Source organism: Gymnoscopelus braueri, assembly GCF_963280865.1.
Source record: "Gymnoscopelus braueri genome assembly, chromosome: 14".
Classification (NCBI taxonomy): domain Eukaryota; kingdom Metazoa; phylum Chordata; class Actinopteri; order Myctophiformes; family Myctophidae; genus Gymnoscopelus; species Gymnoscopelus braueri.
In genome coordinates this window covers 31,949,790-32,021,878 of record NC_137619.1, presented here as the reverse complement: position 1 = coordinate 32,021,878, position 72,089 = coordinate 31,949,790, and the positions used below count along the sequence as shown (strand labels likewise).

Below are 72,089 nucleotides of genomic sequence, written 5' to 3'. Positions count from 1 at the left end.
TGACTGGCTGATCTGAAAAATGTGGAGCAGAGGTTCTGCTGTGGCATCCAGGGAGTGTGTGTGTGCGCAGTTTCACAGCGACAGGGCCAACGGTGGCGGAGATTAGCTGCTCGCAGACAGAAGGACGGACACACACACACACGCGGACGGACACACGGACGGACGGACAGGGGGCAAAACATACTCTCTCGCCATGCCTTTCGCCCTTCAATGGTCTGATTAACCTATTAATCAATGATCAATGATCAATTTCATTGAGAGATGTTTAATATTGTTGCTCCCATATTACTCTCCACCTGCAGGTTACTGAAGTCACACAAGTAGTGACTAAAATAGTAACAAGTACAGATCTGGATCTGGCACGTTACGTCCAACACTGTTCCATTACCACTGATTGCCATGGTAGCAATAATTACATGAATAGATTAGATAAATTACGACTGCATAATGAGATCCTTAACATCCTCATTATTACTCTTTGATTCTGTAGAGCTCCTTAGAGAAGGAGGAAGACTTGTTATTGCACAACCCAATCCAAAGAACCCTTTGAAGATATTATACAACTGTAAAACGTATAAAATGTTCTGTGCTATGATGGACGCATGCCTACAGACTCACATAGACCCTTGGAGGGTCCGTTTCCTCCTCTGCTTCCATACTGTCCATTTACACATTTTGTTTTAAAATACAAAAAAAAAGGGTTGGTATGGCCGACTCCAGAGGATTAAGACTTAAGAAGACAATAACTTTTGCTCTTAGATCCTACAAGAACATGAGAGCCAAAGAGACCTCAAGAAGGTCCAATAGGAACATCTTTTTGAGATCTCAAATGGAACCAACTGGTGAATTTAGCCTGAAACCTGAAGTTATATATATAAAAAACCTAATAATTCCAAATAAATTGAATGATGAAGGTAGTTAAATCCTAAACCTTGATTAGATCAGTCGTTCATTGTGTTATTCCCCCTTTGTGGTTGTCTTCCTTCTCTCTGTGGTGCAAATCTAACTTTGCTTAATCAGGTCACATGGCCATTGTTTACACTTCATGTAAACAATAGAGTTATATCTCTGACTCTGATTCTCTGATTGAAGGAATTGCAGAATATATAAAATGATAGAGACACCAGAGATGTGTCAGTGAGCTGGTCCTTGTTGATGAAACTTCATTGCCTGTCTTTATACTTCCTCTGTCTCTCCAGACCTACATCATGACTTCAACATTGAAGCAGGTAAGAAAGACACTGAGACCTCTTGTTTTTTAGTGACATGTTGATGGGAAAGTGTGACCTAACCGGTGACACTTCCTATGAAACCCATGTCTATAATGTCTTATACAGTAGACATACTTTATTATGCATTATACTATGCTTACAACACTGTATTAGAACTCATAATGCTTTATAACAATAATCATAACACCTTATAAATAATTTATTATGGACTATTTCAAGTAATCATAATACTGCAGAATTACTGGTCACTTACAGACCTTTTCTTTCAGAGGATAATAATAGTGTATATAAGTGTCATAGCTGTAATCCATTATAATAATTTCACGATGCATTATATTCATGCTTATAATGCTTGGGTGCCTTAAGTAAAGTATAAAAACATTAGATATACTGTATGCACAAAAGCTTTCTGCCTACATCTTCAGGAATTACTTCACTAAAAGCACACATTGACCATGTATTGTGACTTGTAATCACACGATTATGCATTATAACAGTAAGTATTACATATTATAACATTATTATAATAAAACAATGAACAATACATCCTTACCAAAAGTCATTATAAAATGCTTTGTAAAGTGTTATGATTGTTATTTTTTATAAATCTTTCTTAAAAAAATATCCAGTGTTATATGCAGATTATAATTTATCATATGTCCTTAATGCATTATAGATATGGGCTTCATAGAATTTTAGGAAGTGTTACATACAGAGATTTGTCTGAAATGGTTGAACATTTTATTGTCTTGAACTTCTTTATTTTCAAATAACAATAGAGCCCTTTTATATCAGCTATTTTCAAAAAGAATCTTGAAAGCCAGTCCAAATAAGCAACTACACTTCAGAAACAAGCCCAAACAAAAGCAACCAACAACTACTAATAGCAACACTATTTACAAGCAACATTACAGGAAAACAAGCCCAAAGTCTCTTATAATAAGCAGACCTGGCAACACTGGCAGCCCAGTGCACATCCGGCGACAGTTTGTGTTGAACGAAATGCCAACTTTTGCCAACAGATTACCAGTCTGAAGTAGTCTGTTTGGTGGAGAGTCACCTTTATTAGAGAGCCTGTTTTCCAGCTTCTACATTTAAGGTTGAACAACATTCAAAAAAGCATATCTTCTTCAAATATTTTCATATTTCAATGTAGGACATCATTTGAAACCTTGCATTCTGTTATTTAACAATCTGTAAAAATCTATAAAATGAACAGGGTATACATTCGGAGCAAAGAGCTGGACTCGTTCACATAATATGTACGATCGATCAATCGATTTGGAATAATTTAAGAAAAGTATCATTCAAGAACAACATTTGATACTCTCACTTTTATTCTCAGCTTGCAGAAATGGAGCCTGCCAGCAGTGACCAGTCTGAAGAGCAGATCCTATGTTCTATCTGTCTGGATGTGTTCACTGATCCAATCACCACTCCATGTGGACACAACTACTGCAAAACCTGTATCAAGACTGACCGCGTGTGTGTTTGTCAATTCTGTACTGAGTCAGACCACAAGTCACATCAAACTGTATCTCTGGAAGAAGAATGTGAAGGGCAGAAGATTGAGCTGGGAAAGACAGAGGCTGAAGTTCAGCAGATGATCCAGGAGAGACAAATGAAGATTCAGGAGGTCCAATTCTCGGTAGAAATCAGCAAGGAAGTTGCAGACAGAGAGATAGCAGATGTGCATGTCTTCACTGCCCTGATCAGCTGTATTGAGTGTATTGAGCCTGGGCTCATTGATGTGATAGAAGAGAAGCAGAAAACAACAGAGAAACTGGCTGACGCCTTCATTAAAGAGCTGCAACACGAAATCACTGAGCTGAAGCAGATCTCACACACTGAAGACCACCTCCACCCCCTCCAGAACTTCACATCCATCAACACCCCTCCACCCACCAAGGACTGGACAAAGGTGGGGACCGTGAGGATATCTGTGGCTCAGCTGGAGAAGACACTCCAAGAGATGGAGAAGCTGAAGGAGAAGCTGTGGGATGAGCTGAGCAGTCTGAGGATGGAAAACAAGTGAGTTATGGAAACGTGAGGAGCAGGGAGTGGCCAGAGAGTCTGTCAACAGGAAGAAAGTCATCACACGAAAGATTACTGGACTCTAAGGTTGGAGAATGGAAAGTGAGTACCACGCTCTTGCCAACCCCGATGTCCTCCCCCCAGTAAGAGAGAAGCTCCAGAAAGTTGGAGTATTTGTGGATTATGAGGAGGGTCTGGTCTCCTTTTATGATGTGGAGACCAGAGTTCATCTCTACTCTTTCACTGGAAGCACCTTCACTGACAAACTCTATCCATTCTTCAATCCTTGTAAGAATGGTGATGGTAAAAACTCTGCTCCTCTGATCATCTTTCCTGTCAATCGCACAGATTAGACTAATTTAATCCTCGGTCCTCATTTAAGTGTGTATATAAAAGGGTTAATTTAACTGGCATTTTAAATAAAGACATTTAACAGTTGTTTCTAACAGATGTATTCTAATGAAACATCAGAGGACCACAATGGAAATAAGCCCAGGGCTTTATTGTGTTTTTATCCTCTTGTGATGCTATTGACTGTATCATACGGTCAATAGCATCATCGAGGATAAAAAGAGCACAATAGCACTTCCTGACATGCTATGTCAGAGGTGCTACTGTGCTCTTTTTATATAATGTCATCAAAATCAATCAATCAATCAATCAAACAAACACAATAAATTACTTTTGTCTTGTGTGAAGTACAACCTGAGGCCAATATGGTAAATGAATTCTCCTTTGAAGCAAGTATTTAGATGAACCACTTACACCCTACTTTATACTTCCGCATATCTACATGCGCACATCACATTGCAACAGCTTGTAGAATTTGCTAATTTGGGAAATTATGGACATTTTGAATTTTTTTTTTTAAAAGGTTGGACATTTTTGCATATGACATGTCCAAAATAGAAGTTTAAGTAAATTAAATTAAAATGTATTTCCCGTCTGTGAGATTGTTGAAATCTAGTCTGCTTTTTTTCTTTGTACAATAACTTAATAAATAACTTAATAAATGATTTTATTTTTATTTTATGTCATTCCAGTTTAAGGCAAACTCAACATTTCATTAATCAATGTGCAGGAATAATGTCTAACAGGAATAACAACATTGTCAGAAACACCTGGTCGACGGCCTGCCCTATACCCTGGTAAGGGTGTCAGGCATAAGTAAGAAAGAACTATAGAAGAGTTAATTGAAAATAGGAATGCAATGATTCTGATGTTAACGATTGGTTCTTCTTTTATGTAGCTAACATGTTATAAATGATAGAAGATGAACATCTGATTCTTTGATAGAAATCAATCATTTTATTTATGTGCAAATGTATGTGAAATGAATTTTACTCACTTTGTAATGAAAAAATAAACTTTAAAGAATGACGCTCATTGGTGTGTTTCATTCTTAGTGTGTAGTGAGTAAATGTACTTTTATAATTTTTTATACATTTTTATGACATGTGATCAAACTGGTTCAGGGTTAAAAACAGTGGTGGATGAAGTACTCGACCACAGTACTTGAGTAAAAGTTCAGATACTCCTGGTCAAATTTAAATATACTTAAGTATTCAAAAGTACATGCTTTTAAAAATACTTTAAAGTAAAAGTACATCCTTTTAAAAATACTTAAAGTACAAGTAAAAGTAAAAGTACATTTCAAGTTTTTTTAATGAATGTATAGGACCTTGTAACTCTGAAACCACCTGCACTGCATGCACTGATGTGCTTGTAGAACCACTATGTTATACAAAGCCTGCAGAAACACCTATAAAACATAGAAACATTTTGGAGGTGTGCTCTATATCATTGGTTCTCAAAGTGGGGTCCGGGAACCCCCAGGGGTCCTTGAGGGAGTTCCAGGGGGTTCCCAGCTAAATGATGGATAGTTAGGAACCAAACGGACCCTTATGGGTCTGTAACTCTGAGAGTGTACAAATGGACACTCTCAGAGTTAAATTAACATTGATTTTACAATACAAATTGGGGTCCCAGAGATATAAATGCCATTAAATGCGAGTCCGTAGCCCTAATGCATGTCAAACTGGGGCGTGTTGAGCTTGTAGATTTGCAATTTTCACATTGTTTTGCATTTTAAAGGCAAAACAACCAGAAATTGTATTCCCCCTAAAAATGATTATTTTTCATGAAATCTATTAAATCTATTTTACAGAAGTAAGATACACAAGGGAGGGGATTACAGAAACATCGTATATAAGGTTCTTGAGTAGCATTCACCTGCGAAACAGGGAACCGTTGCTGTCATTATGTACCGTATAGGATCCTATGGTACATTGTGAAATCCTGGGGGTTGGTTTAACTCTGAGGAGTGTATGGGTCACTTTTGACACTCTCAGAGATAAATGAACACTCAGGGTTTTTGCTGTGTGTGGTTCCCTCCTCTGGTGACTATGAGTATGCTTTCCCTCTGCTTCATTCCTCCGTGGGGACTCAGGCGAGGTCCCAGGGGTCGTGTCAGATGCCCTGCTTGTTCCCTTCCTGCCCCGTCCACTGACGAGTGTCACCTGGTCAGATAGATAGAGGTCTAATAGAGTGGTCCGCTCTGTTAAGTGATTGAGCTGTAAATACAGATTGACCTGAACTAAGACTCTCATCATCTCGGAACTCATTCAACACTCCTTGTCCTCTCCCTTGACATCTGGCTCTAGAGGCATTGTAATCACTCAACTAAGAGCACACACAGAGAGAGAGAGAGAGAGAGAGAGAGAGAGAGAGAGAGAGAGAGAGAGAGAGAGAGAGAGAGAGAGAGAGAGAGAGAGAGAGAGAGAGAGAGAGAGAGAGAGAGAGAGAGAGAGAGAGACAGTGTGTGTGTGTGTGTGTGTGGGGGGGGGGGGGGGCACTCTCTCTGACCATGATAACACTGTGTGGACTTGCATGCCAATGTATGTGTGCATAAATGTGTACGTGAGAGAGAGAGAGAGAGAGAGAGAGAGAGAGAGAGAGAGAGAGAGAGAGAGAGAGAGAGAGAGAGAGAGAGAGAGCACCAGAGCGTCAAACAGCAGCACCAAGATCATCTCTCCATCAGCCACAGAGAGCTGCCATTGTCCCCGGCGATGGCAGGCAGAATTTATGGACACAGCCGTAAAACGTGAAGACTTCTGTAATGGGATATGTCGATAACACCTGCAGCGGCACAATGTATGGCAGTTTACTGAGGAGATGAGTGGTCCGCCTGTTAGACAACTCAAATCTAATTTTCTCAATAAAGGCCTTTGAGTAAACGAGCCTAAAGCTTGCACATAAATCACAAAGCAGAATACTAGACCCCAAGGGCATATTAATCAAAATGGTATTTATTATATAGTGGCACAGAGCATGTATGATGGCAATACTATAATTGTGTGAGCTGTTATGACACGATTAACTTTACGTCCTCCCTGTAAAAGACACAAACAAAGGTAACTTGTGACATGCATCATCTCGCACGTATATTCCAGAACTGTAAACCGTTTGGTCAACAATTTTTTTTTGCTTCATTCTTGACAGTGACTGAGAGACAGACAGGAAATGTGGATGAGAGAGGAGGGGATGACATGCAGCAAAGAGCCTCGGGTTGGATTCATACCCAGGCCAGCTGCATGAAGGACTATAGCCTTATTTATGTGGTATGCGCTTTTACCAGGGCAAGCCACCACCCCTTGGTCACAGGGAAGGTGTTACGCGTGTAAAGGAACATGCTATCCATCCCAGTTGCACTCCCTGCTGAATGGGCGCCCCGACCAACCTACAGGAGTCGCTAATGCAGCAACAGAATGCAGTCCCTTGCCAATTTCCCAACAAACGAATACAGCCAATTGTGTTGGTTGGATTGCCCGGCCAAGCTGGGGACACAACTTGAACTGAAACTTAGTCTTCATGGTTGTGGGCAGGAATATTATTTTGGGCAGTTTGTTCTAGGTTCAGTTATGTACTGTATGTATGTAGTCAATAAGTTTGGATTTGACTTCTTTGCAATGAAGTTAGGACTGTACTATGGTTGAGATAATTATGTTCTACATAAACTTACACAATGCTTCATTTCTGTATATGCCAGTTGCTAAATGATTGTCCTATTATATTTTGTATTCTTTCTTTCTTATTTGTACTTGTTTTATATAGCCTATTGTTAGCACAGTCGGCGGAGCATGTCTAATCAAGAGTAAACCTCAATCTTGAACTACACTTTCAAATGACTTCTTAAACATCTACAGTATGGACACTAACAAGCTGAACAAGCTGGTGAGGAGTCAAACTGAATAAGCTGTAGGTGGTTGCAGAGACGAAGATGAAGCTATCCTGACGAACTCTCCTACCCCCTCTACGATGAGCTAGTGGGGATGAAGAGCACTTTCAGCCGAATCCATCCATCTATCTTACCAACAGGGACTCCGGGGGCCAATACATAGGAACACATGTTGCTTTACCGTTAAGTATATGGAGCTTAGTGGCTCAGGATGTAGAACATTTGCCTAGGATTCGGAAGGTTCCACGTGCAATCACGGCTCCTCTTGGCATTGTGTCAAAATGTCCTTGAGGAAGATACTGAACACCTATCTGCTCCCTGGGTGCTGTTTAGTAGCTGCCCAGTGCTCCAAATAGTTAGGATGGGTTAAATGCAGAGGACAAATTCTGGGTATGTGCAAATGTACTTGGCCACCAGATCAAATTTCTGCCTCCCTGTAGAGGGAAGGACCCCAACAGGCATTAAGGAGAATGGATTGCTGTGCCGTAAAAACGGTTTCATGCGATAAATCCACCGTCATTGTCACACACTCTTACTATTTTCCCCCAGAAATTATTCCCCATTTCACCACCCAGAGAATACTACCTGGCTAGAGTCAACCCAGTGGCTGCTGCTGATGTCTGGTGGTAGTAGGAGGTGCTCCACATGGGCAGTGATGCCTGCACGGAGGCAACCAGCCATCCAGAGCCAGGGGACGCATATGGAGCCAAGTGGCCCTCCCCCAAGGGAAAAGAGAGGACCCACACTGATTTACTAGCAGTGAAGGACAATAAACGCTAAAGGACAACATTTATGCCCCAATCATTTCCGGGTCTTTGTCGGAGTCATGGGCCAAAAGGTCTGAGGATTAAGGTTAGAGGGGAGTAAAAATACCCTGCCCATGGACCAAAATATGATTGGCTTTGCCAACTTATTTCATTAGCAATGCTGAAGAAATTTATAGTTATCCAAAATGAGGTTTTAGATCAAACCTAAATGTTGTGTTTCTTTAAAAAAGTAAACAAAAAACAAACAAACAAAACAAAAAACTGCATAAGTGGTCGAGAAATTAGACATGAGGTATGTGATTCAAAATCTAACTACATTTAGTAAACAAGCTGACATCTCATTCAGACTTCATGCCCCAATATTCACATTGCTCCTCTTCCCATCATAATTTAGGGGCTGAGCACATCCACAACACGTCTGATAAGATCTAATAATAGATTTGAATTTGATTTATTTGAGGGTGCTTACTACAGTACATGACATGAACACTCACTTGTGTCTCCTGTCTACATCCTGTCTCTTTTTTTCCTGCTCACTGCTTCCGCTGAAAGTGTTGCAGTCTTAGATTGAGTCAGTGGTCATGCTCGGTGTCAGAGGTGAAACTGCTCTGGGGGAGTTTAGAGCCTGGATCAACAGTAATCCTCCTACCATGGAGGTCACAGTCAAGTTGGGGAGGAAAGGATTCCCTCAGCTGTTTGCTGCACAACTTCCATTAGCAATCTGCTGCTGCTACCACAGTCCATTGAGAGGGAGGATTGAAACTCCAAGCTTCAGGGAACACATACACAAACACACACACACACACACACACACACACGGCCGCTTACGGCGCAGACCTTGTTTGATGAAAAAGAGCAATTAGGGGAGAAATGAGGGGGAATCATCAGGGGAAATGGCTGATGAAGACTTTATTGATTAAAGCAGCTCCACTGATCCAGCGCTCACTGTAGCAATTACCACTGGCTGCCTGCCGTCGATGGGGGGCCCTCACAGCGTAGGGCCCGGCACTCTGGTAGACCACACAGACAAAAGGCATTAGCAGGGATTGGGACGATGCATTTCTGGATTATATTTGATGGGATTTCCCAAGTTCTGTTAGGCCATGCCAGATTTTATATTAAATTGCAACGACAACGTGTGTGGCTATATGGCTTCCAAAACCACAATGAATCAAATTGATTACTTACGGCGATAGATTCTGTAGATAATGACACAGTCGTTACATTGAATATTCATGGGATTGATATAATATAGCAATTACTTACCGCCCACCAATTATGGTATAGCAATTAGAAGAGAAAAGAAGAAAGAGCAGAGGAGAAAAGAGAGTGGACATAGATAATAGAGAGTAAGGGATGAGAATTATAATCAATGGCCTCAGGGAAAGGAGCATTTGATTAGACAGCTTTGGGGCTGTTATGCTGGCCTGCTGAGTGGGTGGGGCTGGCTGGGACGGGTGGGGGGGGTTCTGTGTTGGGTCTGCTCTTCGTTCCCATGAATAGTTTATCTTTCCCTGTCGCTCGCTTTTAACGCAGCCACTGACCTCTGGCCTTGTGTATGTTAAACACACGTATATGGGAGAGTAGGCTGAGTAAAGCATGAATGAAGCTTTCTGTCTGTCTCTCTCACACACACACACACACACACACACACACACACACACACACACACACACACACACACACACACACACACACACACACACACACACACACACACACACACACACACACACACACACACACACACACACAGCCCCAGCCCCAGCGATTAATTAAAATTCCTCTTGAATAAAGCAATAAATGGCTCATTGAGGTGCATCTGAGTCAACATGCCAACATACAGGAGAGGCAAGGCTGATCTTTTCAATTAGTTTGTTTGCTCAGCTAAGATGGCATGGTATTTGTATTCAAATCAGACTCCTGCCTTCCCTAAGAACAATGGGACCTCCTGACAATTGATGTCTACATTGACTTACCAATGCAGCTGACTATGTTGTGGACACTTGCATGTTTATGCTGTGGTATCTTCCTTTTGCATGGAGGCGGGTTATCTGGTAGGTCACCTTTACCCTTACATGGCAACAACTCATTACATAAGTAATCAATCTTCCCCTGAACCCACAACAAGACTTCGCCAGAGTCATCGGGTGGGAGGGGCGGGAAACATTTCAACGTGTCCCAACGAAATTGCCATCTTCAACTGAAATGGTAGCTCGGTGGCTACCGGATTAGGACCGGCTTCCTAGTTCCCCTTGGCCGAGACATGAATTTCGAAGGTCAGACCAGGTGGACTTGGGAGCAAGAGCAAATTGGAGGTGAGGGGCAGAGATCTAATTAGAACTCTGACCCGGCTTCACATGACAGATGATGGTGTTTGAGGAGAACATCTTTCCTTCATTGGCCATTAAACTGTGGATCATATACTGACTGACCTGCAAGTCAATCGAGCACCTCAGAAGGTCTTTGACGGCGTCATTCTTAGAATCGAGGGGAAGTCCATGAAGCTGCTCAGTGAGATTTCACCGTAGCCTGCATACACAGCACAATGAGTTGTTTAAAAATAAATAAAAAGCTCACGCTTTAAGGGGTATTTCACTTTAAAACACTGCTGTGCTTATTTTAACGTCAACTGTGCGCACCCCGGACAGTTTTAAGTTGTTTGATTCAATATTTAGATATTTGATATTCATTTTATCAGACGCGCCCCCTTCCCATTGTACCTTCAAATTCTATTTTAACCACGTTAGATTCACTGAAAACACTTGTTCTTGGTTCTGGTGACTGATATTTTCCTTTTTAGTTTTTTTATATATATAATTATATTGAATGAATTTTTTTTTAACGATTAATTAAAAAACACGGTCCCCTCATGCATTAGAAGGACAATATCAGTCACCAGAACCAGGGACATGTGTTTTCAATTAGTCAAACATGGTTAAAATGGAGTTTGAAGGTACTAATTAATATCAAATATCTAAATATTGAATCAATAAGCAACTTAAAAACTGTCTGGCGTGCACACAAAAGCCAGAGTAGATGTTAAAATGACCTCAGACGTGTTTTAAACTGATGTACCCCTTTAACCACACTTAAGCTCACAACGCATTGCATTGCGATGTTTGTAGATCTGCTATTTTTGCTATATTGTTTTTTTGGGGGGGGTGGGTAATGTTATAAAAGTTGTCCATGTCGATTGCAGCATTGTGCTCCATTACGGCTACCGCATCCCCAATGTCCGACAACCTGGTGGCCTATTTGGCAAGGACACAGAAACAAAAAAGAGATAATCGTCAATTGAGAAATATAAAGGGACAAACACAATCTGTTTCTGCGCTAGATGGAGATAAATGGTGCATAGGCCACTGCCTTCCATTGCACCTACCCAGCCTGCACCACGGCTGCACTGTGCACCGCCACAATGATGATTAATCTCATCCCCACTATTTATATTTCCTAATTGTAATTAGTAAGAATTATCAATTATGCTTAGTGCCTAATTGCCCTTCATAAAGACAGCTCCCCAGGTTTAAACGGGTCCATTTAAATAATGTAACTAATAGCTCTTGCCTTTACGTCGTGGATACATCTTCATTGTTCCACGGGCGGAGCGTGATGGTTGCTCGTAATTTAGAGGGGCAATCGAGTGAAGGAGTGCAGGTGGCAATGTGGGAGTAATTATTGTTAATGAATTATGATGTGACCTTCTCAGAACAATGGCTAATCAATGCTCACGTTGAGTGACAGTACACCCGCTGCAGATGCCAGTGAACGCATAGTCATTACGGGCAGGCCTCGGCTCTATGGAGAGATGGCTGCAGTCTTCCTCTCTTTCTCTCTCTCTCTCTTACACACACACACACACACACACACACACACACACACACACACACACACACACACACACACACACACACACACACCACACTCTATCTGCACTCAAAGAGCAATCATAACTACAGTATACTGTGCTCCATAGCAGCAGTGTGTGCGTGTGTGTGTGTGTGTGTGTGTGTGTGTGTGTGTGTGTGTGTGTGTGTGTGTGTGTGTGTGTGTGTGTGTGTGTGTGTGTGTGTGTGTGTGTGTGTGTGTGTGTGTGTAGTGGACAATGGACATGCATGCCAAGGTACCAGCATCAATTCATTTACAGACAGAACAAGAGCTGAAGTTGTAAGCCCTAAGTGGCTTTGTGCACATGCTGTGTACTAACTGGACACAGTGGGGTTTCGTGCCTAAAGTCTCCTTGGGGGCCAAACTGGTGGAGTGCGAGATAAACTTTAATCTTTTACTTTTTATGTCATCTCTTTATCATAACCGAGCCATTTCCTTGTTCATTATGCCTTGAACAATCAGCCACCATAAGAAATGACCACAGAAAGTCTACACGACATTTATGATTTTCATAGATTTCCGATGCCATGTTGCAGACCTGCGGTAACGTGGGGGCACAAGCGCCTAAGGAAATCCATGCGAACTGTGTGTGTTCTGGATGAGACAGAATTCAATACAAATCACTGTCTTCCTATACTGATGCCGTCCCTGCTCAGCTGTGGCAAATTAGGATCACAAAGCAATGGGAACTCTAAACCTCTTCTCACTTACATTTGTGCTAGACTCCAACACAAACTGGGACAATCCCGGCCAAACCGGGACGTCTGGTAATTGTCCCCCATCCTGATGAAAACACCAGGTAAAATAAAGAAAGAAATTGTCAAAAGTAGTGAAAATAGCAGATCTACAGGCTCACAATGCGGCTGATCAAAAATCTATGTGGCACAATTCTGCTCTCTTCGAGATGGTCTAAACAGGAGGAATCTGATTCCATGTGGTTTCTTCCTATTTAGACCTGTAGAAGGAGTCAGGTATGTGTGAGCCTGTGTAGTGTGTACATTTGGCCATAACAAGGGGCTCTGTGAGACAATGTCTGGGAGCCAGGCTCAAAGCGGGGTCTTACAACAATGGGTCACCCAACTCCTGCAGTAGTCCTGGTATCTGATCTTGCAGCAGAAATGATGTTACCAAACCTTGAACTGAAGCACTGCTTCTACAGTATGGAGTTTTAAAGTTGAAGAGATTAGAGTGGAGAGTTTTCAATGTCTGTCCACATGGCCTTCTGTATGAGGATGTTAGCCATCAACAGCAGCAGAGTTTGAACTGACCTTTACCTTGTGGTGACAGGGGCGCGATGTGACTGACAGTGTCCCTCGGCATAATTTACCCCCCCCCCCACCCCCACCCCGCCCGTGTCGCCCTCCATCCCCTCCATCTACGATGGAGTCGACCCTTTTACAAATCACCCCCAACTTTACACATCTGCTGCCTGTCAGCATCTGCCAGATGCACTCACCCGTCCCGCCCGTAATGAAAAACTCTCATTACTCGCCCCCACCCAACAGGTACAACGGGCCGTTAGGACAATTACTGGGCAATGCCACTGACCTTGTTGTTGGAGAGAGAGTCAAACAAACACAGAGGTCTCAGTGAGAACAGGGCCGTTGGCAGCAGTGCCCGTCGGCACACTGTGGACACAGGAGAACTGGCAAAGGAGAGATACTTTTTTTTTTTTGCCTGCAAAGGAAGATTGCGCTGCATCGATCTCGACACATCGATGCCAACTGAATCTGACTCACATTGCAGGTACCGTGGCAAGCTACCAACAGATTGTGAGACAGCACTGATGGACAACTGAGAGAGCGCCATACCTGAATGGTTGCATCATAACAACTAAAATGTAGGAACTGTATGCGGCTATTTTTATGTATACTGTGTATGTATTTCTGTGGAAGCATAATAATGACATTTCCCTTTGTCTGAAATGCCATTCAAATGAAGTTTGACTTGTCTTGATGATAGTAATATGTAAACCAGTATCATACAAAGGAATGCACTTAACAGTTGGTCCTGCTCAGCAGTGCTTCCCATTAAAGTTTAACGACAAAATATAACAATTACAAGGTTTAGGAATGCGGGACAGAAGGGCTAACCTCCGCCTCTAATGGTTGACAACACTCACTGATCCTTTGTTTCGGTCTCACTTTACAGGAGAGCTGGGGCGACAGTGGACGGCTACAGACACAATAGACACTGCATGTGAATAAAGAAGCCCGGCTCATAATAGCGCTCCTGCCATTAGACAAATTATCTGACGTTTAGCAGACTCGGGGCAGCCTCCCTGGTGATGTGATGACTTTATTGACCCCAGAGGGGGGTCTTGTATGGAAGTGTGTCTCCTTGGCTCCCTGTGGTCTCCAACGGGGAACTCTCCTCTGAACTGCAGCTCTGGCTGTTCCAAACTCAGAACAGGGCCAGATGCCGTTCCTGTCCTCTGGGGTCTACCTGGGGGCCTCTTTGTCCCCCAGGGGTCCTCCTCATTGTCCCCCAGCTCCATACAAACAGATGTCTGACCACTGAGTTCCCTCGTAGGAAGTTATAAACCTCCAGCGTGCAGCCGGCTCCATTCATATGGAGGGCTTACATTAATGGCAGTACAAGTGCCATACATATGCTAATGTGGACACACAGACACCCTGTAGGAACGGCTTTAACAAATGTTTGACTATGTAACTACCACAGAAACATACCATATCACCAGGCTGTACTGGGCCAGGAACGAGAAACAGCCATGTAAAGGAACAATCAACCTCAGCCATATAAGTAACACAGGAAGCTGTGTATGGGGAGGTATTTGACAGACTGTTAAACAGTGTGTAAATTGATCGGATCACCCTTGTCACAAGCATGGACAGGAACTGGGGGCTAAAGAAATATACCAGACAAAGTTGTAGACAGAGTAATGGCAATTCTGTCTCCCTTTTGCCCCGACAATATAGGTAAGACCTCACAGGTCTATGTGGTAAAATATGCTAATGCTTATACACAAGCAAGAGCATATTATCACTTGGCAGCACATTACCACCTGGCAGCTGGGAAAACCAAAATCTCAGCAACGTGAGGCAGGGGTGGATACAGCATTAATTATTCCATATCTCATGAAGAAAACTTTTGTAAATTCTCATCAATGTTAATACTGTAGATCAGGCAAGGACTCGATAATTGGATAAGCATTTCTTCCCTTGTGGTGTTACAGCCACTGGCCTATCCTTCCAGTAGGTTATCCAAAATGACTGTCAGGGGGCAGCCACTTTTATCAGTATTGGACACCCGCTAAGAATATTGATCCTAAGCACAGATCCAACCTACAGTTTAGCCATCTTCAGCCATCAAGGTTTTAAACAGCCCTACTTGTATGTCACTTTTTATTGAATCCTAATGCCAAAGTCTCAAGTGTGCATTGATTTATTGCAAACAGCTATCATAAAGTGAGAAAACAATCAGTCTTATAAAGTTAATCCTTACAGATTTCCATTAATGTTGTGACTGTTATTCTAAATGGTTGGGTTTAAGGATCTTGCCAGATTTACTGTGTATATATATTAAGTTAACTGAGATACTGTATGGGAAGCAAATATCATTGTTTATTGGTAACATACAAGCTAAAAGGACTGAAGACCATTAAAATATTTATCATGTTCTATATTCTAAATGATAAACCTTCTGAATGCACAGTAAAAGCCGCAGTGCTAAGTTACCGGCAGTGGCTCAGGGGTAGAGTGGCCGGGTAGAGTGAACTGGAAAACCGCAAGGTTCCCAGTTCGATCCCGGGCTGGGGCGCTCCCGAGTTAGTGTCGAAGTGTCCTTGAGCAAGACACTGAACCCCTAATTGCTCCCGATGAGCAGGTTGGTGCCTTGCATGGTTTCCTCCGCCATCGGTGTATGAATGTGTGTGTGAATGGGTTAATGGCACAATCAATGTAAAGCGCTTCGGATAGAAGCGCTATATAAATGCACCATTTACCATTTTACCATTTACCCAGTTCTAACTATACAAGAGTGTGTAAAAATGTACAAATGTAACCAAGTGGGCCATTACAGGTCCATTTCATTAGATTTGCACACTCTCAAAGTTAAATTCACTACTGTGTATTAGAGCAAGCCATTTTGGAATAGGAATTATTTTCAGATAAATTCAAAAGCAACAAATTCTATACTCTCTGCATGTAGATGTATTCTCAGGGATTATTTTTCCTGTTTTGGGAAAAGTTAAGGAATATTTCATATAGAGTATATGAAAACGTCTACATCCATATGTGAACAATAACTGCTGCAGTATGAAGTATTTTTTAAGTTAGTGTATGTGTGTGTGTGTGTGTGTGTGTGTGTGTGTGTGTGTGTGTGTGTGTGTGTGTGTGTGTGTGTGTGTGTGTGTGTGTGTGTGTGTGTGCTATTGCCAATAGCGTGCCTAATACTATACAAATTTGAGTGATTGATTGAATACTTTATTAACAGTTTCCAAAAAAGCACAGAAATTACAGTGCTATACAAAAGGATGCTAAAAGTATTAAAACCCAATAAAGCACTATGGCTTGTTTCCATTGGGGTTCATGTGTATTCAATTCATTGAAATGTTTAATGACAAAAAAGAATGACCCAAAAATACAATACGGCAAAAACATCATATAAACACGAGTAGTAAAACAAGCAAAGACCTAAAAGACTGAACTAAAATGAACTACAAATGAGAACACCATCATGGTTATAGCAACAAATGAATTGGCTGAGTTCATGTGAAATAAAAATCCTTTATCACAAATGTATTCAAAGAGAAAGTTTGTCTGTATAGCTCAAGGGAACGCTCCCAATGAGCAGTATGACCGTTAACTGCCAAAAGAGGGAGACGGGCTAATCTCCGATATGGATCAAAGTGCCATCTGTGCCCAATTTACTCTCAGGTCGTGTATTATTGAATTTAATGATATGGGTGATTATCGACGAATCCTTTGAGCCCATTAACAGGTCGTGTGAAACGCTAATAGTGTTTGTGTCACGTGGTGCATGGGGCCAGAGAGGGACGAGAGGCGCTTTAAAGACAGCGCGCTTCCATTCACCTACCATCACGCTGTGTAGACTGACACAGTGACACAGCCGGCTGACAGACAGAAGCGGATCAAACAGACTAGACAGCACCGAGGGATCACCACTGACTGATGTGCTTTCATCATCAACCTTAAAGAAGCCGATAATGAAACTATGAGAAGTTCCTCTCCACATCACGCGTAATTGCGCACAAGAAAATTGCATTTCCATCTTCTGTTTCCAATTGAGAGAGCAGTGCGGTTCAGAAAAGAGAGAATGCTGGATTCCAAAGACTCTGGGGTAATGATGATGACGTCCAGTCATAATAGGATTTCATTTTCTATCATTGATATTCTGGATCCAAAGAAATTCAACAGCAAAAGACTCAACGAACACTCCGTCGTCGCCAAGTTCCCCGCGTCTGGCGGCGTGGAAGGAGAAAGTTTGGACGCGAGCTGCACAGACAACAGAGTTGAGCAATGCACGAAAGCAGGTAGGAAAAGTTCCAATATAGGCTAGATTAGAATTTGATTTCATATGTTTAAATGCCGCTTGGTGTACTATTGTGTTATGTATTTTCTATACATATACTATCCTAATATGCGAATTCATCAAATTATACAAGCTATACGTTTTTATAGTTATCTTAAAATAAATAGTGTTTTTATATTTGTGATGATATTGAATGTTGGTGTTATTTTTTATGTTATTGAATACATAGGGCCCCAATGGAAACCCAGATCGAAAGGACTTTTTTGGTGTTATCCTTTTAGACCAAGTGTTTGACTGTACTCCTGCTGTTTTGCATTTCTGTCAAATAAAATATTCAATCAATCAAAATGCACATCAGCGATTTAGATTCCGATTGTATTTATTTATTTAGTAGCCTATTACTTTTAAGCTTTCGATCCGAAATCAGAAACTAAACTGTCCAATGGCCAGCATGGAGCCTGGAATGGGTCGCTGTTTCATACAGCCTATCAGATTTATTGTCATCTCTGTATGACCTTCCCTTAATTTCCAAGGCTACGTTTCCTTTGAAGAAAAGCCACAAAAGGCTTTGCTCCCAGAGCCCCAGCCCAGTGTGATTGGCATTGGGACAGGCCGCACAGATAATTGTTTAAATCGTCCCATTGAGGATGCCCCCGTGCGCTTTGATCGATATCCCATTACTGCATCCTGCATATCTCCCTCCAGCACCTTGCAAGGTACAAACTTCACACCCCATCCATGTCTGATCCTAAATACCGTTCGATTAAAACTTCCCTTTAAATAGATGACATTTATCGATCCGCCGACAAATATGAAACTCCATTAGCACGTCATGGCTGCATGAGACGGTGCGGCTGGATTTAAACTGGATTTCTTTCCGCAACATGACATTTGAGGCGAATGTGTGGTTTATAAATTATTTAAGGATTAGTGACCAAGCCTCCCTTTAGCCCCCACTATGAACCCATGCAGCTTCGTTCCACTTGCACAACCTCAGGATCCTAATCAAACATTTGACAGCTGTTAGTCGACTTTAGGCCTTGTGTACTTTGTATATAAATGGTAGCCTACTGAACTGTACGAAGAGAACCCTCGGTGGACATTTAAGATATAGGGCTAACTTTCCCTTCCCCCGTCTCTTACCTGTACAAGTGCCTGAACTTCGGGATTTGAAACAGTAGGCCTAGGCAGTGGTTCCCAAACTTTTGAGCTCAGACATAAGAGAAATGTGATGTCTCCCGACTCATGCTAGTGAAAATAGGAGATCTACAAGCGACTGGTTGTGGCTATTTTCACTACTTCTTGAACTTTCGTTTACTAATTTATGGAATTTCTTTGATTTTATTTATTATTTATTCATTCAAATCATTGAATTAGTTCCTAATTCATGAAAAATGTTGCATTTATTTGGATTTTCCGCGACCCACAAATGGGTCCCGACCCAGTCTTTGGGAAACAGTGAACTATAATGCTCTGGCGCTGTCCTTTCAGCACCACTGGCGCAAGTTGTTTCTTGCGCTGCAAATTGAAGGAAATATATAAGCGTAACCATGTACTTAACCCTTTAAGTGCACTTAAACCCTGTTTTTTTTATCAAAACAGACATGAGTTCCAACTGTAGCCTGCATGGACCGCTTTTTTTCTGTTTACAACAAGCCAAAAAATAGCCGATCTACAAGCACAACAATGTTGTATTCTCTTGTGAGCATGTAGATCTGCTATTTATAATGTTTTGGCTAATACGGATGCTGGGGTTCATGTGGTTAAACACAGGTCAGTATAATATAGCCTACCCATATGCTGCAATTACCTGATTGATTGATTGATTGATTGACTACTTTATTAGACAGAAATGCAAACAGCACATTTGGGCTACAAGGATAACTCAAAAGCATAGTGGTCCTATGTATTAAATTCATCAACATAGCACTCATACGAAATGCTTTCTGTTTCATAGGTGGAGACATCATAGGAGCAGAACATTCTGGAGTTGCAAAGCACCATGCTGGTGATGTTGCCGAGCCGCTCCTGTTGCCCTCACCCACAGAACCAGACTCCTGTACCGGGGAAGAGCAGGAGGATGAAGAGGAGGAGGAGGATGATGAGCGCTACAGCAGCGGTGCTGCGACAGCGGCCACCACCCGCGACCCGTCATCTCCGCTCAAGCGACGACGCTCGGACCAGGCCTGCAGCGCTAAACCACGACGCGCCAGGACGGCGTTCACCTACGAGCAACTCGTGGCCCTGGAGAACAAATTCCGCGCGACGCGGTACTTGTCCGTGTGCGAGAGACTGAACCTGGCCCTTTCTCTGAGTCTGACCGAGACCCAGGTCAAAATCTGGTTCCAGAACAGGAGAACCAAATGGAAAAAGCAAAACCCCGGCGCTGACAGCACGCTGCAGCCCGGCCCGAACTCTCTGGTGAACGTCAGTCCCTGTCCGTCCACTTGTGTTTCGAGTTCTGCAAGTGTTTACCACCACCAAACTTTCCCCACCTTCAGCTCTGGGAATATGAATATGATCTTCCACACGGCTGGCGCTGTTCCTCTTTCAGCCACTGGAGGGCTTTTGCACCCTTTCTTGTCCAATGGCTTTGTCCAGCCACCATATTTCACCCCACATTTATGAAATGAGCAAAAACATACATCTTACAACTGATGACATTTGAGGTCCAACCTTGATATGGATCAAAGTACTACCGGTACCCTCTTTTGGGACATTTACTGCCCAAACAAGTACTGCCCAAAGACCTCTGAACTGTTGCCATGATGCCATGTCCCATTCTATGAATTCAAGAGAAAAAACACTCTCTGTCAACAACCTTTGTCTTGTTAGTGTAGTTGACTAGGTCAACAGGAACTGGACTACTGGAATTGCAGCTACATCAATCACTGAATGCCTTTCCAACTTCCTCCTCAACATGTTATATTCAGCAGTGGACGTTTTCCAGAACCTTTACGAATGGATAATGATACATAAAAACAGACCTGCTAAGTGCTTAGCCGTTTTGCTTATGAAATACAGATGATCTTTGTATCATTTCATTTTCTAAAACAGGGGTCTTCAACAGGGGGTCATCAGAGTTACTACAGGGGGCCACCAAATGTTTGTGTGATAGGAACTTTTTTTTTTTTACATTAACCACTTGAACTCTATAGAATTCTTTTTCTGAGGGCAACATTAGCCGAAAATAGCAGATCTGAGCTTGAAGATCGGCTATTTTCGGCAAAGAGGTTTGGTGTAGTGGGAAAAAAAGAGCAGATCAAGTACACGTTTTAAGTATTGAGGGTTTAAGTGGTTACCTGTCTGAAAAGACATGTATTAACATGAATCCAACACTGATGACAGTGCTGCCAAACAAGTCTATGAAGCTATCTATGAAATCTATGAAAAGGTTTAATCTGCAACATAATGTTATATAATATGTGGGGGTCCCTGCTTCATCTCTCTCAGCTAAGGGGTCCTTGACCTGAAAAACGTTGAAGACCCCTGAACATTGGGCCTCTGCCTAGTACTCTGCTGTGTTTGTACATCTCAAAGGCTTGCACATGGTACATGTCTGTTACCACTTAAAAATACATCATCAGTGTAAATTGAACATAATGGAGCACACCTTTGTGGTTTATTTATTAAAACACCTTTGCATTTTCAATGAGAATACATTTAAGGACAATGTCTAATTGCACCGTGTTGTCATAAAAAGTGTTGCTTGTGAAAGTGCATTATGTCTCTGTATCATTGTTGTTGAGAAGTCATTTGGAGCACAATTCTAAATGAGGTCCAGTTGACTCAATAAAAACACTGGTATAGTGCCATCTCCTGGGAAATAAGCATGATGGCACACCAGAAAGCATAACTTTATTGATCCCTGAGTGAGTAATTCAGTACTAGGCCTACTATCTGGAAGAAAATGGCCTACTTGAATGTGAACTAGAGTTTGGAAAACAGACACAAGCGTCACTTACATGCTACAACCACACAGTGGCGCCCTTTCATCATTCTTCCCCACAGTCTGTGGCCCAGAAATGTGAACGAGCCTATAGGGTAAGGCTACAATTTACAATAAGGCCTATTTCTTTTATCCTAGATAAATCTGTCAATTATGTTTTTTTTTTAATGATTTGATTCACTATTAAATTAATTTAGCCATACAATTAAATTGTTATCCTATATTAAAATTGGCTTATGGGAGCAGACCACATCATCACATGTCACTATGACTCAGCCATAACCATATAAGGAGTTCCCAATGCAGCTACGCCCAAATATGGAGTGCGTTGTCTAACTTCAAGGTGTCATCATGGCATCAGGTGAAAACAAATCGGTATATGCCCGGGCATAAACTGATGACATCAGGGATCTCCATATATGGTCATAAAAGGGACAAAGACTGACAGATACAGATATCTCCATGTATGGGTATATCAGTCGGATCGGTGGTGTGGTGTAGTATTACAAAATGACCGTAAGTAGCTACCTATCACCCATTATCTGAACCCACAGAGACCTAGACATTGCTTTATACGTTTCCCCAGAATCATATGATACATTACTAAAACGATTATAAAAACATCTAATTTGATTAACTTTCTGTCAATGGATTAATCGATTAAGTTATTTTGAAAACTGAAACATTATTGGAAAATGAAGCTGTCAATTACAAAGTGTCAACACGTCAATCTATCATAATCTGACAACTTTCGCTCGCACGGGTGTGTGTGTGCGTGTGTGTGTGTGTGTGTGTGTGTGTGTGTGTGTGTGTGTGTGTGTGTCATTCAAACTGCTTTTATCTAAAGAATGTTGGGGTTGAAGAAGTGGTGTGCCACAGACAGTGGTGTGCCACTGGAGGGTGTGTGTAATGGTGTATGGGGCGAGGACAATTTTCTCTTGATCGGTTAAAGGGTCTACACCATGAAAATCACCTTTTTCTTGTTTTTTTGTATTTTTTTGGGGTCCCCAGTGTCTCTTGTACCCCAAAAAATGTTTTTTTTTTTAATTCAGTCATTCCTTCTCATTTCATGGATTTCCAGAATGGGCGTGTCTGAACAGGCGATCTCAGAATGGAAATGTTTATGATGTCACAAACATTATTGATGGCAAACCCAATGTTAAATGAAAAGTGCCCGAATCGCTCCGAAACTTTTTCTACCCCCCCTAAGTGGGGGTCTACGAACGAATACTTCGGGCTCGGATTTTGGCTCCGCCCCCCGGAAGTGGGTGAAACAGGCACCTCAAACACTTGGTGGAATTGTTCAAAAATGTTCAAAGTGTTTTTTTTTTAATTTTGTATTTTTCTTAGATGCTTCTTTTTTATGCAGAATTTTTCATTTTTTTCCTCCTTTTTTTTAATAATTATTTTAAATATTTTTTTGTATTAACAGACAGAATTGCTCAGTAGCCCCCCCCTGCCCAAGAGGACGTTTTGGTATTGCAGCTGTATAAGCCAGAGACAATTGACTTGGGATGAGTATATCTGAGTGATGATTTAGGCTCAAACCTTTTGAAAAAGGTTTGAGGGACATACACCATATGATATTAAATATCAAATATTTTTTTTAAATTCATGGTGTAGCTCCTTTAAGGTTTGATGTGTCAAACCATCAAAAACCTGTCGCTGGGGTGCTGCTCTCTGTCCCTCACTCTTTCTCTTTCCTTCCCTCTCTCTCTCACATACATTAGGCTACACACACACACACACACACACACACACACACACACACACACACACACACACACACACACACACACACACACACACACACACACACACACACACACACACACACACACACACACACACACACACACACACACACACACACACACACACACACACACACTTCCCCCTCTAATTCCGGGATTACTGAAATGCATGGTAGGCAGCATATCCATACTGTTCTAATGTGCAGACTGATGCAAATAAATATCTCCTTAGGTTTTAGTTTCATTTTAACAAGGCCTAACAAGTCTCATCAGTATTCTGGGAAATCCAGCATGAATCAAGTTCCCATGCTAGTTCTAGGGCTAGAGGCAACCGCTTTGAATAATTGTGTAAAGGTATCTGTGGGCCAGTGGTGGAAGAAGTACTCATATATTTTACTTAAGTAAAAGTATCAATACTGCAATGTAGATATACTCTGTTACAAGTAAAAGTCCTGTATTCAAAATGTACTTGAGTAAAAGTACAAAAGTATGTGGCATCAAAATATACGTAAAGTGCCAAAAGTAAAAGTAGTCATTATATAGAATATCCCATTTCACAAGTTGAAAGTGTGTACACATCTTTTGAAAATAGCAGATCTACAAGCTCACAATGCATGGCATCGTGATGCATTGTGAGCTTAGATCTGCTATTTTCAAATGGCCAAAATATAGGGCTGAAGTGGTTGGTGTGTTTTGTAATAATAATCCAAATCTACAAAGCAACAACTAAAGTTTCCCTATAATTGTAGTGGAGTAAATATTTTCCTCTGAGATGTAGTGGGGGTAGAAGTAAAAGTATTGAAAATTGTACCTCAAAATTGTACTTAAGTACAGTACTTGAGTAGCCTACATGTACTTAGTTACTTTACACCACTGGCTAGAGGCAAGCAACAGCATGACAATGCTTTGAATAATTTTGTAAAGGTATCTGAGGGGGGTCGTTTAGGTCTGGGAGAAGAGGGGTCGTGTTTAAAATTCATGCCAGAGCATTCTCCGGGGCAAGGTCAGACGTTAATAACATGAGCACCTTCACATGCCTATGTTGTGTGTATGTGGGTAAGTGTGTGTGTATGTCTGTATAGTCTATATGTGTGTAGTATATGTTTAGGGCCATGGTATGTATGGGAGAAAATTCCATCCACAGCCCCGGCTGGCTTTACTTATCTTTTGCAGTGTAAAAAGGGGGGAGGGTTGAATAAATAAAATGGGCCCGATGATTGTTTGGTGTGTGTGTGTGTGTGTGTGTGTGTGTGTGTGTGTGTGTGTGTGTGTGTGTGTGTGTGCGTGTGTGCGTGCGTGCGTGCGTGCGTGCGTGCGTGCGTGCGTGCGTGCGCGCTATCTTCGGCTAATGCGGTCCACAGGGACAAGAATCCTTTCCACTGAGGTTCACAGGTCAGGTGACAGGAGGGAAAGAAGGAGAGGGACACAGAGAGAGAGAGAGAGAGAGAGAGAGAGAGAGAGAGAGAGGGAGAGAGAGAGAGAGAGAGAGAGAGAGAGAGGGACGGAAGGAGGGGGAGGGAGGGAGGGAGGGAGGGAGGGAATTTGGTTTCTAAACAGAATACTCTTCATTTCATAGTGCAAGGCACTGTTTTTTTTTTTTACAAATGCAGCAGATGACATGTGATTTACTATTTGATGTGAAGAGACAAGACTGTTGAACATTCCACTCTACTTATTTGAACTCTCTCAGTCTGGATATAATAACATCATGACATAAATAATAAAATACTGGACAAAAATGTCATTATTCAATTGTGTGTTAAACTATCACAGCTTACAAAATATGGCTGATTTAAATCATGAACACATAAAACCACAGCACCGTAAATTCGGCCAATAACAGAGGGTGCATTCTTAAATAGGCTCTGAGAATCTGCTCCGATTTCAGAGCACTCTGGTTTCAACAGATAATAATGTGTATGGTTAAACATTATTATTACCAGTTATACGTAGAGCTATGCATGTTGAATACTAGACCCTAGAGAGAGTCATTGTAAAATGCAATGGTTGTGGCTTGTTTGGTACTCTATAGACTCTAGAGCAGTGTCTCAACCTGTAGGTCGGGACCCCAAGGGGGGGGGGGGGTCCCCAAATGATTTACTTAATGTGCAACATTGTTTTCTCACTCAACAGTAAACAAGCCAACATACAGTACAAGTGCATACAGGGTATCTGCACATTTCGAAAGTGACAATTTAAGGACTTTTAAAACCTTTATAGACTCCGGGCATAGGGAGGAGTCGAGGAGGAGCCTAGCTACCAGTGACGTATTTCGGCGGCCATCTTAACTAGGGTCGTATCAACCGCTGGCCGTATCAACAACAACATTGACAGCTACTCACAACGTCTCCTGAACGCACAGTCTGTGTAAAGTCTACAACACATACACACACAATGCGTGACAGAGACATACCATACAGAGAGAAGCTGAACGCGGACGCAAAGGCACGCTACCTGGAAAAAATGTCATTACATCTGTCCCCCAGGATAAGAAGCTGAACGCGGACGCAAAGGCACGCTACCTGGAAAAAATGTCATTACATCTGTGCCCATCTGATGTACCAGGATGTACCAGCGTGACCAGATAGATAGTAGAGAGATGGAAGATCATGTACATTGTACACCGTCTACACTTGCTGCTTGCTGACTACAGAGTGGTGTACCAGCCATAGAGTTAACTTAAGGGTACCAGCGCGACGAAACAAGCCTAAGTAAAATGGCGGCCAAAGTGGGCGGAGTTAACGGAGTGACGTAACCTGTGACGTACCTATGCCCGTTCTCCATAATAGCCTACAGCTAAAATTAAAATTACACCATTTCTGCGTCAAACGTAATCAACACACTATACTAGCGAGGCTTTGTGAGCATGTAGATCGGCTATTTTCACAATGTTTATCTAGGTCTGAAGAATCAGATCAGTTTATTTCTAGTAGCCTACATTTACGTCACCTCTTTTCAACACGATTTCTTTCCCCACAGACGTCTCCCCTGCCATAAGTCTTGACCATAATTATTTAACTCCTGCACTTCAGGGATCAGACTTTTGTAAATCATATTCTGTGGCAATTGCCATATAACCACCTTCAGAGCTACTAATGTCTCGTTTCTACTCGACGGTGTCGCTTACTGACATTTCACTTTAGATATTTGAATTCCCTAGGCGGCATTACACCTATAGGAGGTGTTGTCGACATACTGTATTGGGCATAGCAGTGGCATCCATTTTGTGGTGCCACAGATAGAAAACCTATAGATTTTTCCCATAGATATTTCCAAAAATATTTATATAAATCATTTTGAGCCTGGAACCAAGCCATCCGGGCTCCTGGTGAATCATGACCATAAAAACATTTGATTTTGTGTCAAACAATATTTGAATATTTTATAATATTATATATTCAATAAATATATATTTTTTGCGGTTTTCAAATATTGTTTGACTTGGTTAAAAAAAAACGTTTTCAGAAATCTCTATGGGGAATTAATGGGGTTTCTATCGGCACCACAAAATGGCCGCCACTGCTATGCCCCAATATTACAATTAACTGTGACCCAGGACTAGGAGAATGACAAACTGCAAAAGGAGAGTTGTAGTTGGCCTTAACACACTGTCTGTTGCACTGTTTGAGTTTTGCCATAACATCCCCCTTAGATCATATGTATTTCTATTTGATTTCCAGAACAGCAGGGACCCTCGTCAAAGCAGGGGAAGATCAAACTGTTTCCCTCCTGTACAGGGAATGTTCCGCATTCAGTCTGAGAAAGTGCTAAGAAGATCCAACTCTTAATGGTCTTTTCATCAGCTCAGGGAAGTGAAAGTCAGTTTGAGGTTGAGAGAGGAGGAGGGGGGGGGTTTGGGGTGATTCCTCAGGGGTTTCAGATGTCACTGTTTGAGAATTCAGAGGGAAGCCACACTGTGCCTTCCACCTAATCCCTGTCAGTTCAGTGGCAATCGCTGTGTTGTACTCCGGCACAGTGGCAGTCACAAAATTGTAAGGCAACACCGCCAATTACAAGACACGCTGAACATCTTTCTACGCTTGTGTTATTATTATGCTCCGTTCGGAATATTTACATTATGATTGCAGTAGCAGCTGCATCCTTCCGTAAAGCCCTCGACACACACTGAGCTAAACCACAAATTAGCCCAGGCCTTGGACAGCTACTATGCAGGAGCAGATAGAATGCCAAATGCATGAGAGTCCAAATGCTCCACTCTGTTTGCCCGCAGTCTGTCATCCTTTTAGTCGTCTTGCACAGCTGTTTCCAGCCATAGGAAGGAAATTTAATTTGAAATCTCCATGCTATCATAAATGAGTAAGCCGTTTTCTCTGCTCATAAATAATTAAATCAGTGCTTCCTTTGGCGTAAGTAAGTGCTTCTGTTTCCTATGGTTTTTGACAATAGACTTCAGAGTAGAGTAAAAGGTGCTCAGATTTTCAGATACAATTCATATTTTGTCTCTTTCAGATTTAATGCAGCCGTAATTGATCTGTTCCTTCTTCCTACTCTGAACTATGTAGTCTTGCTAAAGCAATCTGTTTGAATGGGAAAGTACCTTGCACCAGCAAAAGGCAGCACTGTAAACATTGCCAAAACAATTAAAGTAGCCCGATAGCACTTTAGTAGGAGTGAATATGATTTAGAATGGGACTTAAATCTAAATCTGACTTTAGGGCAAATATTTGGATGGCTTCCCAGCCCAGGGTCCCGCTCAACTCCAGTTTACAAGACAGTTACGAAAATGACATGTCAGCATGTGAATGATGGAGGGAGTAAGTCTCAAATAAATCTCTGGCAGGCAATGGCGATACTAACCCCCTCCCCCATGTTTGGAACTCCCCTCTCTGGCTAACCTTTGAACTCCATGTGTCATAATCCTCGTACTCATGCCAATTTGGAGGACATTGATGTGGTTTCAAGGCCATTGGCCCAGAGTCAAGGAGTTCATGGAAAGAACATTTTCATGAGGAAGGTTCTCTGGATGGGGGAATGACCGCGATGGCACGATGTGATCTAAGGGTTAAAGAAGATGCAGGGAGATTATGTATCCCTGAATCAACCCGAACTCTGGCCCAAACTAGTGCAAATCCGTCTGGTTCCCATCATCACCTCGAGAAGAGAGTGTGCCAGAAACGTATTATACAACAGTGGGGATATTAGTATAAAAACATAGTCTACTACTGTCTGGTAGTAGCTTCAGCCACATGAAACCATTAGCTAAGTCCTCTGGCATGTGCGGTGGATAGACAAGGAGTTCTGCAGATTTCTGTCCTCTGTAATGCATATTAATGACATATTTGTATGGCAAAAAACACACAAAGAAAAGAGGCAGGAGTTTAAAGTATCTGTATGCTGCTAATGCACTATTTGTGATCATCCCAATCCAAGGACAGTGACAACAGTACCAAGTCGCAACACTAATTATACTTGCACATACTGTACCAACATCCTGTTTTGTACTCTCTTCATCTCTCCTATTGAGATGAGTTTGTTGCACGGCGAATCCAACATGCATACCTGGTTGACCAGGGACAATTTACGGAGGAGTAATTTTCACAGGAGACTGCTCTCTTTGCGGGCGAGCATGAACTCTCGTTACAATCTCTCAAATGACCACAACTTTGCCTGTCATTGGCTGGTTTTATGACGGTGTCAGTCCACACAATAAAGTTCTTCACATATTTACCCACCAGTATATGTTGCCTGCCCCATATTATCTATTGTCCATACATACATACATGGTTTGCTGGGGAGGCTGCAGGGGGGTTGAATTCATGCTTCTGCGTCTGATAGCCCCCCTCTGGTCTGGTTTATCCCTATCACTATTTGTCTATCGAAGAAGAATATAGGGCTTCATTGGGTTTCATTTGTTTTTTTTGCTCTACATTCAACTCATTGTTATAGTGTGTACTGTATGTTATTTAACAGGAGTCTCCTTGTATCTCCAGCTCTGTGGTAAACAGAAAACACATTTTCAGGTCGGGATACCAATTGTATCCAATCAGGAGAGAGAACTCACACAGGATACAGGATAAACAAGTGAATTTAGAAGTGATGACACAAAGAAACGAGCAGACAAAATTGGAACTGTAACATCATAAAATCTAAGCTGATGAATGGGTAGGCTACTCTCCCCTGATTGGCTGAAAATGTGCAACCCACCTGAAAATGTGTTTTCTGTTTATTAAAGAGCTGGAGAGACAGGGAGACCCCCTGTTACTGAACAAACACTCTAGAATTTACCCTACCTTTAAGAAAATGTGCCACCATTTTGCCTTTTTTCTTTTTACACATCTACACATGTACATATACATTCACAATCATGAGAGCACATCACACGTTATCCCAGTATACAGTATGTCAACATCTACCCTCACAAGTGAGCTTCTCCCTCGCCAGATGTTCTGATCCACGTACTGTGCACTTCTTGTTCCACTGCAAAGATCAGCTGTGCTAATAACGCAGAAGAGAACTGAACATTCTTAATTACGTTCCGTCTCAAAGTCAAAGACCACAGCAGTGCTGGCAGAGTGTGCAGTGCACCCCTGGCGCAAGCCTCGGACGTAAGCTGAGAGAGACATAACAAAGAGAACTCAAATCTGTGCTTTTGACATTGTGTTGGCTGATTTCACAGCTGAATGCTCAAAGAACCTGGGTTTGTGGCAGTAGCTTAACCCAACACATAGAGGTTCAACAAAAGCCTTTCTCCCACTTTCTCTATTTGTATTCGTTTATTTTTGTGCCAGGCTTCTCCTACACATCACTGTCTATGTCACTATATATACGGAATCCCAACATTTTCTAAAACTTCACATACCACCTCTTTCATATACAGCCTTTTGGTAGAAAATGGAGCAAAAGATAAGCTCACTGTCAAGAATGGTTGAGAAAGTTTGTATGGGTTCACATTGGGTGCAATTGGAGAGGTTTCACAACCTGTGAAATTGAGAATAGTGCCATGAAATGCAGCTTCTCAGGCAGGTATTGCACATTTTTCCCTGCATTGGTTCATAGTACTTGATTCCTTGGAAAATGAGCAGTGTTTGTGTGCGTGCGTGCGTGCGTGATTGTGTGTGTGTGTGTGTATGAGAGAGAGAGAATATGAGTGGGCTACATACCTCAGATCTATTTTATATAATCAAAAACAAATTACCAGACTCAGGTGACTGCAATGAAGACTGATCTGTTAAAAACCCATTGATATGCAGTTTCTGCTTCACTGTAAGAAGTATATAAATCGCTATCACTTAAGCAGGGGAATTATCAGCAATTAGGCACAGGGTCTCATGCATATGGATGCTCTCTGGAGGGGATGCAATTTATTCAAATGAGACTTTATCACTATGCACAGCATTGTCAACTTCCCGTGGCTGGCTCTTTCACTTGTCAGGAATGAACTATCTCACCGCTTTAATGCCACAACTGCTGGGAGTTCAAAAGATGAACACCGCGGTAGACCTCTCTACACTTCGTTTTCGTTTCTTTCTATTTCCTCCCCTGTTTATTCCTCCTAAGAAACAGATGTCATGATGAATGGCAAGAGAGCTGGCACTCGACAACAAAATCAATTTCCTTCCTGCGTGGAGGAGGAAAGCGTACAGCAAGCCTTCTAAAAATGCAATTTTTCCTAGAGGGATTTCTTTTTTTTACTTCTATCAAAAGGATGTTGTCAAAGCCTAGGCTATAAGATAATGAACATGCCCACACACACACAGTTTTGGGACAGTAGAAATACTGTAAGCTCATTTACAGTATATACAGAATAAGATCTCACAACAGTATGATATTGCGCATTTGACAATATGACCCAGTAAAAACAAAAAAGTTATAACCAGAAATCAAGTAAAGGAAGGAAGTCGAACCAGGTGGATTCCATTTCCTTTCAGCCTGTTATTTAGTGTACAACCCCAATGGAAAACCAACCGAGTCATTGAGAGAAATATGTACTCTTGGAGGCAATGTACAACAACATAACATCTGGATGAATGAAAGCCTTCTTATTGTGACACTGTCTTCCAAGTCTGACTTTGGTCTCTAGTAGCCTGAGGCTACGAGCTCAATCCATGGTCTTGAAGGGCGGACCCAAACACAGCCGCCTGGATTTGTGCGTGGCTTCCTATTGCTTCACCAATCTATGTCCCCGCCTCCCCTCCCCTCCCCCCCTCGGCCTGTGCACGGAGCACGCTGACGTCACCAAATTTAGAGCGACGCCCCTCTGCACTCTGATTGGTTAGGAGATAACAAGGTCCAAGACCATCGTTCCTACATCGCTCCCCCAGGCTTTTTTTCTTTTGTAACAAAAAAAAAAGCCTGGGTTTCCGAGGCTAGGTCTCTAGTGACTGGCCAATAAAAAAAAAGCTCCAGGTACAAGATTGGGCCTAATATCATAACTGAACATCAGCTGCATTGCAAAATGGTCAAGGAGTTGTAGGGACTAAGGTTGTACTATTTTTATGGGCAAACTGACTTCATACAGGGAGATCAAAGATCCTCACCAATGAGCCATACAGATGGCTGAGCTCAGTGGGGAGCTATTAAGGGTTAAGTGTCTTGCTCAGGGACACTTCAACACATAGATGGGCGAGCCGGAGGTTCGAACCAGTGACCTTCTGATTACTAGACGACCTCTCTATACCCACTAAGCTACAGCCACCCTAGTTCTAGCCTGGCATGGCCAGACTAATATCACTGCGTAGATTAGTCTGAAATCTCTGTGTGGAACCTGTATTTCCAACAACGATGTAGTGGAGTAAGTAAAACTAGAGGCAATTGGAAGACAGTAAAGTAAAAGTATCTCAAAATCTCAAACTTAAGTACAGTACTTGAGTAAATGTACTTTACACCACTGACCAGGACACATTCATACATGATCAAATTATCTGGTGACAGCCATTCTTGGGCTGTTGAATATATGGACACACCAGCCTTTGTATATCACTCTGAGATACACACGTTCATACAGTGCTGTGACAGACATAATAGTCCCCTCAACACCAAAAAGGCAGAGGAAAAAAATGTGTGTTGTGTATAACTGCAGGATTATGATCTCCTCAGTCTAGAGAGGGAACCGATACAGGCTATCATTTATCCTTAGCTCTATTAGAGCACTAAACATCATTCAGGAGGATCTGAATTAGCCACCAAGTCCCAAAAGGCACTCAGGAGCACTTTAGATTGACGTTATTGTTGTCTGTTATACCGTGTATGTTTCGCATTGTGTACTGTAGACTATGATACTGTTTGTAGGCTACTGTATTGTTTTGTTACTATATAGGCCTGAAGCAATCATGAAAAAAAAAAATCATGAGTGAAAATCATGCACACTGCTCTTGCTCAGCAGCATCAGTTCTTATTCAAATTGACAGATGTTTTGGTCCCTCTGGACCTTCATCAAGAGTGTCTTACTGTAGGACCATTTCAAGATGGGTACAATAAGGTTTCCTTACTTTACGCAATTTTCCTCATGAATCACAGTTTAATGGAGCATGTAACATAACAAATTGGTTAGATAATATATATGTGCTTCAAATAGTTGAGTCTTGAAAAAAAAGAAAAAAAACTTTCCAACTTGTTTGTCATTGTAAAAGTAGCAATCTCCAGAGACTATAGACAATTATGCAGCTACATGTCACTATTGTATTAGTCTTAGTACAACAAGGCTTGGTGTACAGAAATGAAGTGTGGAAGAAATACTAAATGTTTTACTTGTGTGTAAAATGAGCAATACCTCAAATGCAGTGTATTAAAAATTTTACTATAGAGTAAAACTATAAAAGTATTGGGATCAAAATATACTTGCAGTACTAAAAGTAAAACTAGTACTCATTATGCTGAATGGCCCGTTTTCACATTGTAATTAGTAACACATTAATGTGTTCATCATTTAATGTTGCAGCAAAGGTGGGGCTGATTTTAATTACTTTATGTGATAACCTATTCATCATATGAATTATGTTTAGTATTAATACATCTGCTAAGTAACTGCTGTCAAATAATTGTAGTGCAGTAACAAGTACAAGATCGAGAGGGGGGAGAGAGAGAGAGAGAGAGAGAGAGAGAGAGAGAGAGAGAGAGAGAGAGAGAGAGAGAGAGAGAGAGAGAGAGAGAGAGAGAGAGAGAGAGAGAGAGAGAACTTAACCTACCTCAAAATTTTACTTAGTACTTGAGTAATGCTCTTAGTTACTTTTTCCACCACTGTAGAAATAGGCTATAATATCAATAACATACCATGATGAGATATGTATGTCCTGCAGGCGTGGTCACTTGATCATAATGACATTTCTTTTTTAAATCAATAAAATAATTTCCAATTTGAAGTCAGTCTATTAGAGAAGATTTGATATTTTATTATGGTGCATGCATGCACAGTGGTGTGAAGTAACTAAGTACATTTACTCAAGTGCTGTACTTAAGTAACATTTTTAGGTATTTTCTACTTTAATGGAGTATTTCCAATTTTCAATACTTTCACTTCTACTCCACTACATCTCAGAGGCAAATATTGTAACTTTACTCCACTACAATTATTTGAACACTTTAGTTACTAGTTACTTTGCAGATATACATCATTACATTATAAAACATACATTAACCATAGTAGCCTACTTTAAGTATATTTTGACGCCAATACCTTTACTCAAGTAACATTGTGAACACATGCCTTTTATATTATGGTATTGCTACTTTTACTTAAGTAAAACTATCTGAGTAGCCTACTTCTTCAATCACTGCTCTAAAGCATCAAGCCCCCTCCCTTCTCGGTCTCTAGCCTAGTACCAGAGAATCAGTCAGACGCGCTGAGATGGGGAATAAGCCACACACTCCGGCAGCAATATGCACAAACTGCAGGTCAGGATAACATATCATTCATCCAGGAAATCTGTTATTTAATCACACTAAATACGTTTCATGAGAACGTCACGTCACTTACTGGACTTGAGCTTCACCTAAAGAATAATACTGGCCATCTCCATCTAGGATCCGCCTGGAGTCCTGGACTGAAGAAGCGACTAAAAAGTTCAACGTGAGTAGACTCATCTAGACTGCGATGAGCCAAATTACTTTAGAAAAACAATGACGGAGAATGCATTTGAATGCAACATTAGTGATTATGCGGATCTTGTTTGAGATTTGTGTGTTTTTTTCCGTTACAATGTTATAACTAACACATTTTATATAATCAATAATTTTACAATTGCCACTTTCCATTATTTTATCGGCGTCACGGGCCAATCATTTATTCGGTGGTTATAAAGCTTCATTATTTCAGGATCTTATTATAGCTACTTAATAGGCTTTATACTTTAGACTTCAAGAGCAGCTCAAACATTTACTCTAACATAACAGATTAGGCTCTACTCGTTAAGTTATCATCATTATCGACGGACATATAATCACATCAGCTCCTGATTAATCTGTATGAAGTGGACTCCCTCCTCAGCTCCCGTAACAAATGGTGTGCAGTGGTCGGTGTTATTAACATTAACTGTCTGCCAGTGACTGTGAACCTCTAAAAATAGATAGGACTTCAGGTCGTGGACTTCAAAATAAAACCCACGTTTACTATAGACCTGTCTAAAAAAAAATAGGAATAAGTTTGATCCAAAATTCAAATCAGCATAGTTTTAATGGGAATATATAGTAAAAAATAAAAATGGTTGCTTCTTTCTAAAATGGCATATTAAAGGAGTAGTTCACAGAAAAAATGACTTAGTTTCTATCAATTACACACCCCATGAAGCCTTGAATTTATGGAGATATTTAAGTTTTTTTTTCTCCACATTCCTGAACCAACAATTTGATGACCGGTGGAGTCTCCGATAGGAGACTCAAAGTGTCTCTCGTAGGAGACTCAAAGAGTCTCTCATAGGAGACTCAAAGAGTCTCTATGAGTCTCCTACTGACCGATGACCCGGTCATCAAATGATTGGCTTATGCGACAAAAGAAAAATAATCTCCATGAATTCAAGGCTTCAGGGGGTGTGTAACTGATTGAAAATAAGTCATTGTTTGGGTGAACTACTCCTTTAACAACAGTCTATGGCAAGGCTATTTGTAGTAGGCTGGCTGACAGACAGGTTGCATTAGTCTAGCTTTAGTTGCTGGTATATAAAGCTTTTACCTACTGTAAATGTTTTGGTAAAAGAGCAATAAGCTCCATCATTTTGTTGTTTTTCAGAAAGGGAGAAGAAGAAAAGGGAAGTGGGCAGGGAGAGGGAGAGCAGGGAGAAGAATCTGTAAAGAAGCATTGTCAAAGACAAGAATCTACATAATACGGTACACACAGCATAATAAAACCAGCAGATACAGTGCAGTATGCAAATGAGGTTAACCCATTAAAATCAGGAAAAGCATCTGTGTCATTTTAGATTTTTGCGCTGCCTATTCAAAAATAGCAGATCTACAAGCTCACCGCGCGTCACTTCATGCCGTACGAAAGTGTGTGAACTACTGATTTAGAAGCCATTTGTAGAATCGGCCTCAGGTCTTAATGGGATAAACATAAGGTGCAAAAAAAAGCCCCAAATGTTCATGTAAAAATCCACAAGGCAGGTCCATAGATCCACAGGGAAAGTGAAGTCTGCATAGAGAGGAACAGATCCACGTGAAGGAAGGAAAAACTTTCCGTTTCAACTTAAGGAAAGTGTTCCTGTTGATAGGCCAGCCTGGTGCCAGGCGGTGATCAGGCCTTGTTCAACAGCAGAGTAAAAAGTGTGGGGGGATATATAGCGTTTCTACGACATTACGACCGACATAACACATTTGGTGAAAAGAAATCATCTGTATAAAAGGATTTGTGCCCCCCTTATGGGTGCAAGTGAAAACCCTTTTGGCTCTGCGTTGTTTAGAGCAGTGGTTCTCAACCTTTTCAGGCCGGAACCCCCCAAAATAATCATATGTGAACTGGGGACCCCCCCCCCCCCACCCTGACATGAACTTGGAAAGTAGGAGTTGAGGCATTCAATTTAGTTTGACTTGGTTCCACAGATAAATATTCTTTCTTATAATATTTGACAATTTGGCCAAAGTTTGACCAGTTTTTATAGTATAGTTGTTGACTTTGGATGCAGTAACAGTCTTTTTTCTTTTCTTTCTTTAAAAAGAATAATCAATTTTCACTTCACTGTCATCTGGGGACCCCCCCAAAAATCATATGGGGACCCCCCTGGGTGTCCCGACCCACAGGTTGAGAACCACTGCTTTGGAGGCCCCTCAATGTGTGATTCAAATTTGGGGGAGATCGAATCCTGCGTTCATGATTGTTTTCCTTTTGTTTTGGGTAAAAATGTGTCCCTTCTGGAAACTTTGAAAGCCAATCATATCATAGGCGATTGGAATTTAATATGAAATTTCGGAATGATACATGTTCTTTCACATGACTCCAGAGACCGATTTGTGTGAATCCTGTTAGGTTGATAGTATGACCTACGGTCAAGAGTTATAGGCCAAAATGTACAGTAGAGTGGCCTCGTATAGCGCCACCATGAAGAAGATTTTGAAGAGAGAGAGAGAGTGTCTTTCTTGGCCTACTGGAGGTATGCATGAAAACTTTGATACCGATCGGTCCAGCGGTGTCTGAGATTACCTGAGCACAGACATGGAAGCACCCACAGGAGCGAAAACTTTATTCGCCTCCTGGCTCGGCGAAGACAATGAATTAAAAGGATTTTATTTTGGAGGCAAAGTTGATCTAGCTCCTGTCAATGTGTGGCCAGCTGTGGTCACTTTGACGAGGCTTTGTAAACTAACCTTGTAGCAAGACATTTCTCCCTCGGTGAACAGCTGCAGAATATCTCAGTGTCATTCCCTTGGGGAGTAACAGACACTTTCTTGGCCCGCCACAAGAGATGGAACCACAATCAGGATCTGTTTTATGTAGCGAAGATAATGTCCACTATAAACATTTATATACGAGCCCTGAATGTTGTTTATTATTCTGTTTATTGTGATATTATTAGCCTCACAAAGCGGTCTACATTCTGACAGTTGGTGTTATTTCTGATTATTTAGTAATTAGATTCTAGTTGCCAGTTTTCTGAACTCAGCATCAGGTGGTTCAGAACTTCAGACTGAATCCAGGGCTGATATGTGTCAACGTACCAGGTGGTTCTGCGCCTGTGTTTCCGTTTGACATTTCCTTCCTGTTCCTGCCTGCCCCCCCCCTCCCCCCCACTGGCTTGTTTAGGAGGCCCTTGTGCTGATGGAAGGTCTTTCTTGACAGGTATAGAGATGACCTTTGGATCAACCCATCCCTTGTGGGCTTGTGCACTGGCCAGCTTCTGAAGAACTCTTGACATTAGAGCAATCGAAATAACCGGCGCTGGGGAGCGTGGGATGTTTATGTTTATCGTGTATTGGAGGCGAAAGGGAGAGAGCTACAGTATGGAGGAGTTAAGACTCTAATTAACCATATTCTTACGTCATACCCCCCTCCGAGTGTGACCAGCTGCTGTGTGCATATGGTCACGGTGTATAATGTATGTGTAGGTGTTTGCTTGGGGTTGTAAGTTGTGGGAACCTATCCCTACTCCCGAACCTTGTCCACACCCAGACCCAACCTCAAGCAAGCCTGCACCCAGCCCTGGAGATTTTCCTGGCAGACAGGAAGTGGGTTTTAAGTTGCCCCCGAGTTTGCTGAACAAATGTCTGGAGCTGCTTAGACGCCAAAGCTGTGCTTCTCTTGGCATTACGTTAGGCGGCTTAGGTAATGTTAAAAGTATGAGAGAGAGAGAGATGAAGAGGGAGAGAGTGAGTTGGAGCGGGGGGTGGGGAGAGAGTGAGAGAGAGAGAGAGAGAGAGAGAGAGTGTTATGCAGTATCAGATTGTTTAGACTTGACTCTGGGGGTCCACCACTACAGGAAGAAAGGGATTCTGTAAAGGAGAACAGTTGGGACGTGGGAGGAGAGGACAGAACGATACTAATTTGTTTTGGTAACAGCTCTTTGTTTCTATTGCAACAGATACGGAGAGGAAAGGTTCAACCTGCCTGGGATGATGACAAATCACTGAATTTTCACTCGAAGTGGACACAGTTTATACTGTACTCAATAAAATGAAGACCAGACCGCCGATGTACAATGTGAGTCATAGTGCATTCATAAATCATAACACTACAATATTTCATCATGTGTCATATAGTACCATTACTCATAGGCCTAATGCTTTAGTGACTACTGGCTATTAAAAAGTGGTGACAGTTCAGTTTTAAGGTGCACTCTGAATTATGTGAATTAGTGAAAGTTTTATAGGAGTTACATTTATTTTCCCTACACTGTAGGGCCTACAGCATTTAATTTATTTGTACACATATTACTGACTCCCAATTTGAGTCGTAAGACAAAACCAGGTAGTCACAGAAGGCATCACAATGACATCTTTCAGGTGTAAAATAGATGTTTTCAATTGTTTTTCATTTAATTACATTTAACCACTTTCAACCTGGTGTCCATATTTGTTTTGGGGCAAAACTTCAAAAGATGAAACTGTTTTTCAAAATGTTCAAATGCGACGCATTGTAAGAACAAAGTATATAGGGCATAAGTGGTTAAACTATGATGATTTTAACCATGTGATAGATGATAAATCAGTAAGCTCGCTTCCCTGTTATCATGTTTTCAGCTCTTTCCATCAATCAGTCTTTTAAACTGGCAAGTCCCTTTCATAACATACCTGGCTATGATCACTTTTTATTTGCTTTGTGGGCATGTTTATGTGAACCTCTGCCCTCAGGAAAAGCTGGGGTGTGCTACATCCTGGTGAGGTGCATTAAGCTGTGCTCAACGTAAAGGGACAACAGGATTAGTATTGGTATGCCTGACATTACCTGTATTTATAGTTATAATCACACCATACTCATTTCATAGTGCATTTGTGGTGAGGGTTTTTAGGGTAACAACAACATTTAGCCTTTATTAATCTCACCACGCATTACAGTAGTTAGTGACTTCATTGCAGGTTTTATTCCCTTTTAAACGCCTATCACTCATCTGAACCCCTCCTGGCGTTCATGAGTAAACAGAAATAGCAAGCCAGTAGCTACATGTATAGTGGCTTTGTGTGCAAACAAGCTTCACAGTTCATCACACAGTATATCAAATAAGCTGCACTGACAAGTTGTGTCTCCGAGCGCTTTAACATAATCCACAGGCAAACATACTGGTTTCAGTTCAAGAAACTACATGTTTCAGACACACCAAGAGAGTAAAACCAAGCTGTTGTTACCAACCAAAGCTCTGTTGTGTAGCCTCTGTGTATTGGAGCCATTGATTAGTTTAATCGATAAGCAGCAAGTGATCAGGCAGAAAATCTCCCCTGCTCAGATTTAATTAACTGTTCTTCTAGCAATAGGAATGAGTCAGTCATTCAGTATCATTGCCATTTTAGGTCTTACTCTAGGTGCTATGTAAAAAACATAAATATCCCAGTTTTTGTTTCAAGCAAACCAAACCAAGCCACCAAAAAAGGCTTACTCACTGTGTACTGGTCTGGAATGTAGCTAAATCTTTTCGTAAATCTTTTTTTGCATTGTTTTGCCAACTGAGATGACTGGCCAGTGAAATAGAGTCAAACAGAGTAAACAAATATTCTAAATGTAATCCTTTGTTTGAGTTGGTCTCACCCTTGCTGTTCAAAAGTATTTGGTCAGAATGTGGCTCAACCTTACCATTTGCATTTAATAAGATTGTATTTAAAAACATCAATAACAGTAGTACATTCGTGCACTGTCAAGAGCCAGACATTTTATTATTATTATTATTATTATTATTATTATTAACATAATCAATAATAACTATATTAATAGTCCTCACAACAAGTCCATCCTCCAAGCTAATTTCCACACAGTAAAATCCTCATCGTTAATTTAAAGGAGTAGTTCACCCAAAACATCACTTGATTTCTATCAATTACACACCCCATGATCAAGCATTGAATTCATGGAGATGTTTTTGTAGCATTCCTAAGCCAATAATTTCATTACCGGCGGAAAGATGCTAATGTATCCGGTAGGAGTCTCAAAAGGAGACTCTTTGAGTCTCCTGCTGGAGGGTCATCAAATTATTGGCTTAGGAATGCGCCAAAAACAAAACAATCTCCATGAATTCAATGCTTCATGGGGTGTGTAATTGATAGAAAACAAATATTTTTTTGGGTGAACTACTCCTTTAAACTCCGCCCCCCTCCCAGTCATGACAAGAGAAGACATGTTTCTTCTATCTATAGGACTGTAATGAATGGTACAGTATACTGTACACACACATATCTTATGTAAATACCTTGTTCACCATACCATTATTTTATCGTTGTGCCCCTGTGGCCGCTGCATGCCCACCCATGTTGCAGCCGGACCCCGCCCCACCACCACCACCTTTCGTCTTGGCTCAACATTCAACTGTTTAACAGGAGCAGAATGTTTCACCTTCAGTCTGCTTATTATGGTGGTTTTAAAGCACTGACATGACCCTTGACAGAAACAGCATGCAAAGTTGCAAAACATACACACACACACACACACATAGCCTGCATGCACACGCTTAAAGCGCACAGTAAGACACACACACACACACACACACACACACACACACACACACGCACACACACACACACACACACACACACACGCGCGCAGTTCAGTTGAGGACCACATCTGCTCTGCATCTGCTCCCCAAGGTGGACTGTGGTGACCTGATGGAGACAGACTCCACCGTTAGAACAGGAACACTCTGTCAGAAGAGACTGAAAGCGTCGAGCACATTCCGCTTCGTTCCAACTGTCACGATCGCTCCAGTAGGGCGATTGCTGAATGGACTCGGGAATCAGGTTTCCGATGTAGTCATACATCATTCCCTTCTGACAGACTCGGGAAAACTCAACCGATCCCAGGGCACGTCCTCAGTCTCGGCAAAGGGGATGAAACGCATGCGGATGGAATGGAAATCGAGTCCAGCAGCGTTGATGAGATGGAGGAATCCTGCTTCCTGAGAACTTTGTGTTCTCAGGGAGCATTCAAATTTCCTGCCAAGTTTTCATCAAAAATGTCTCTGTGAAAAGGACTGTAACGAGGGAGAAGCCCTCAGGCGGAATACCTTCCCATATAATAGTAAATGGTTGTTGAGTGTTGTCCTTCAGATTGCTTAAGATCTTTTTTCTCCCCCGGTGAGAAACGTTCTCCTGGTTAGTGTCTCTTCACATGACGTCGCTCATCTCCCCCATCGACGGGGTTTGCCTATTGCCTCCCCATCTCATGCACTTGGGATTCTGTGATTCTGCCAAGAGCTGTTCACAGCGTGTAGAGTACAGGGTCAGGATATGTTTATAAAGCCATTAATATGAAGATGTGATTAAAACTTGTTTTAGGGCTGAGTGGTATATGTGTGTGTGTGCGTGTGTGTGTGTGTGTGTGTGTGTGTGTGTGTGTGTGTATTTATGTGTGCTCTGTTAAAGTTGAAGATGGAACTGACTGAAACAGAGGACACGAGAGGATAATGTTGAAATGGACATTACAACATTATCCTCTCGTGTCCTCTGTCACTATTGCAGTCAGATACGGTATGCTATTTTCGCCGAATGTTCAACCCAGAAACACAATTTTGACCATTTTTGAAAGTATGACATAAGGTTCAAGTGATTAAAACCAGGAAAAGACAACACTTTTGACATATCACGATATTGCAATATGCAAAATCCCAGATGATATCTAATCACCTATCACGATATGATATCAATATATTACCATGCCCTAGGGTCTAGACTAGAGGATATGTTGTAATGTCCATTACAACACATCCTCTGTTACTTTTGCAGTCAGTCCCAGAGAGACAGACAGACAATCAAAATTCAGTCCTGTTTCTCTTCTCCCCACAATTCATTAGTGTTTCTTCTCTTATACGTGTCCTCTCTGAAGACATTCTTCACATTTTGTGGAACCAATTTCACGCTCAGGTTTCACAGCTGATCGGTCTCTGCATTAGACAGAGGTCTGAATCCCCAGTGAGAGCATGTTTTGCATATGGAAGGAGAATGGAAGAGCTCTACGGGGATGCACACTTGAGGCGTGCATCACATACCATTGTAGCAGATATAGAGATTGTCCTTGTGCCAGTGTGTGTGTGTGTGTGTGTGTGTGTGTACTGTGTGCATGCCAGAGAGAGGCAAAGACAAAGGGTATATGACAGCGAAAGGCAGTGTGCGTGTGTTAGAAAGAGACCGAGATAGTGTGTGTGTGTGTGTGTGTGTGTGTGTGTGTGTGTGTGTGTGTGTGTGTGTGTGTGTGTGTGTGTGTGTGTGTGTGTGTGTGTGTGTGTGTGTGTGTGTGTGTGTGTGTGTGTGTGTGTGTGTGTGTGTGTGTGTGCGTGCGTGCGTGCGTGCGTGTGCGTGTGTGTGTGTGCGCGCGCGCGTGCGTGCGTTTTTGTGTCAGAGAGAGACCGATATAGAGAGAGAATGCTGTTTATGTCAATGGGGGTGTGTGTTTACATAGCATGTAATTGCGTAACATGCACCCAATTTAACACCACGCACACACAACTTTAATGAATAATTCAAGCGACTGCAAGGAAGCCGCTTTAAGATAGACAGTTTCACATTAATTGCGACAAACTTTACATAGCCAAGTCAAAACGTGCAAAAAGGGAATTTGAAACCACTGTGTGTAATGTGTGTAATATGGCAAAATAAATCTGTGAATAAAAGCATGCATAATATGCATGTTTTTATTCACAGATTTATTTTGCATATTTTACATACAGTACATAATTATGTACTAGCTAAGTGTATATCGTTGCTGCCGGGTAAAAAACCTTGTATATTTCATCATTTTTCGTAAATGAACACCCTAGTTTGGTGTACAAGAGTGTCAGTGTCACACAAAACTATCAAAAATATCTAACAAGCTTGGCTATTTTCAATAATGTTTAAATAATTAAAATGTTTTTGAAAGTGGTTGAATCTATCTGTGGGTTTTATAAATATTAAACCAATGAAAAGTATTAAGAGCTTGTGTGTCTAAATAATAACTACAATTGATCAATTGGAACATTTCCTGAAAAGCAACGGTTTTGAACATACTACAAGGTTTCAACTTGACAGTGACGACATGTTGCAAGTGCATTGCCTCTGTGTCGAATGTGTACGTAACGTAACCAAGGAAATACGGCAGATTGTTTGCAAGGCCCCCCTGTGAGATTCCTCTGGGCCTACAGAGAAAATGGGGATTTCCATCCCACGTGCTTCACCAGTTTACATAACCTCTCCGTGCACTGACATCCTCCTACACACTGATTCATACTCCAAATACGTTTTACAGCAACAACATCTTTGAACCACTTAAACCCTATGACGCCACTGTCGGGCGGAAACCTTGTATGTCCAAAACGTTTCCTTTTTCGTTATTATTTAAAAGATATTTTAAAAGTAGTGAAAATAGCAGATCTACAGTACAAGCTCACACAACGCGTCGCTTCGTGATGCATTGTGAGCTTGTGTGCGACACTATGACAAAGCAGGGGCGTAGCCATGGGTGGGCCTGGGTGGGCCCAATCGATTTAGCAAAAAAAAATAGCAATTTGTTTTTATTAAAAAAAAAAAGGGAAAAAATCGGTAAAATCAGGCAAAAATAAGAATTAAATAACATAACCCTAACCCTAACCCTAAAACCGAAATAAAGTAACAAAAAAACGCCCAGAAACGCCCAATATCCGCGCAATAACTATGACAAAGCAGGGGCGTAGCCATGGGTGGGCCTGGGTGGGCCGTGGACCCACATAGAGAGCTGGCCCACCCAATCGATTTTGCAAAAAAAAAATGTTATTTATTTTTATAATGAATTTTGGGGAAAGAAATCTGTAAAATCAGGCAAAAATAAGAATTAAATAACATAACCCTAACCCTAAAACCGAAATAAAGTAAAAAAAAAACGCCCCAAAACGCCCAATATCCGCGCGCGCACGGGTCGGAGACACATGCCCACCCGCTCCTGCTCAGCTCACTGTGACAAAGTAGGGCATAAATTTACCGAAAGAACGTAAAAAGTTGAAACACAGAGATACAAGGTTTCTGCCGGACGGCGGCGACATACTTAGTTGACCTGAATCCCCAGGGCTCCAAACTAGGCCTGTGTGGTGTAACCTGAGACATTATAGCCCTAATATTGTTTCATAAACACATCCAGGACCCGATTACACAACACCCGCTCCTGTTTCTGCCCCAGAATAGGGATGCTACGGTTTATATGATCAACTAGAAAAGTACGCTCCTCAGAACGCAGGTCTCCGCCAGGCCGGATTGCCTACTCAGGGCTGTGAAATTTGGAAGGCAATCATAGCCAATTGGCATGGAATCTGAAAGATCTGACCGATTTGTGTGAGGTTTGGACAAAATCTGTAGGAGTAGACGAGTAGTAGCAAAAACTGTGTTTTGAAGAAAATGCTAAATGGCAGACAATCTAGTGTCATGATCCAAGGTATCCAGGGGAAAAGATTTTGAATGTATGACCTACGTTTCAAGAGTTATAGGCCAAAACGTGAAGTGGGCTGTTATAGCGCCCCCATGAGGCCAATTTGAAACATTTGGAGTGAGGGTTCTTCCTTGGCCTACTGGGATTGTGCATGGAAATCGAACACTGCTGCGTTCATGATTTGTGGCATTTAGTGCAAAACGGCCCCTCCCGCAAACTATGCCTTTATTGATAGATACAGGCAGCGTAGAGACAGGAAACAGTGAGAGAGAGCCGGGGAGTGACACGCAGCAAGCGGTCCGCCCCACCCAGGAATCAACAACGGGCACCCCTGAAGTCAGCGTTCTTTTAAACAATTCTTCCCCAACTCACTAGAAAAACAACCTTGGGTGAAAAGACGTGTGAGCAGCATTTCAGATCACTGTAATACAACAACAGCAATACCAACAATAATGATTATACTGTAAGCTGATTTATCCACGTTTTTTTTTTGGAACGTGATTCTGCTGAGTCAATCTGACGTGCCTTTTGCTTCCTCATACCCCCAATCAATCATAGACCAAGGAGGTCCTCTAAAGTTACTTTCTCTCACCCTATTTTCACATATTTTCTATCTTTCTGCTCCTTTTTTATTACTTTACCCTTGGCTCGCATAGTCTGTCCTCTCCCATCGCTCACTGATGTCTCCCACACTTTGGCATTTTGATCATGAGCAGCCATTCTTTCTAGAGATAGTAGTGCCAGAAGCCAGAGAATGGTGTCTACCTGAATTGAAATGTTCCGTATATGCAGTAAATTGAATGAATTGACACTTACTGTAGGAATATATGTATATATACTAGACAACGCCCCACCTAATGCTTGTTGTGAACGATGCAATTCGGGATTACATGGTGAACGTATGTATGTCCAGCATAAGTCCCTGATTGGCCATAAAAGGGACACAGACAAACACACGGGTACTTCGGGTACTCTGACAAGGGGTACAACAGGTATTGTGGGGCATGCATTCCCAACTTGCATTATTCTCGACTTGCTTGCGTGGTCCCCAGGTAGATCTGGTATAAACTGCCTTGTGGGTGGGCATCACAAAAGTAACATGCCTATATACTGGATCTCATGCCCATATATCATGGGCATGATTTTCGTATGGCTGCTAAGCGGTTTTTATTTTTCATTTCAAAAGAGATAAGTCATTATTATTATACCGTTTTATTGATACATTTTAAGGGACCCTAACTCTACACACTACTACGGAACTTGTCTTGAATAGTGAACAGGTTACCACATTCTGTACACTGGTTATATATATATTGTGAAGATTATACGTATAATTCAATGAACAACATTATCTTGTGGCTTCAATTTAACAGGCCCCATTGGTACATATCACAGCAATTGAGTTTCATTTCAGGGTCCAGTGGGATTGTTAATTCTTTGAACAAGCTCAGAAAAAAAGATACAAAAGAGAAATATGATACCGGTTGAGGAAGTGTGTGGAAAGTGCCTTAAAGATATTTTACTGTTCAGTGTCTGGAATTCATCAGCGCACAGCTCTAGAAATAATCATCTCGGGTTTCGTATCCACATGGTGGGAAGGGGGAAAATACATCCACTTGCCATACTGCTCGTCCACCTGTATCAATACATACTTGGCACCAAGTGGAAACCCTTCATCTGGAAATGTATATTTTCAGGTAAAAAAAAATACAACCCTCTATGGGGCTTTAGCTCACCAAGAGTGACTGTGTGTTTTTAGTTTTGAATTACAGACTAACTATTATGCTGTCCTTGAAAGACTCTTAGCTGAGCTCGCCTTTATGTGTGCTATATAGCCTTCACGGCAAAGCAAGGCATTTCCGTGAAGCAGCTAGGCCTCACACTCTGTGGCTGATGCGTGTATGAAGTGACCCTTGCACACTTTATGGGTTATTCCCTCACCATTGCCTCACAAGTGGAACAAAGTGGCCTCAAATACCCTCGTCTAGAAATAACAAACCAATGCGAGATTCACCTCAAAGCAATCTCACAGATCGCACAAGATAAATTGCCACCCCTTGTGCTTTAACAACCGTTTTGAATGCCATTTGATATATGTATTTGGTTTCACAGGAAGACCTGCTGAAAACCCGGGACCACAGGATGGCAGCGGTAGAGATAAAACTACAGCGTGCATATTATGACATCTGGACCTACAAGGGCTTTAGTATTTTCCCACATGTGACACACGTCTTCTGTAGATGAGCCTTGATCTGCTTCCTGAGACCGACTCCCCGTTGAGTTTCCCATTCCATCTTCTACATGTCTACCCTGACCCCCTGTCAGTATGCCAGTATCAGACTCTAAGTATGGGGGCTGTCTCCAAACGGACAGCAAGTATGGCCTCCGTTGCTCATCGGGGGCCGAGTACTACAGGAAGAATCCCGCCCTGGTCTGTGTTGACTACGGCCATACAAACCTTTCTGCAGCCCCGGAGGTTAAGCGGCTCCCTGTGTGGTCACTGAATAATCTGAAGAACGTAACAAAGGTCAAAGTGGTCAGCTTTCTGTTAGGCTTGACACTGACCTTCCTAATCATGGCTTCCTATATCTTGACCTGGGACAGGAAGGGACTGCCGCTCCCACCTTCACCCTTTCAGCTTAGGCCCGTGGTCGTCCCGACAAGTACTGTGGTGTCTGAACTCCCCTCCGAAAAGAATTATGTAGACATGAGACTGCTGGCAAAGATCATTGATTCAAAACTTGAATATATGCCCAGGAAGGTGCCTGATGAGAGGGAGGTAATCACATCAGACTCCCAAGTAAGTCTGTGGGAAATGGTATGATTCCCATTTGTCCTCTTTGATAAATGCATGAAGTATTTTCATTTGTAAGAAAGTGTTGACATACACAAAAGTTCCATGACAAGTACCTGTTGCCTATCTTTCCACTTCACAGTTGTTCTCGGCGATACCTCGCCGGTTCCTGCCCAATATCAAGAGCCCTTGCTGGCTGGAGGAATTCTCTGGAGAAGCTAATGTGGATCCATACAGGCGGAACCGGTTCACACTGCGCTCCAAGAGCTTCAAGACTGTCTGTGACAATCTCAGAACGAACTTCCAGGGACACTTGTACCACAGAGATGGTAAACAGTATCGTCTGCGTTGCTTGCCATACTTCTATATTATCGGCCAGCCCAAATGCGGCACAACGGATGTGTTTCACAGACTGCAGCTGCATCCAGAGGTCAAGTTCACCACGATGAAAGAGCCACACTGGTGGACCCGGAAGCGGTTTGGTTAGCCATTTATTCCCTCATATCTCTCTATCACCTTTGTTAACTCAGTTCATGGAGAAAACATAATCTGAGGAACTATTCGGTCATCATGCTTTTGTTTTACCATAGAAAAGTCAAATAAGAGCTGAAGAGAAGGTGAGAGGAATCCAGTAAAATGTGCAATCAGATAAAAAACCTGAACCAAGTTTATTCATGTGCATTTGCACATACTAATAAATACCTGACTTGGTATTTGGTGTTCATATACTGTAGGCTCCAAGTAACATTGGAAGAGTACACAGGACAGCTGTATACAAACACATCGCTGTAAAAGTTTTATAAAACAAAGTTTATGGACAGAAAATCTTGGTAGTAATACATAAAATCCAAGCAGAAATATTATATAATGAGCACTCCAGTATCGTGATAATCAAGTCTGCCAAAATACTGGACTTATTTTTATCTCTGTGGATATATTCTTAAGTCTGCAAGTGGTTAAGAATTTTGGTTGGCTGCGTGGGTGGTGGAGAGGACCAAGACCTCTTGTACTTAGTGCTGCTGCGATTCCACAAATTTAGTTTTTTTCAGAGCCTTCGCTCTTGTCAGTTCCTTTGCCTACCGACACACATGGCACTGATAGCAATTTCTACCATCCACAGTAGCAGTAGGAGTTAGACACGTAGACATGCTCAAAGTACCGGATAAAATGATTGTGTTTCTTTGTTAATGCCAGGTAGCTACCCACACCCCCTTGGCCAAATATTTTGATTCAGGTAAAAAAAAAAACTGTTAGAGGGAGGCTCATCAATGTACATTTTGGAACTTTGAGTTTCTCTTCTTTTTTTATGAGGTAAAATTGTGAATGATTGAAGCAGAAGGTAATTGAGAGGGTGATTTTGCTTTCCTTGTCTTTGTGATTTAGGGTATATCCGTTTTAAAGATGGCTTCCAGGAGCGTTTTCCTGTGGAAGATTACCTGGACTTATTTGACTTGGCAGCCTATCACATAGAGGAAGGCATGGAAGGAAATTCATCTGGAGACCATAGCAAGCTCCAGCTCATCACAGGTAAACACACGTGAAGGACAACTTTACTGACACAGCCGTGTGTGTGTGTGTGTATTTGGACGTGTCGGGCATGGATTGTGCATCAAATGAATGTCTCTGTTGTTTTTATTTGGTATGCGCTGACAGTGGAGGACCTTTGTGCAGCCAGAGAGAGGAGCTAGCCTGACCCTGATTTTTTGTTTTTCCTTTTACCGTATTGTCAGTCCACGCACATTTCCTCAATGGATTTCCAGCTAATTGGCACCAAGCTACGCTGCACAGAATTGCAGATCGTCATTTTAGATGACCAAAGGGGGATTTCATTTGGTTTAAACGTTTACATGTTATTCTCATTCTTTGGCCTTGGAAGACAGTCCAATTAGTGTGTCTCCTACAATCAACAACCTGTCACACCTTCTGTCCCTGCACACTTTGGGCTCAGACAACAGCTGTCACAACCTCTGCATTAAAATAGGCTTTCAGAGCTTTGAGTTTGTAACCAGAAAACCATATTAACCCATAATATCCAGAAAGAACTTCCATATAGCTACCATCAGTCACTTTTTCTTCATTGTTATTGGCAGCAGCACCTCAGTGGATCAGATATTTTAAACTAACTGATATGCCTCCCCTCTGTTTGAAGACTCACTATAGATTGTACAGATTTGAGTGTCCTAATACGCATAAATTGTTATTATTAAATATTATTCATCCTAAGAGCAGCATCGAAAATAGTCATGAAATTATTTAGCTCGAATTAAAATGTGTTATAAACAAAGTGGACAATAATCTTGTGGTTTTGTTTAAAGTGTTCACCAGATTGTCATTATATAGTGTATCTGATGCTACACAAAATATGTAGTTATACTAGAATAAAATGTTTTAAAAAAAAAGTTCCATATAAGCATGTATTATTCTCAATGTCAAATGCAATTCTGTGTCTGACACAACAGTACAGTATGTCTATTAAACTAGACTAAAAAATATATATCGTCGCCGATCTGCATCTAAGCTTTTTAACATTACTGCTGATTGCTACGCATGTGGCTCTATCCCATTTTAACTGTATATTTCCAAACTGACTGGTTGCTGCTACCCAAGGTAACTCCACATTTGACAATTGATTGGCAGGTGAAGCTAGCGCATCCACTATGTGGGACAATCAAGCCTGGAGTTATCTCCACGATGATGAGCAGGAAATAGAGCCATCTCTCTTGGCCCAGGACTTCATCCACGCAGTCCAGCCCAATGCCAAAATCATCATCATGCTCAGAGATCCAGTGGAGAGGTAGAGAAATCAACTCTGAATCAAACCAGTTATGTCTGTATTACTATTGGGCTAAATGGAAAATAGGATGGTCTCAAGTGTTGTTCTTTGGCAGTACAAGTTCTGCTTCAAACTGAATCTGTAAAGACGAGCTCAGTTAAGTCAGTTAAAGGACCATACTGGTGTCAACATGTTATTGTCTATTGATACAGTAGCTTCAGGCATACTATATCGTACAGAATCATAGATCATTTCCCCGTTATCAGACCTCAGGTCGAAACATGTTGGCATTTTAACGAATAAAGCCTGTTCTCCTATTTAAAATTTCTGAGTGCCCGGATCATCTGTTTTTGTATGTGTTCCAGGAGCACCACCGACACTTCTCTATAACCGATCACTTTTCTCCGTGAGCACCTGGTGATTCTGCTTTCTTTGTTACCAAACTTAACTGAATGATTGAGTTAGTGTTGGCTAAATATCATTACACGGTTAATAAGTCATTGACATTTCAATAGAATTTTTCTCCAGGGACTATTTTGACTGGACTTTCAAATCAATCAGCGCTTTAAAATTAGGATATTTAGTGTGTTGGATTTGACTCGTAGTCAGTGGACTTAAAGGAGAATTCCGGACAAATTAAGTGTTATCTTTCATGTCTCGTTACTCACCTAGCGACGTAAAAAGTGGCGTTCTTTTTTTCCATATATTCCCCTGTCGTCATTTTTTAAACACCCTCCGTTGTTATAATGGGAGCGCGAGGGTTAGTGAAGTTCGTCTATTATAACCGACGCAATGTTATTTTTTTCTCTACTACGATTCATTGTAGAGTCTCATGATAGTCAAACATGCGCTGAAAATTCCTGCGAGCCTGCCGTTAATGGCGAACGATTTAACACTGGTTGCTTGTTTCCAGAATCTGGCAACACGAGTTGCCAGGTTCTGGAAAGAAACAAGCATCCAGTGTTAAATCGTTCGCCATTAACGGCAGGCTCGCAGGAATTTTCAGCGCATGTTTGACTATCATGAGACTCTACTATGAATCGTAGTAGAGAAAAAAATAACATTGCGTCGGTTATAATAGACGAACTTCACTAACCCTCGCGCTCCCATTATAACAACGGAGGGTGTTTAAAAAATGACGACAGGGGAATATATGGAAAAAAAGAACGCCACTTTTTACGTCGCTAGGTGAGTAACGAGACATGAAAGATAACACTTAATTTGTCCGGAATTCTCCTTTAACATGGCAGACTATCAGTTTGGTCCTTTAACCACTTAACCGTATCTAGGCATGTAAACTGGTTAGGGGTGAAAAAGGTGAGAAGGTTGCGTGAGCAGGGAAATATGAACTTGCTAGGGGGTCTGGGGTATGTCCCATCCCGTAGAAAACTGGCTACACTGTATGTCATTATGGCATCATAAACCTTTTTGTAATGTGCCAGCAATGCATGGCTGCGCGTGTTTGCATAGTATATTTCTTTGTGGCAGAGAATGCACTTTGCATGAACTTTTTTATGGATTTACTTGAAAACATCCCACACACATCACACATGACTCATTCACTTTGAGTAGGCATGCATGCATCACTCTTTTTCTTTGAGTAGGCATGCATCACTCTTTCGCTTTGAATAGCCATACATGTATCACGCCTTCGCTTTGAGTAGGCACACATAGCTCTTTCTTTAACTCTTTCACTTTGCGTAGCCATACTTTATTCTTTCACTTTGAGTAGGCATGCATGCCTCACTCTTTCACTTTGAGTAGGCACACATAGCTCTTTCTTTAAGTGGGCATGCATCAGTCTTTCGCTTTGATTGGCACACATCACTCTTTTGTTTTGAGACCTTCCCCCCAATCTAATTGGATTTGCACAAATTATGTACATGCTCTATTTCTGATTAAAAACAGACGCATGCTTGTCTGCACCACAAATATTTTCTAACTTATAAAAAAATAGCCAATCTACAAGCTCACATGACGTGACTTCTATTTTCAAAGTATTTTGTTTTTAAATTTTTATTAGATCTGCTCTTTAACATTTTTTCCCCTTACACATCAGAGTTAATGTAGTTATGTGTCTTTTCTAATGTGTTAACTTATAAACAACCGTTAGTGATCCTGTAATCTCCAACCCATCATTATAACACGTTATAACTCTGTGCTCACAGGCTGTATTCTGACTACCTGTACTTTAAGATGACCAACAAGTCAGTGGAGGACTTCCACCTGAAAGTAATTGAGTCTGTACGCTTATTTCAGTCCTGTGTGTCTAAGAGCTCCCTACACGTCTGTGTCTACAACACTACGCTCTCCAACTCCATGCCGGTCAGTTCAAATCAAGGTTTTCTTTCTTCTCCTTTATAATACTTATTTTGGTACACTGAAAGGTCGTTCCATCAATGTCTTTTTGTTTTAACACAAACAAAACATCAACAGTTGAGTATGGCATTAACCAGATTTCTCAGTAAACTAGAGAGACATACACAGAATGTGAAACATAAATCACATTTATATACAGTAAGTAATATAGAAATGTACATAATTATGCATTATAATGAGAATGCATGTAACATATCTTTATGTGTGCTTAACAATAGGGATGCAAACAAACAAAATACTATTATGAAAACCTCATGGCCTTTTAAAGTATCAAACAAGGGCTGAATGGAGAAGAGAAACATATACGTTCTTTTTTGTTTGAATATTCATCCACAGTTACCCGATGGGCCAAAACTGTGTTAAAACAATCATAGTTTCACAATGAAATGCCCTTTTCAGGTCTGTGAAAAAGAAAGAATCAAAGAAGTGAGTGAGTTGTTGCTATGGAGATATGTATTTAACTACATCTAAAAGTTAAGGTGTGAACAGGACATGCAGCTTGTCCCAGCACGGGGAAGTTAGACAATGGATTACAGACACCATCTAAGTCCCGCCAGGTGTAAATGATAATGTCCCCATTTTAGGTCATATTTGTCCACCTTGTTAACACATTGGGTGCCAGAGGTTTTTTAAGCAACCTATATGATAGTCGCTCATAAGCGGCCAGTTGTCCAAGAGAGGTGAACCAACCGGTACAGGTGCAGATGGGGCCTTCCAGTCCTTAGCCTGTGGAACAGCCTTCCTATCGATCTGAGAGCACCGCAGACCCTGGACTCTTTTGAAATAGGCCTGAAAACGTTTTTATTTCGGAAGGCGTTTTCGTGTTAAATTGTTGTTTAACCACATTTGTTTTTAAACCCTGCTTTTTAACCTTATATGATTGATAATGTATATTTTTAACCATGTGGCACTCTGGGATTCCCTGTGAATGAAAAGGGCAATACAAATACATTTTATTGTTATTATTATTATTATTATTATTATTGTTAACCAACAGCCTTCTACCTAACATGAGGGTAGTCTGAATCCATTCGGCTAAAGGAGGAGAAACAGTCCTTCAAGTGGCAGGATCCCCCAGAATAAAAGCCTGGGGGGAGAATGGAATGATGAGTCCTGTTATTCTCTCCAAACTCTCATGTATAGCAGACCAATAGTCCTGGATTTTTTGGACAGCTCCAGAGCATATGTACTAAAGTACCATCCCTATCTTGACACCTCCAACAAAAATTGTACATACTTTTAATATTTGTTAAAAAAATATGGATGATAATTATTAATAATAGATAAGCCGTAAGTATTTTGACAAATGAAGTTGTTAATGCAACTTTCAACCGAACCTAGCAAGTTCGCACTTTTGGGGGTGTGACGTGCATGAGATAGATGTTCTTGCCATGTCCTAAAACCATACTTCACACCCATGTCTCAGAAATGCTGAGGAAAGTCTAAGGGCTGTTTCCTTGTGCTGCTGTGCATTATTAAAAGTGTTAGATTTGCGAGTGCTGACGACTTCATTTGTTATTTTTGTGCCTTTTGACGCTTCCTGTGTCATTTTATGCAGTTATCTCAGCGCCTCATGCAGCTGATGAAAGGCCTTTGGCATGTCTCATCCCAAAGGGACGCCTGTCCCTTACTGTATGTGTCAGTTGGTGTAAGTCCCACATGAACAGTGACATGAACCAGGCCCAGGAAGCTGCTCCAATGTTCTGGGTGACTGGCCAGTCTTTTACTGCAGTGACTTTGGCTGGGTCCATCACAACCGCGTGACACACACTCACCGCGTGACAGAGGAACAGTGTCTTTATCCGCAGGAGGTTACATTTTGAGGCCTCTCTAATAAATGGCCTCAGACATGGTTCCCTCGGAACTGCGGTATGGTGTACCTCGACAACCTCCTCACTCACACAGCAGTTTCGGAGGACCCTGGTCAGGATTCGGACCTTCTCCATTTGCTGTCTAAAGCAGTACAATTCTTGATGTGAAATTTTTAGTTTTGAGATATTGAAAAATATTCTGACTTTGTCTTTCAACAGTGTCAGCTAATTAACTGAATCGTCACCTTTCTATCTCTGTTTTGCTTCCATATTAACCTGTTATTCACAAGTCTGATTTCAGGAAATAAAGAAATAAAAAGACAGGGAGGAACATTATTGAATCGTGTATAATTATTTTTTTCGAGAAAATATATTAGATGATAAATGATATCACCCAGTTCTACTCAGTTCACCTGTGGAACCACAAAATAATATATCAAACTATCTATCTATCACAATCTATCCATAATAATTCAGTTTCTTTCATTATGCGAGAAATTGACAAAGCCTATTTGACAGCCTACTAAATGATCCTATGATTGTATGTACTTCCTTTGTACATTTTGAGCAATGGGCTGGGGTGTTTATTAAAATAATTAATCAGTGGCTGTGACATTGAAAACATGCTGTACAGTATGTAGAATGAATCTTTACCATAGTCATAGTCTTTCTCTGTCACCAGGTTACCCTTGTATTATAGCACCCTCTGTAGGTAACACGATATCAGTGCAGATAGAAAATGTTGTACTCTGTATTCGTAGTTTATTTAGCAGTTTATTTCAGTGGTTCTCAACCAGTGGGTCCGGACCCCCCATGATTTTTGGGGAGTCCCCCCCATGACAGTGAAGTGACAATTTAAGGACTTTTAAGACCTTTTCAATAGCCTACCTAAAAAGCAACAAAAAAAAGCAAAGAAAAAGACCATTACTGCATACAAATTTATCAACAAACTAACTGGTCAAACAATGGCCAAATTGTCAAATAATATAAGAAAGTCGCACACATTGTGAAAATTGAATGCCTCAACTCCTACATTCCAAGTGCTTCAGGGTGCATGGGGGTCCCCAGTTCAAATATGATTATTTTGGGGGGTCACAGCCTGAAAAGGTTGAGAACCACTGGTTTATTTTACATGTTTTTAATTGTCTCCACACAGGTAAGACTGAGCCTGGGTTTGTACATCGTCTTCCTACTGGACTGGCTGACAGTCTTCCACAGGGAGCAGATTCTAGTTCTTCGTCTTGAGGACTACGCAACCAACCATAGACTGACAATGAAAACAGTCTTTGACTTCCTGGGAGTTGGTATGTTCATAGAAAATGTCTGGGATAAAAATCAGTGAGGGCAAAACATCCACGGCACATTCGAATTAGCGTTTTATGTGAACCCCACCAAATCACACTCAAGTGCTATACGAGTAAAACCAAAGCGGATACGGCTTGAAACATTATAGGGCATAGCAGTGGCGGCCATTTTCTGGTTCCACTTCAAAATAGTCAATGCATTTTTCCCATTGACATTTCCAAAAATATTTATATCAATTATTTTAAGCCTAGAATCAAGCCATCCAGGGTCCTGGTGAATCATAACCATAAAACGTTTGATTCTGTGAAAAAACTTTTTTGAAAACTGCAAAACAAAGGGTATCTATTAAATATAAAATAAAATAAAATCACAGAAAAAAATGTTTAATGGTCATGATTCACCAGGACTTGATTCTAGGCTTAAATGAATTGATATAAATATTTTTGGAAATGTCAATGGGAAAAATGCATTGACTATTTTGAAGTGGAACCAGAAAATGGCCGCCACTGCTATGCCCTATATCTTCATTTATAATATATGTATGTATGTATAAATAAGTATGCATTTCATGTCAGCGTCTTTTTTTCCCTCTTTTCCTCTCCACTGTTGCCAGGGCAAGCGGAGGCAGCGTTGACCAAGAGACCCATTTCGAACACCCGGCGGGCGGCAGACAGGAGCCTGGGTCCCATGCTCCCCGCCACCAGAGACCTGCTCAGGGACTTCCACCAGCCCTTCAACCTCAAACTGGCCAGCGTGCTGGACAACAGCGCCTTCCTCTGGACTGACACCTGAACGGACGTGTATGTCACAGTGGTTCCCAACCTGTGGATCTGGACCCCCAGGGGGTCCCCCAGATGACAGTGAAGTGACAATTTAAGGACTTTTAAGACCTTTAATACCTCAAAAAGAAAGAAAAGAAAAAGATCATTACTGCATCAAAAGTAATCAACAAACTATACTATAAACACTGGTCAAACTGGCCAAATTGTAAATAATATAAGAAAGAGGCAAACATTTTGAAAATAGCCGATCTACAAGGTCGAGCTTGTAGATCTGCTATTTTCACAATAGTTATCTGTGGAACCGAAAATTGAATGCCTCAACTCCTACAATTCCAAGTGCTTATCAAGGTGAGGGGTCCCCAGTTCAAATATGATTACTTTGGGGCGTCACAGTCTGAAAAGGTTGAGAACCACTGGTGTATGAGATGGATTACGGAGAAATGTCTTACGGACAGCTGGGGCAGCTGCAAGAACTGAAAAAGTGCAACAGGTCTGGATATGGAATGAGCTACAGATGGAGAACTCTTGAGTAACGGAGTTCAGAATATGGCGTCTTGCAAAATCTCGCCCAGAGTTTAAATAACACTGATGATTTTTTTGGCTGGTTTTGCTGATGGATTTTAGTGTTGTGATATTTATTTGCCTTTAAAAGAACAAGAGCGACTCAAATGAATGTTAGTCTGAATTACTGTGGCTGTTGGTGGGGAATGCCTGTATCTCGCATGTTTACCTTAAAATAAGGAAAACACACTCGAACATCTGACAAGCTAATGGATGGACAGAAAGGAAAAGGAATCACCCACTGCCAACTCATACTACAAGTCAGAAAGAAAGTAATTAAACTACTGGGAAGAAAATATATATATACGGTGTATCCCCTGATGAATGCTGTGTGGCTGCTGACACACTGGGTTTGCCATAATGGTACAGCTAAATAAATAAAGGCTTTTAAACCACTTAAAACCAATATATTTTGCTGACCGGGGTCCCCCGGACCCCGGTCAGCCATATAAAATGGGAAGCCATATAAAAATGGCTTCCCTGCTTGGCCCTCAGCATCAAGGATTGGATTGGGGGTAAGTCCCTGCAACATACTAGTGTCATGGAGGGTGTACTTGTACATCAAGCTGCCTCACACTAAGGAAACAGAAGATAGAGCTCCTGTCCTATGGGCCCCATGGCTCAGGAACGTTGGTTCCCAAGGCTGTTTTCGGTTAACTTACTACTTTTTCCCCTCTAAAAGAAATCTCTTTGCTGAAAAATAGCCGATGTACAAGCTCACAATGCACTGCGTTGGGTTGCAACGTGTTGTGAGCTTAGATCGCCTATTAGGACATGCCCAGAATAGGGATGCTAGGGTTTATGTGGTTAAATTTCAAACTTGGGTTTACCTTGGAGTATTTTTTTTAATTTTTTGGTAGTTTAATAACTAATTTCTTTCTCACATGGATACAAACCACACCTCTCAGCACCTCTCCTTTTTAAAAGATTTTCAGCCCAGGCAGCTTTCATTACAGTTTTACATATTACAAGTCATTGGCTTTTTGTATTTTAAAGATGCTCATATGACATTGTTCAGGTTTGTCACTATGCAGAATGAATGCAGAGTGTTTGATGACCACAAGTCAATGAATGAGCTAAATAAATAATGATTTGACACACATCAAGATGTACAGTATATCGCATATATGTGATGTTGTCAAGTTCATTTTATACCAGGTAAACTCAATGTGCTTCACTTAAAAAAGAACAAAAAAAACCCAATAAAGCCCAAACAGACACAAATTACAGCCACCATCCCCATCCACCTGCACACAAAATAATTTGTAAAACACTACCCATCCACAAATTCTCTATAGTGCTTCCATTCTGAGATTCTTGGATCAGCCACAAGAGGGCAGCTTAACCAAAGAACATGAACGACTATAGCCTATACTGTCTTATACACTCTCAGAGTTACAGACCCATAAGGGTCCATTTATGTACACAGTACACTCTCAGAGTTACAGACCCATAAGGGTCCATTTATGTACACAGTACACTCTCAGAGTTACAGACCCATAAGGGTCCATTTATGTACACAGTACACTCTCAGAGTTACAGACCCATAAGGGTCCATTTATGTACACAGTACACTCTCAGAGTTACCGACCTGTAAAATTGAGAACCAGGGCTCTAAAGCAGTGTTTCTCAAATGGGGTAACGTGTTCCTGTAGAGGTATGCAGAGGTACAACGGGGGATATGTGAAAGAAAGTGGGAAATAGAATAATTTATTTTATGTTATGTTTAATGATAAAACACTGACAAACTTTGTGAGACCTGCTTATCTAACTTGTTAAAACAAATTAAAACAAAAACGTGACTCTCACATCTCTTACAATGTATACTTCTTTGCCATTATGCCGTTTTATTTTGAAAATATTGACGTCAAAACTGGACTTGAGCTGAAATGCTAATGGCCACGGTTTTAAAAGAAATCTACTCAGGAGGCACCAATTCTTGCTGCTTAGTAAGTGAGCAGCCATGGGAACCAACGGTTGCTGACCCCATAGGTCAGGAGCCTATCTCCTGTTTCCTTAGCGTGAGGCAGCTTGATGTACAAGTACATGCGTCATGACATGGACATGACGCTAGTATGTCGCAGGGACTTACTCCCTATCCAATACTTGATGCTGAGTGCACTAATTCTCTCTCCATTTCTTATTTGTAATGTTATATTCTTCAAAAGGTGGGTCATCATTCATTCATAGCATCCTATATACAAGCTGGAAAATATTGTAGTTGGGTCATGTGGTAAAGGGGGTAGGCTACTTGGATTCAGAAATCAGGAAAAGGGGGTACTGAAGACAAAAACAATGGTTGAGAACCACTGCTCTAAGTGGTTCTCAAACCTTTTCATGTCAAGGACCGCCAAGGACCCCTAAATTGATATGAATCTGGCCACGGACCACCTTCTCAAAAACATTTTGTGCCAGGGACCTCCAGAAGAAAAGATTTGAGTTGAAAATGTTACAAATATATATATAAGATTTGCACACATTTTCAAGATTTTTCAAAAATAGCAGATGTAAGCTCATAGCGCGTCACTTCGCTATGAGCTGGTAGATCTGCAATTTTTTAATAGCCAAACTATAAAATATGTTTAAAGTGGTTAAAATGATTGTGATGCTGTATTAACACATTTAGCTGGGGACCCCCTGGAACCTCCCCAAGGACCCCTGGGGGTCCCCGGACCCCACTTTGAGAACCACTGCTCTAAAGGACCAGTTCCGGAGCTGATGAGCCTGATTAATCTGCCTTTTTTGGTGTGCGACACTGGCAAGCAACCGAGTAAAAATCACCCTTTTGCACGAGATGCTGTTGCCCATAGCATGATGAAAGTCAATTATGGGCAGAGGCAGAACACATAGAAACCTTAGTGCTTGGGGGGCTATACTGTAAACAGTGCCATTATGCAATGTTGTCAACACATGGTGATGAGAACACAGGTCTAAATGAATTCCTGGACTTATTCCAGCAAAATCCGACTTATTTGAATTTCATGAAGCTGCTTAATCCAACAAGGTGTAAGGAGTATGCGTGTGGCATTTGAGCTCCGCTAAAGTAGGCCTACAACACGTATTCCTTCATTTAAGCACTGTCATCTCGCTTGTAAAAACGAGCTGTTGTGGTGTAGTGAAATGTCAACGCGTCACAGGAGCAGTCGGTGGGAAGGATGAATGTGGTCTTTATATTCTCCTGGTACTTTGTAAGTTTGTCTCCTCCATTTTCATTACAGTGTGAGTCAAAAGAATCCACAGTGCAGTAACCACCAGGACAGAAGACAAAACTATGCAAGTTGAATCCTTCATCCTTGCCCATGGTGCCTGACTGGCTGGCATGCATGAATAAGTTAACTCAATAACTTACTGGAAAAGAATGTCACAGCTTTACCCTCTTAAATTATGATCATAATATTCGGTTTAGTTACTCAGGCAACTGCACAATCTTATAATTACTGTCGCTTGAGAAAATTGTCACACTCAAACTGTGCCATACTGATTGGTAGTCTGTACTACTGATTTCCATTCAAAAGTCAGGTCAGGTGTCAAATGTGTCTATTTTGGGAGTATGGCCACTGATTGTTAAACTGATTCAAGTGATTTATTCAAGTGATTTGGGGAGGCTGATGAAAACAATCAATTGATTACAGCATGTGCATTTACACTCTTAACTGGCTGCATAAACAATGGCAGGGTCTCAGGGTCTGAGGAACATCACTAGCCTGGTTCTAGACCATGGACCCTGCCCACTCTCTGAGTGGACTGCCAGTCTGATAATCAGGCTAGAATCACGACTGCAGTGGCAATTGGTTAAAGAGAGTTTGCCAGGGATGGCTCTCTTCTTGTGATATTGACGGTAATCCTCCAGGATTGGACAGGCGGAGCAAAGAGATAAGGTGTCTTTTGACTTTCTCTCATTTTATCAAGGACTTCGGTGAAGATGTGTGTGTGTGCGCGTGAGTGTGTGCGTGCGTGCGTGCGTGCGTGCGTGCGTTCGTGTGCATGTTCACATACGTATGCGTGTATATATGTTTGTGCATGTGTGTTGGCGCCCAGTATACTATATATATATATATATATAGTATGTGCTTGTGGGCTAAGATGACATTAAGTATGGTTATCGTGTCTTAAAGACACTGCCAGTAAGAACCTATTAGTGATTCATGTTTATAAACCTCCTTATTACCAACCAGATAGTTTAATATTAGATTATAATTAGTCCATCCATCCATGTGGGCAATCCAGGTGTCATAGCAGCATGTAAACAGCACACACACGCGCGCACACACACACACACACACACACACACACACACACACACACACACACACACACACACACACACACACACACACACACACACACACACACACACACACACACACACACACACACACACACACACACACACACACACACACACACACACACACACTTAAAAACATGAAACTCTATTATACATTCTCTGTGAGCTGATCTGGTCATTTATAGAGCATATCCACTAACTGAATGGCTTCAAACAGAAAACAGCACTAAAACCAAAGGAAAAGCTGTTGCCTATTCTGGGAGGAACATTCGCCAAAAATATAGCAGATCTACAAGCTCGCAACGTGTTGTAAGCATGTAGAGCGGCTATTTCAGCTACTTATGTGCTACACTCTTGCGACGAAGTAGGGCAAAAAACATAAAAAGTTGAAATATAGAGATACATGGTTTCTACCCAACGGCGATGATATGATGAAGTGACTGAGACAGCCACACGCGTGGGGGCGGGGAGCATTGCTTCCCGCAAGGCCTATTAGGTCCATTTTCCTCATGGCCACCCAGCAGTAGCAACAACAATCATCGTCATAGGAAGGCAGCCTGTATTGCTTCCCACTTTCGGGGACAAATGCAGAGAGAAACTGTAAAAATGATTAACGTCTGTCTGTGTTCTGCTAGGCCTCAGTTAAGTTCAATTCCTGCCAGAAGACACTCATCCAGCAACCTCATTTGACAACACAATAGACAGTGCTGGCACACTACTGGGGGGGCGGTGGGGTATGCCGTTGGGCACCGGCCTACACGGCACACGCATAGTATATTACATAAAGGCCATGGTGTCATTATGGTTATCCATATGGAATATGGTTGTGCAAAGGTCAGTGCCATGATTTGCTGCGAGATTCCAAGTTGATATACTGTAGATATAATTCTATTTATGCATTGTAAACATACTGCATCATAATCTGCTTACAACACTGTATAAATACAGTTACATGAACTTATAAGTACTGAATTATGCTTTATGCCAATAATAACACATTTTATAATGACTTAAACGGTAAAGAATCACACACCGTCCACCTCCATCCAACTCTACATTGAGAGGACCATCTCCAATCACCACCCACGCCTATAGGTCAGGATGTGGAGACGGTGGACACCTATAGTCCAAGTTCCTGGAATGAACAGAGCATGTTAAGACCACACAAAGGTTAAACTGGAGGGAAGGATGAGAATGAAGCTGGATGCTATCCTGATGACCCCTCTCCTCCCCTCTATTGTGTGCTAGTGGGGATGAGGAGCACGTTCAGCCACAAACTCATCGTCCCCCCGGCACAAAACAAAGCGACTCGGACAGTCCTTTGAGCCAAGCAGCCAACAGGCTCCAAACAAAGCCTGACCGCAATATGTTCCGTTCTGTTTTTGGATTACTGACTCCTGCTTGACTTAGGCACATTTTACATGGACTACTGTGATGCACACTACAGAACCATGGCAGATGCCTGTGGAGGGTGACTGCTGTAACGATTTATTTGTTGATATATTGTATATTTACTTTTCATATTCACTGTTGATGAACTTTGCATAAATTATTATCCAGATATCCACTCTTGTAGGCCGGACGACCTTGTACATACTGTACATCAATAGTATGTAATTTGTCTGACTATTTTAAGTCAGGGTAGATATAAAAAACACGGTTTTCCATTTTATCAGACAGAGTATCTGTTCAAACTTTATCAACATTCTAAAGTTTCAACTTTGGTTGGGCCTGTAGATACAGAGAGTTTGCGTCATTATTAATCTGACAACGGGGACATACTTCAGTCTCAAAGCCATGAAGAGAAATTGTCATTTTGGACATTAAGCCTAATTGGACAGTCAAACCCGTTTGATCCCTGTTGACATCAAACAGGCCATTAGAATAGGAGTGACCATGCAGCATATTTATATCACACTCTAACCACCTCTCCCTGCAGAGTGGTTAAGTTGGTGACATTACCGTACAGTAAAATCAGTGAAAATGTTCATTGTCTCATTTCAGTCTGTGATGCCATGATTAAGTAGGCTACTGTATAATGTACGCCAGTGTTTCCCAAACTGGGGGTCCCCAAATTATTTTGGGGGGTCCCCAGATAATTAGCTTAATGTGAAACATTGTTTTCTCATTCACTGATATTTTGGGGGGTCACGGCTTGAAAAGTTTGGGAACCCTTGTTGTACGCGATTGGTCTTATACAATATAGCAGTATTGTTTCAGGCTGAAAAAAAGGTGTTAACAAAGTGGAATTCAATTGTAGCTTAAACTAGGATATTTTCACTGCAGGCTAAACACACAGGATTGGAGAAAAGCCATCACATTTGGATCAAAAATTTTGATTTGTGTTTGTTCATGTGTGAATCCCAGCTGAGCTGTCAGACACGACCTATAAAACATGATCAAACACAAGTACTTTCCCTGAACTGCGTGTACCTGTCTCTTTTTGGTGCTCTTGTCATCTGCTCACTTTGATTAAGAATAGTCTTCAAACACTGCACACATACAGCAGGTTACTAAACTTTGGGGGGCAGGGAAACCATGGCAACTCCTGTTATAGTTTATTCCCAGGAGGAGAGGACTATACTTGTTCATGCAGATTGGGTCTGCCAGAAGATACTTTTTCTAATCGTCTCTGTCGGGGGAAACCTAATATGTCCAAAACCATAAATTTTCAGGTTTCAAATTCTAAAACAGCAAAAGCAGCAGATCTACAAGGTTGTGGATCTGTTACTTTTGATGCTTTTGTGTGACGCTGTAGTATGATCAAGTAGGGCATTTACGAAAAAAACACAAAAAAGTTAGAATATGGAGATAATAGGTTTCTGCCCGACAACGGCGTTATCGGATTAATATTCGAGTCAGACTGTTGATTGGCGTCCAAACGTGAACCAGATATAAAAAAAATATATTTTCAAAACAACATCAAATCAATAGTAGCCGTTCAATATTCATTCTCTTGATAACATGACTCATGCCAGGGAGCCATCTACTCTTTCTAGCTGATAAACTGATTTATTTTGAATAATGCCTATTTTATACTTAGTTGTGCACCGGGTGTTGCACCTAAAACAGCCTATCTAAGCTCAATACGCATCACACTGTGACGCGTTGTGTGCTTGTGGATATAGGCCACGTTCGATATTTTTAAAATAAAATGAATTGATGATGTGATTCACACATCAGTCAATGCGATGCAATGCGTTGTGACCTTGTATATCTGCTACTTTCACTACTTTTGTGCTACACTCTTGTATGAAGAAGTAGGTCATCAATTTACGAAAAAAACCTAAGAAGTTGAAATATGGAGATACAAGGTTTCTGCCCGAAAGCAATATCTTCATCCTACTTTCCTCTCATTACTGAGAAACATGGCCAGTTGACTGATGGTTTACATGAGGAGTCTGTTCTTCACAGCAGGAGATGATGTTCCCCCATCATGCCACCCCCAGTCGCCTGCTCTCTGTGTTCACAGAGTACTTGGGAATGTTTTTTTGCGTGGCTGTCATTAAGGGCTATAATTATTTTCCTCTGGGGATGTTGAGGCTGCACAATGAGTACTCCTCATTGGCAGGTGAAAAGAAGCGGCAGGCGATTCCATGTGTATCGGAGGAGGCATGTGCTTTCAATACCATCCCTATAGATGGGTTTCCGAGCGACATCATCACAGAGCAGAGTGCGCAATCTGCGCATGCCTGGGGTAGAACGAACTGGAAGCGCTCTTCACTCTGTTGTTGTGTTCGGGATTTAGATAGGCATAATGCTGCTATTATAGGCATAATAGGCATAATGCTGCTATTATATACAAACAGATCCAACTTCCGACAAATCATTTTTATTGAGTAAAGAAGATATTACAAACTGCATAATTTAATCTACTTTCATTAAACCCGGTGAAGACCATTTCTTTTATGAATGTACATTTGACTAGAGCTGCTGCGGGTAATATGGCCCTCTATAGGCTCACCCCTCCACTGCACACGCATCATCCTCTCATGTTTACAAACAGGAAACCCATCTATAGGACCAACCAGTCCTAAGACCAACCAGTAGGGGTCAGTACTGACACGACCGCACAAGTATGTGGGGATATCGGGAATGGGCACACTAAATTGGGCGAAAAAAATAATAATTGGCATACAAACAAAAAGAAAAGAAGAAAAATAAAATCCTTTCTATAAATCATTTATCCAGTTGTATAAACATGGCAGTGTTCTATACAGGATTCGAACCCGGGTCTACGAGAGACCACATTTCTACCACTGAGCTGAGACGGAATGTCTGCTTAGGCTCTGAGCTTTAGGCAGTACCACTTGTCAATCAGTAGTGGTTCTACCCGGACACAGGGTCTAAATGACTTAATAGAAGAGCAGGGAGACCTCCTCCTCCAACCACTGCAGTTGTACTAGTTATATTATCATAGGTTACTCTTCCGTTCAGATTGTATTTGATTCAGGATTGCAGCTTTAAAGGTAGTATTGTAAGTGATATCTTTTGGTTAAGATGAAACTTGTCTATGTTAAAAAGTTAAAGATCCATATTCCGATAATCATTGCTATAGAATGTTTGTTTTGATAATAGGGGTCTCCCCATCTACTTTCCAGGTCTTTAATAAACTGAATCCAATCAGGAGACAGTACCCCTTCATCAACCTCAATTAAATAGTGTTCCAGGTCATTACTTCCAATTTCACTTGTTTATTAATCTCAATAATCTGTATCCTGAGTTCCATCTCCTAATTGGATCAAATTGGTATGCCAACCTGAAAATGTGTTTTCTGTTTACTAAAGAGCTAGAGAGACAGGAAAGCCCCTGTTACTGAACAAACAGTGATTCTCACTCCGCCTTTTCATTTAAAAGACCCCCAGGTCCACATGCATTAGGCCACAGACCCCCACATTTGACACACGCTTTTATCTCTGGGACCCCAATCTACACTGTAAAATGTTAATTTAAACTCTGAGAGTGTACAAAAGAAACCCAAATGGACTCGTAAGGGTCCATCTGGTCCCATGTGTACACTCTCAGAGTTGCAGAACCTTAAGGCTCCATTTGGTTCCTAACTATCAGTCATTTAGCTGGGGAACCCTTGGAACCCTCTCAAAGACCCCTGGGGGTCCCCAGACCCCACGTTGATAATAACTGCTCTATAGCAATGATTACTATCAGAATCTAGAGCTATTTAACACTTACTTTAACAAAACAATATCACATACTGTAACTAAGGCAAGACATAAAAGCTTTAGCGCATTTGTTGTACAAAGCATGATTTGTTCAACATTGATATGTTGTATTGCTATAATGTTGCTTTAGGTTATACATCTGTACAGGGAAGTTTTCTATTATATAAATATCTGTATGGTCTGTAGAATCATACATACTGTATATATATAAAAAATACCTGATATCTTCCATGACACCATCAAGATGTTCTATAACCCCTGTTACTATAATAACTATTGTACAAATGTCTAGGGATTCCTACAATGTCTAAGTTGTGAGGAAAAAAGGGGAATAATTGGAAAAGAAAAAGGTGAGACCACATAAGACTAGCAGTCAGCAGAAAACACCCTCTTGACAGAAAATCCCAGGCATAAGTGACAGCAACACATCAACTTGGCAGATGTGTCTCAGATAGAGACGCACGTGTGTGCGTGCGTGCGTCTCTATCTGAGACACATCTGCCAATATGTTATATTGCTATAATCTTGCTTTAGGTTATAAATCTGTACAGGGAAGTTTTCTATTATATAAATATCTGTATGGTCTGTAGAATCATATATACTGTATATATATAAAAAATACCTGATATCATATCTTCCATGACACCATCAAGGTGTTCTATAACCCCTGTTACTATAATAACTATTGTACAAATGTCTAGGGATTCCTACAATGTCTAAGTTGTGAGGAAAAAAGGGGAATAATTGGAAAAGAAAAGGGTGAGACCACATAAGACTAGCAGTCAGCAGAAAACACCCTCTTGACAGAAAATCCCAGGCATAAGTGACAGCAACACATCAACTTGGCAGATGTGTCTCAGATAGAGACGCACGCACGCACACACGTGCACACACACACACACACACACACACAGCAACTTGGCAGATGTGTCTCAGAGACGCACGCACGCACACGCGTGCACACACAGCAACACATCAACTTGGCAGATGTGTCTCAGATAGAGACGTACGCGCGCGCGCACACACACACACACACACACACACACACACACACACACACACACACACACACACACACACACACACATTATTGCTACATTACCCTGAGCTGGTGCACACAGTTGTACCAAGTCTACCTCTGTCTCATGCTGGGAGGGAATACAATTACCTTTTCACTCATCATTATTCAATCACACTGTTCCATCTATTTCATAACCATCTGCATACATCTTCACCTCTCATACTCCATTGATTTTTCTTCTGACTTGTTTCTTTTCAGTTTTTTCCCTTGCTGCTCTATCCTCTCTCTGTCCCCCCTTTTTATCAGCAGAAATTGTTTCCTTTCCTTTACACCTGTAAATCTGTGATGTGACACTATATTTCTTAATTGAACTGATTGATTGAACCGTGTTACATTTGTTTTCCTAAACGCCAGTACCGTAGTCAGGCTCATTAATTATCAGAGGAAGCCTGGCTGCCGTCAGCATATTGCTCGTTCTGACAGCCCAGCATGCTGAGATGCTCAATGTGTAGCTTGTCCACAGTTATTGGGACACGCCTACAGATGCTTTCAATCATACAGTTTTGCATAACACCATTTTCCTCAATCCCTTAAGACCAGGAATGCATCCGTGTCATTTTAGATTTCAGCTATAACCAATATTTCATACTTTGTCTATAAAAAAATAGCAGATCTACAAGATCATAGCTTGTAAATCTGCTATTTTTGAAAAACATTGAACATTTGTGCAAATGTTTGAATACATATCTTTTTTGGAAACAACATTTATAACTCAAATCTTTGCTTCTGGAGGTCCCTGGAACAAAATAATGTTCGCTTTAAAAACTACATATTCAAAGATTTTGGCCATTGGCTATTAAAGAAATTGCAGATCTACAGGCTCATAGCGTGGCACTCGGTGCCGCGCTACTATGAGCTTGTATATCTGCTATTTTTGAAAAGCAAAAGACATCTAAAATGACACAGATGGGTTTCCGGATTGAACGGGTTAACCAAAGAGAGTTTGATGGCAGGGAACCGTTTCTTCTGAAAAGCATATAGTTCACCCCCAAAAAGAAGACCCTTTCATTATCTACTCATGGACACATCCTCATGCCAATTGTCAGCCCTATTGAGCATTTGCACTTGAGAATAATCATCCTTTTCATCTTGTGAGCTCGCCTGTCCGTTTGACCTTTGTGAAAGAGGCCTACAAAGGGACTCCATTGACTCCAAGCCTACATGCTCTGTTGAAGTATCACCAAATGAAATGACCTGATGGATTTCCCCCTAAGCCACATCTTCTAAAGGTGGCTGAAATAATGATTGTGTGGATCAGGTTTATTCCGTGCCTTTGTAACAGAGAGTCCCAATCCCCCTCATTGGATTTTGTCTAGCCTGTATCTCTGTCACCTTTGTCCCCTTTTCAGACTGCGGCTTAAAGGGGAATACCACCATTTTTTCTCCCAACATTAAACGATGTCATTTATATATCTTAGGGCTGATGTTTTGAAATAAGAAAAAGTTCCCCACCTTCTGTGCAGCCTAGGGCATTTTTGGGGTCATGTGGTCTGCATCTAGAATGGGGATTTTACCTCTAGCTCAAACATCGTGGCTTCAAAATAAACTTAAGACCTGAGTTGATTATTTATCAACAAGTACTATGTCTTGTGAAACAGAATATATAATCATAAGATTTACTTGCAAAGCGATTATATTCTCTCTTGTGGATATGCGGAAGTATAGGGAGCCTCTGAAGAACCCCTTCCAGCGGGCTAACGTGATGACGTCTCTAAACGAACGTGATGATGTTTCTAACAGAGTCGGCCAGAGCCTTCCAATGAAGTGCCAGAAGGTCATCGCGTTATCACGTTCGTTTAGAAACATCATCATGGGCCCGGACGGTTGGCGTAACCGTCTGGGCACCTAGGCTGGTAATCCGCAGGTTCGACTCCCGATCCCGACGGCCTTTGCTGCATGTCACTCCCCATTTTCCTGTCAGCCTACTGTCCTATCAATAAAGGCATACTGTAAAAGCCAAAAAAATAAATAAATAAATAAACATGTTACCAGTCCAAATAAATGTATTTACCTCACGGGGGATTTCCCTGCATTTCCGCACAAAAGTAATACATTCTTTACAAAAGTAAAGAATAATCACTTTATGAGTAAACCGTTTATAATGGCATATGATATGATTATATATTCTGTTTCACAAGACATACGGTAGTACTGTACTTGTAGATAATATAACTCAACTGGCTGAAGTCTCTAAGTTTATTTTCAAGCCACGCTGTTTCATATAGTAAAATCCCCATTCTATACTGCAGGCTGCCAAGAGGGCAGTCCAAAGACTACTTCTTCCATCCGTCACTGATTACATGACCTTAAAGTATAACTAGACGCGTCGCAATTCTGGGAAATTGCAAAGTGTGGTTGCGCCGACGCCGGTCGCCAGTCGCCGGTCGCGGTCGCCGGGACTCGAGGGATACGCCGGGAGGAATACCGTCGGAGGACACGCAACGTGCCATTCGAATCGGGTGTTGATCGCATCCCGCCGCGTTCGTGATATGTGCCGTTTTGATTTTAAGAAATAGGCCCCTCCCACTAAAGAAATAGGCCCCGCCCACAAATGTAACGGCACAATTAGTCACGTCACTCCTGAGATCACTTGTGTTTCATTTTGAATGGATTGATCCCCCCCAAGATCATGTTTTTGCGTCAAATGGTTACGTTTTGTGCATTTGTGGCGCCCCCTATTGATCAAAGTGGAAATGCTTTTATTTGTTGAGTAAACCACCCTTGACATGTGATTAAAATTTGGGATTAACTGGCCGTTTCCTTCGAAATGTTTTACCTTTTTTGTAAAACAGGCCCCTCCCGCTAACTTTGGAAGCCATTTACGGACGAACGGTATGGACTATCAAAATTCCGCTTGTTTATCGCATGGGTCCAGAAATCATGTGTACCGAATTTTGTGAAATTTGGACAAAATATGTGGGAGGAGGAGCTAAAACTGTGTTTTGAAGAAAATTCAAAATGGTGGAAAATCTATCCTGACGCAAATGGGCGTGGCCCATATGGGGAGTTGCGTCATGACCCAAGGAATCTAGGGGATTTTGTTTTATTCTACGACCCATGGTTCAAGAGTTATAGGCCAAAACGTAAAGTGGGCTGTTATAGCGCCACCATGTGGCTGACTGGTGTAATTATTTTGTAAATAATTTGGCAATAAACTATGAACCTTCCCTCCAAGTGTCGTAGCTGTAGCCCTTACCGTTTCCGAGAAAAAATACTTGAATGGGAGTTTTTTCATTTTCCCATTAAAGTGGATGGGGAAATTTAATGCACTAATAAATCAATATCAATTAAAGTATGTAACCAATCTCTTAGCAAAGTACAAGCACAGGATTCCCGGTGAAGCCGGTCATTTTGACATATGGCACTAAATTGGGAAAAATAAACTGTGGGAGAAATAGCGGCTGAAAATAAAGTTTATCTAGAAATAAAGTTCATCTATTACTATAGTCTGGTTTCCCTATTCGGGCAACCACACTAATGACATAGTTTAATGAGAAATGGGGGAAAATGGGTGGTATTCCCATTTAACAAGTGTCCATATATGGTCAATGATGTATGTTCTCATCTTGGGTCATTTGCATGATGTCACCATATTCTTACACAACACCTCAATATGCCTGTCCAGAATCAGTGGAGGGTGTTTGTTATTCAACTTGCATTAAAATAACATCCTTGAAAGGTGTTATTTTAAACCTCTTTTGTGCAAGTTTAGACATGCCCCTCTCTGATCTCTATAATTGTGCGATGGGATTTTGAGCAAAGTAGGTCTTCCTGCTGCTGTATGTAAGTGGTTACATCACCTGCAACCTTCACATCAGCTGGCCAGCTAATGGAGGGTAATGAAATGAGTGAAATTGCCCGACGACCCTTTACAGATACAGACTCTGCAGATGAGGGTGTGAGGGTGACGTGTGACGATGCAACAACATGCAAACAGTTTGCATCCAGCAAAGGTTACTGGAAAGACCCATACATTCAGTACTTTGTGAGGTCTGTGGGGGAGCGGAAGGCTCCTGAAATCAATAGAGGGTACTATGCCCGCGTGCAAGGAGTGAACCACCTCCTCGATGCGTTCATCAGAAAGACGGAGTGTAACTGTCAGATTATCAACTTGGGTGCTGGTCTAGACACCACATTCTGGAGGTTAAAGGATGACGGCCTCCTACCTAAAAAGTATTTTGAAGTCGACTTCCCTGCGGTGGTGGCCCGGAAGATCCACAATATAAAGACAAAACCATCTCTTTCAAAACCTCTCATCGAAACCAACTCCACAGACCCCTTACTATTAGACGGCCATAGCCTTGAC

The 72,089-nt window shown here is 41.4% G+C and overlaps 3 protein-coding genes across 4 annotated transcripts in view; all 3 read left to right on the top strand.

Moving 5' to 3' along the window:
* Positions 1 to 17,489: 17,489 nt before the first annotated feature.
* LOC308100596 (NK1 transcription factor-related protein 2-like) lies at positions 17,490 to 20,303 on the top strand (the record flags this gene model as incomplete). The annotated part of the gene is made up of 3 exons (XM_080449664.1): positions 17,490 to 17,676; positions 18,209 to 18,391; positions 19,633 to 20,303. 3 exons carry the CDS (start codon positions 17,490 to 17,492, stop codon positions 20,301 to 20,303), a joined length of 1,041 nt encoding a protein of 346 aa, XP_080305790.1.
* A 13,887-nt stretch (positions 20,304 to 34,190) lies between these two features.
* LOC308101084 (carbohydrate sulfotransferase 15-like) lies at positions 34,191 to 57,636 on the top strand. 2 transcript variants are annotated; one of them, XM_080450409.1, is made up of 9 exons: positions 34,191 to 34,404; positions 38,342 to 38,460; positions 46,942 to 47,629; positions 47,766 to 48,105; positions 49,007 to 49,150; positions 50,261 to 50,417; positions 52,565 to 52,721; positions 55,743 to 55,890; positions 56,505 to 57,636. In XM_080450409.1, the coding sequence occupies exons 3-9, from the start codon at positions 47,156 to 47,158 to the stop codon at positions 56,681 to 56,683; spliced, it is 1,599 nt and encodes a 532-aa protein (XP_080306535.1). In that variant the 5' UTR covers positions 34,191 to 34,404; positions 38,342 to 38,460; positions 46,942 to 47,155; the 3' UTR covers positions 56,684 to 57,636. The 2 variants fall into 2 exon arrangements, with proteins under 2 accessions (XP_080306535.1, XP_080306536.1); XM_080450410.1 differs by lacking the exon at positions 34,191 to 34,404 and adding an exon at positions 35,995 to 36,092.
* Positions 57,637 to 71,627: 13,991 nt separating this feature from the next.
* Positions 71,628 to 72,089, top strand: part of LOC308100595 (leucine carboxyl methyltransferase 1-like) — a gene marked incomplete at both ends in the record, with an annotated part of 984 nt that continues 522 nt past the window's right edge. Inside the window, one exon of the mRNA XM_080449663.1 lies at positions 71,628 to 72,089. This exon is cut by the window's right edge and continues 522 nt beyond it. Within this exon, the coding sequence (XP_080305789.1) occupies positions 71,628 to 72,089 (462 nt within the window).

Bases quoted from the DNA above. Each gene is read 5' to 3' on its own strand.
- LOC308101084 (XM_080450409.1), top strand. From the start codon at position 47,156: ATGCCAGTATCAGACTCTAAGTATGGGGGCTGTCTCCAAACGGACAGC. The intron at 52,722-55,742 runs GTCAGTTCAAAT...GTCTCCACACAG, and splicing joins CGCTCTCCAACTCCATGCCG to GTAAGACTGAGCCTGGGTTT. The intron at 55,891-56,504 runs GTATGTTCATAG...CACTGTTGCCAG, and splicing joins CTTTGACTTCCTGGGAGTTG to GGCAAGCGGAGGCAGCGTTG.